At 37.5% G+C, this 72,089-nt stretch overlaps 2 protein-coding genes across 3 annotated transcripts; one reads left to right on the top strand and one right to left on the bottom strand.

The window, feature by feature from the left end:
- The first annotated feature begins 17,551 nt into the window (after positions 1-17,551).
- TDO2 (tryptophan 2,3-dioxygenase) lies at positions 17,552-35,784 on the top strand. The gene is made up of 12 exons (XM_029939772.1): positions 17,552-17,631; positions 17,850-17,955; positions 19,700-19,790; positions 21,766-21,836; positions 22,920-23,047; positions 24,638-24,824; positions 26,097-26,204; positions 29,061-29,172; positions 31,298-31,355; positions 32,538-32,617; positions 33,465-33,555; positions 35,258-35,784. The coding sequence occupies exons 1-12, from the start codon at positions 17,597-17,599 to the stop codon at positions 35,409-35,411; spliced, it is 1,221 nt and encodes a 406-aa protein (XP_029795632.1). The 5' UTR covers positions 17,552-17,596; the 3' UTR covers positions 35,412-35,784.
- A 2,877-nt stretch (positions 35,785-38,661) lies between these two features.
- On the bottom strand, positions 38,662-56,115 carry CTSO (cathepsin O). 2 transcript variants are annotated; one of them, XM_029951864.1, is made up of 8 exons: positions 55,946-56,115; positions 53,356-53,464; positions 52,625-52,764; positions 49,972-50,139; positions 48,627-48,748; positions 42,754-42,917; positions 42,062-42,154; positions 38,662-39,961 (listed from the first exon to the last, which is right to left on the bottom strand). In XM_029951864.1, exons 1-8 carry the CDS (start codon positions 56,078-56,080, stop codon positions 39,927-39,929), a joined length of 966 nt encoding a protein of 321 aa, XP_029807724.1. In that variant the 5' UTR covers positions 56,081-56,115; the 3' UTR covers positions 38,662-39,926. The 2 variants fall into 2 exon arrangements, with proteins under 2 accessions (XP_029807724.1, XP_029807791.1); XM_029951931.1 differs by lacking the exon at positions 42,062-42,154.
- Between the last annotated feature and the right edge of the window lie 15,974 nt (positions 56,116-72,089).

Raw genomic sequence — 72,089 nt, 5'->3', positions numbered from 1 at the left:
ATCTTTTTTATATTTTTCTATCAGATATACTAAAAACCAAACTTCTTGGATCAAAACAAAAGTGAAGAGCATACTGTGCATTTCTGTATTTTATTTCTTGTTATCTGAGTGTATCTAATAAGATGTTGACCTTGTTATCCAAACGGAAATCTTCTGATTCTTTCTTTCATGTATTGATTGAATGAAATGTTCATCCCTAGATGAATGTAGGAAGCGACTGCTTTATAATTTATGTAAGAATACACACACAAAAAATGTTACATATCTGTGACATCATCTCTAACAATCATATAATAAATGTACCATGAATATAGTCTAATTATTTGTATATTTAAAAAGCCCATCCCAAGTGTGGCTCAGTCGGTTAAGCATCCAACTCTTAGTTTCAGCTCAGGTCATGATCTCACAATTTCATGAGTTTGAGCCTCACATCAGACTATGACCTGACTGTGCAGAAATTGCTTGGGATTCTCTCCCCACCCCCCACTCTTCCCCCTCTCACGCATACACTCTCCCTCAAAATAAATAAATAAACTTAAAAAAAAAAAGCCCATCCCTAGCTGGTATGTTCAACTTTTTGAAAATGAAAGGCTTTCAAGAATCTGCTAATGAGTTTCTTACTCCATTTCTCACCATGGTCTGCTATTGGCTCAGTGTGTGGGAGGTTTCTGTTTGTCACTCAGTTGCTGCCACGCCATCAGTGAAACAGCCTCTGTTTATACACCTTTGTGGGTTTTTTTTTTTTTTACAGGATTGAAAATGCTCATGTTATTGGTCAAGGGAGGGGGAAGGACTCCACTAATGCTTAACTTGCAGGACCAGGAAGTTGCAAAATCATGTGTCCATATAGTACATGATACTGTGGGTCAAGGTCCCCTGGACAGGGTCCAATTATACAAACAGTCTAGCTGCAATTTTGTTTCTTTCTGTTGTCTTGACTCTTACCTTTTATCTTTTTGTGCAATAGAACATTTGAGAAAAATATATTTGCCTTCCAACTACTTAGAACAAAAATATTCATTTGTCATTATTTTCATACTTTTGATAAAGGAAGGTTGTAAGTTGTGTGCCTAGTGTATAATATCAAAAAGAGGTCCATGCAAAACAAAATAAAAACACAACTCAAAAATTGCAAAATTGAAAAATTGAACATTCAACAGGCATGAAGAATAATATAGTAAAAATAATTCAAAAACTTCACCATGTGAATTTTATAATACAGTGGAATAGTTCTCCCCAAATTCATGTCCACCTAGAACCTCAGGGTAAATTAATTTGGAAATAGGTTTTTTTAGCATTAAATTCCCAAGGGTCAATATCTTCATCCAAAAAAGATATAATACCTAATGTGGTCCAGATACTGCTTGCACTTGTATAGGATCAATGAGCAAAACATATGTCCCTATTTTTGTAGAGCTTCTAGTTTATTAAGGAGCTGACAATAAACCTAATCACTAAGTGAGTTACCTAATGAGTTGGAAGATGAAATATGCTTTGGGATGAAGAGAAGAAGAAGGAGAAGAAGGAGAGGAAAGGAGAGAGAGAAAGGAAGGAAGGAAGGAAGGAAGGAAGGAAGGAAGGAAGGAAGGAAGGAAGGAAGGAAGGAAAAGAAAGAAAGGAAGGAAGGAAGGAAGGAAGAATAGCACACCAGATCAAGTTTTCTCAGTTTTGAAGAAATTGTGTCAATTATTATAATAAGTGGAGTAAACATGTAGACATATTTGGGAAGGTAATTGAACAGTCTTGAAAGCAGTAGAGGAATTACTCAAGAGGAGAATATTGCAGGTACTCTCCATAGCTAGAACAAAGGTCCTGGGTGGAAGCTATTTTCTTTTGAGGAAGAGCAAAGAAGCCAATGTCTTACTACAGATGGGCTGTAGTAAGAGAATGAGAGGAGAGATCAGAAGGATAATGGGAAGGCATATAATACTGGGCTTGTAGACCACTGTAAGGGTTTTTTCTTTTAGCTTAATAAAATGGAAAATTTTTGATTTGTTTAAAGAATGACATGATCAAATTTACATTTGTTCTTGCTTAAGGTATTGGGAATAACATATGTGTGGTGGGTAGGGGGGTGAATGAGTGGGTGGTGGAGAAGGTTGCAGGAAGCTGCTGGATTCTTACATTTTTAAAAGTAGAGCCAAAATGATTTTCATGTAGTTTACATGTGGGTTACGAGAAAGAGATAGAAGTCAAGGATGACTCCAGGATTTTTGACCTGAGCAATCAGAAGAATGGTGCTAACATGTAAAATGAGACAAAGAAGGTTCTTTGTAGATTTTACTGAAGGGGGAAGATTAGCTCAGTTCTAGACCTGTTGAGTTTGCAATGTCTATTAGCTAACTAGGTAGAAATGTTGGGTAGGCATTTGGAGAGGTTTGAGTCTGGACTTCAGAAAAGAGGTCTGGTATGGAGATAGACATTTGGGAATCAGTGGAAAATGGATTGTATTTAAGGACATTAGAATGAGTCACTAAGCCAGTGAGTGTACCTAGAGAAGAGGGGATGATCAAGGATGATCTCTAATCTCCAATTTTAAAAGCTATTAAAAGGGAAGACCATATGGAATGATCAATGAGAGTAAGATAGAAGAAAAACTGAGAAAGTGAGATATACTTGTCTCCAAATGAAGAAGGTAAATCACAGAGGAAGAGTAATTAATGGTGTTAAATGTTGCTGATGGTTCAAGCAAGATGAGGTCTGAAATTTGGCATTGAGGTAGGCACTGTGGCAGAGTTAGAGAAGTGATAGTATAAATACTCCAGTGGCTAAAAATAGAATGCAAGAAGCAAAGTTTGAGATAGTGCATATGAACAACTCTCTTGAGAATTTTTGGTACTAAATGGGAAAATTAAAAATAGTGCTAGCATGTAAAATGTGGTCGACAAAAATTTTTGTAAGTTTAAAAAATAACAGTGTGTTTGCATTCTTACAGATATGTATTTAAGAGTGAGAGTGCAAACATATGGGAGAAAGAAAGCATAATTGATGGAGCAAAGCTCTTGAGGTGTCATGATGGATGGTGATGTAATGCACAAGTGAAAAGTTTGGTGTGGATGGTTCATTTATGGTAAAGGCCAAGAGCACAGAGTATGTAGGGGTTGATGCTAGGAAGTGATGGAAGAGTCAAAATGGAAATATCCCTCTGATTGTTTAAGTGAAAATGAAATCAGAATCATCAACTGAGAGTAGAAATAGGGATAGAGGAGAGAGGAGAAGGTGTGAAAATTAATAGAATGAATAGTCTGGGGATGTATCAAATCACTTAAGGATCATGGTTATGATTTAGTAAATTCAGTAGTGTGGCACTAGGACTGGACAGGTACAAAATTTTCTTGTGGATGTATAAAGGTAGAAACTGGTGAAATAATTTAAAAATATATCTTATTTAACATAATAAATAAAAGTATTCTTTTGACCTGTAATAACATAACAATTTCTAAGGAGACATTTTCCATTCTTAGTGTTTGGTCTTTGAAATCTGACATATACATTGCACTCACATATATATTTGGACCAATCACATTTCAAGGGTTCAATAGCTACATGTGGCTAATGGCTGCTGCACTGGTGGTGTAGGTCCGGGTGATCACTGCGCCAGTGACTGGCCAAGAGTCAGTGGAGTTCAAGGTCCTCAGGGGAGGTGGAGAGTTCAGGAAACTAAATGGCGGAGCTGTTGGTAGGATCATCTATACGTATATTGAAAATTCCAAAACTAACAAAGGAGAACTTTTGAAGAGGATGACAGACAATAAGCAGGTAGGTAAAGGCAATGAGAAACAAGGAGAATGATGGAAGAGTCAGCAGGTAGCAGCAACAGTGAAAAGTAATGGAGGTTTTAGGGAAAGAAGAATAGTCTGAGAATAAGTAAGTAGAATTTCTGTCCCTCCCCCTGCTACAAGGGCTGGAGGGAGAAGAAATAGCAAATGGCAAATGGATTGTACTTAAGGCCATTAGAATGAAATCTTCTTTGGGAATCAGTATCCTTAAAGGAGGTTTTCAGTTGAGTGAATATTATAGGTTAAGACAGAAACACTGGTTTGCTTACAGCTCTTAGGATATGAATGTATCTTTGCTGAGGTTGAAGAATTATGTAATGGGTATTTTTGTATACATACTTACATTTTTCAACACAGGTGAAGAAAGCTTTGCCTAAGTTTATAATATTAAGAACAATTATTTTTCTGGACAGGGGAAACTTCAGGGATTATAAAACTCAAGTTAATGATTGGTTACTTCTGGGAAGTGGACCTCTAGTAACTTTCATTTTTGATTTGGTGCATTTTTGTATTAACATGTTGTTACAACATGTATACTTTTGTTTGAATGAAATTAATTAATCAAAACCTAGTCTCTCTGTGAGGTCTTTTAACTTGGTATAACCTCTTTCCTGAAGAAAGTGATGGGTTTTGAAAAAAATAGCTAAGTGAATAAGATTGGTGTGTGTTTGTGTGTGTGTGTGTGTGTGTGTGTGTGTATTAAGTACGTAGTTAGATAAAAATACAAAGAACAACCAAATGATCATGCAGTCAACAATGAAGGAAACCCCAAAATATACTTCTTTGACTTGAAATAGATTTTAAGCTGAAGACAACAGGCAGTACAATCAGAAAAGATGCCCCCTTTTCTGCTTAAAGGCAGGAAATGAATTCTTGTTTTACTGGAAATAGATTCTTCTCAGCCCAGAGAAGGCACCAGAGTAATTGGCAAACAAACCTTATTAACCTAACCTTTATCTTTCTAGTTACTTCTTCACCAGACCCTTTTGTCCAAACCCTCCTTGTTTCTCAATAAATTTATTTATTTATTTACTTATTTATTTATTGTCCAAAAGATATAAATGTTTCCTGTTCTGTTCACTTTGTGTTTTTATTCTCTTATTAATGTACATGTACAAATTCAATAGGATCTGTATCTTTTGCTCTTGTTAATCTGTTTTCATCAATTTAATTTCCACACACAGCCAGTGACCCTAAGAGGGTTGAGGAAACCTTTTTCTTCCCTTACTATGACAATTCTACGTGTTCTCTATATACAAAGCAAATCCTAGCTTTCACCAGGACAAACATGTTTCTCAGACTAAACACCAAGTCAGGCAGCTAAAAAAAAAGCTGGAATGAAATCTATTGGCCTACGTGCATTTGCAGAGCTGTTGAGAAATTTTTGGAGTGTGAAATGGATTGAACAATCAGTGAGAGAGCAATGGTTCTTTTTCTTCTGTAAAATAACATCTGCCTCTTGGCTGATGGTGGCAGCTCTGGTTTGCAGAGCCCATGGCTCTTTTACAATCGTCTTTTTAGACTGAGGTGACCAAAAACTTTTGCTGCAAATAAGCCACAATCCACTTAATTCAGAATGATGATTTAACTTTTAAAAAAAGTTTAAGATTACCATTATTTTTATCTGTTTTTTATAGAATTCTTTCCTCTTACATTTTGTGATTCTTCTATTTGATTTTTTGTTGTTGTTGTTCAGTAGGTTGTTTATACTTTGTCAACCAGTTTGGACAAATATAATTAACTCATTTAGGTGACAGAGTTACTTGATTATTGGAAGGCAACCTAACACTAGAAAGAGTGATGAACTGTGTCTCCCCCCAAAATCATATGTTGAAATCCTACCCCTCAAAGTGATGCTTGTCGGCAAAAAGGACAGATACCATATGTTTTCACTTTCTAGTGGAACAGAAGAAACTTAACAGAGGACCATGGGGGAGGGGAATGGGAAAAAATAATTGGGGAGAGGGAAGGAGGCAAACCATGAGAGACTCTTGAATACTGAGATCAAACTGAGGACTGGTGGGTGTTGGGGAGAGGGGAAGCGGGTGATGGGGATGGAGGAGGGCACTTATTGGGATAAACACTGGGTGTTATATGGAAACCAACTTGACAATAAACTATAATAAAAAAATGATGCTGGAGTTGGGCTTTTGGGAGGTGGTAAGGTCAGAAGAGGCTTCCAGAATGGGTGGAATGGGATTAGAGCTCTATCAAGGAAATCTGACAAAGCTCCCCAGTCCTTTCAGCCAGGTGAGGACCAATGAGGCAGTAGGCTCTCTCCAGACAATGAATCTGACAGCTCAAGGATCTTAGAATTCTTAGCCTTCAGAATTATGAGAAGTAAATGTTTACTGCTTAGAAGCTGCTCAGTTTATGACATTTTTGTAACAGCAGCCTGAGTAAACCAAGATGGTGCTTGACATTGGACCTGAGATCGGTAATGTGAACTCTTTCATTTGCCGACTGTGTAGCCATGAGAAGTCACTTGAATTCTCCAAGGTAACTTTTCTGCATCTGTATAATCATTATGGTGTCATCTCATGACGCTGTCACAGGATTAAATGAGATTACAAGTCTGCTACAGGGTACACTCAACCCATGTTAGCAATCACTGCTCTAAATTAGCCCATATTGTCAAGAGTGACTTGTACAAGTTTTTCTGTTAAAAGAGTGACAATAATCTTTATTTCAAGCATAGGTTCCTAATTTTTACATAGAAAAATATCACACTTATTTCAGTCCTCAAAAGCATTTGCAGTCAACAGTCTTTTGTCTTTGAGTATCATTAAAAACACCTTCTATAAAATCAAATCAATCATGTAATATCATTAAATCAAATTCACATAACTTTGTAGTGTCTGCCATAAGTAAGAAAAGTCATTGTGCTCTCTGGAGGATATAAAGACTGTTCTTTCTTTCTTTTTTTTTTTTTTAAAGTTCATTTATTTATTTTGAGAGAAAGAGAGAGAGTGAGAGAGAACATGAGCATGAGTGGGGGAGGGGCAGCGAGATAAGGAGATAGAATCCCAAGCAGGCTCCTGCTGTCAGCACAAAGCTGGACTTGGTTTTGAACTCATGAACTGTGAGATCCTGACCTGAGCCAAAAGTAAGAGTCGGATGCTTAACCGACTGAGCCACCCAGGTGCCCTTAAACATGTTCTTTTTTAAAAAAATTTTTTAAATTTTTATTTATTTTTGAGAGATAGAGAGACAAAGCATGAATGGGGGAGGAACAGAGAGAGAGGGATGCACAGAATCAGAAGCAGGCTCCCGGCTCTGAGCTGGCAGCACAGAGCCTGATGCAGGACTCAAACCCACAGACCCCAAGATCATGACCTGAGGCGACGTTGGATGCTTAACCAACTGAGCCACCCAGGTGCCCCCTTAAACCTGTTCTTTAAATGCAGAGACAAAGCAAACATTTGTCAGATGTGTTTTTATAAATAATAGACTTTCTGGAATCAGAGGAATTTGGTTTCTCTGTGGGTAGATGGTGCTATGAGAAGACATCATGGTAAACAAAGAATTTCAAACAAATCTTCAAGAATTAAGGAAAGCATTCAGAGATTATCCATTTTATTTTGCACCCAAAGGACACAATTTGTAAGGCTGTGTTTATTACATACTGCAGCATGGGAGACCACACAAATAACTCAGTTTCCCTCTTCAACTAGCATGAGAGACTCATACTTCTCCCGTGAAAACTCCAGCTTCATGTTTTACCCCTGCCTCCTGGATGAAAATCAGCGCACTCGGTCACCAATCACTGGTTGTATAATCACAGTGCTTCTCCTTGTATTTCATTGACCTTTTACTATGTTGGACGCAAGACAAGGTAAAGTCACTTAGTTGAAATGTCAAGATTTTGATGAGAGGGACAAAATATTTAGGATTTTCAGTACAAGATGTTCCAAATTTTATCTATATAATACTAGTTCTTTGATAAATTTCTGTGGACTTTTAAAGCAGCATCACCTAAATTTGTGATTTGCCAGGCACTTTGGCAATTTTAAAGTTTTTAACAAGACATGCAGGGCCTGCACCTGCTTGTATACAGCCGGCATTTGATGACAGAAACCTTTATTTCTATTATTCCTATGAAATCAGTGAGAAGTTAGGATTCAGGCAACCCTCCACCAAGGTGATGAGTTAAAACTGAAATGTTCTAATAAACCTTAGGCAATTTAGGCCCATCGTACTCCTCAATATAATATCTATTGACTGAGATTCATGCCATCCATCCATCACCTTCATCCACATTCTAGGTAATCTCCTTATACTAGAATAAAGGACACTTCTCTTTGTCTCATTGCCAGAATTGTTTGTTGATTGCCTCAATAACTTATTTATCTTTATTTTAATAGGACTATAAGTCAAGTACTTCTATAATTTCCTTCCTCATATTTACAGCCAAAGTTTGTCCCATCTCTAAAATCTGCCTGGATTCTTACAGCTTCCATGAGATAATAATCTCATTTCTGGCTGAATCATATTTTCTTACATTCATTTTCCTCTTGACCTATTATCTTTATCTGCCTAGTTGTGCTGCAATTTTTTTCATGTTCATTGAATGTGTATTTTAGTGCCTTAGACTTTTTTTTCCTTTTGGAACAAGGGGAGTATAATATATATAACCACATTTTACCAACTACTTACATATGTTTTGTTTCATCAACTCAGTCTTCTTTTAGAGAAGCAATGTAATATAGGAGAATGATCATTGTGTCCTTGGAACCAAGAGGCTTCTAGATGGCTTTGTCTCAATTCTGTCTTTATTAGTTGTTTCATTTAGTTAACATTTTGAAATTCTCTGGGCTTTCCTTTTCTCAGTTGGCTAGAAATAGCCTAGGTTAAAGACTGCAGGCCAAGTGGTTTGGTCTGGAAGGTACAAAAGAACTTCTGTGCCATCTGGAGAAGAAAGTAGCATGGGATTGGGCTATAGCTTCTGTCAGACGTGAGACAGAAACAGGGCTGGTCTAAGACATGTGAGTTGCTAGAGTTTGCCAGTATTTTGCTGGCCATTTAAATAGATATCTCTTATGGATATGTTTTCATTTATTGTTTTGTTTGTTTGGTGGGAGCAAGGAAGAACACACTTTGATTTAAGCAGAACTGGTTTTAAAAACAGATTGACTTGGTATTTCTCCTCTAATATCTGAAATAGAATGGGTAATTTGAAAAAACTTCAATCGATGGCATCATCATTATTCTTTTATCTTTTAAATTTGAAAATAGCATATCAAAATGCTGAGTAATTATATATTGAAAATAACTTATTCATTCTCATTAAACAATATTTTTGCAGTACTTGGTTTCAGAATTTTAGCCGACTTTCTTTCATACTCATGGCAAGGATGTTCCACAGAAAAAAGTCAGGGCTAATGAGAAGTCTGTCTCCCCTCTCCTAGACTTGAGGGTGCTTTCTATGTAGACAGGAGAAAACTCTGGTTATATTTCACCCACAAAAAAGCTACGCATTCATGTCTATTTTCAAGTCATCACCCATTACCCAGTACTTTTGTAACTGTCTGAAGCAAATGAGATAAGAATACATATGCACTTAAAATATATGTGACTTTATACTAAGCAAAACCCGGATGTTATCACTGTGTTCTTTTGGAACAAATATTTCACAACTGTATGAATAGACAAAAATGCTGGCACAATTAAACATCACATGGCCCTGTCATTGTAGGCCAACAAAACCCAGAAAGACCTGCAATGAAATAAGTGTAAACAGTCACATTCCAGTCACACAGTTTTAATGGAACATTAAGTTAGAGCTACGCCTGGGTGGCTCAGTTGGTTAAGCATCCGGTTTCAGCTCAGGTCATGACCTCATGGTTTGTGGGTTTGAGCCCCGCATCGGGCTCTGTGCTGACAGCTAGCTCAGAGCTTGGAGCCTGCTTCGGATTCTGTATCTCCCTCTCTCTCTGACCTTCCCCTGCTCACGCTATCTCTCTCTGTCTTTCAAAAAAAAATAAAGCTAGATTTATGAATTTAAATTTATTGGCTATATAGTTTTATTTGTATCCTTTTATAAATTTGCCCTGAAGGTAAATTCTATGCAAGATATAAACATCCTTATACCTAGGATATTATGAAACAAAATGTAAAAAATATTAAGCACTTATTTCTACATCAGAAATAGGAATCTTTGGGTATCCTATTGCTATTTTATCTTATTAACTTTGGATATATTTCTTTCAATTTGGTTGTTTAAATAGACCGAAGTCTCAAGGCAAATTTGGAACTAGACTCATTCTTTCACCAGTGCCTTACTTCCTGGAGCAGCTAGTAAATTTGTCATAAAGATCAGATTCTGGACATTGCGATTTTGTCACATCATTAAATAAAAGTTTAAATCAAAGTCAAATTAACCAATCATTACTATAAAAAATGCTTGCTTTATTGCATATATAATTAAAAACATTCTTAGATTTATAGCAATGCAAAACATGGAACTTAATCTTTGATAAAGAGGAGAATCATTAAAAGTATATAAAAAGGAAAAACTCAGATTTCCACCAGTTGTGTGTCCTCCACTTTTACACAGAACACTATACTTTTGGTCACCAAATGTGTGGAGGGTTTCCCCCTCCAAGCGACTCTCTCTCTCCCTTTCTCCCTCTCTCTCTCTTTTTGCCCCTAGTTACCGCCACCAGTGAAGACTTTAAAATCCCACCTGGACATTAGGTGAGAGCAGGACAAAGGGTAAGAGCACGTTAAACCACAGATCAAGCAGACAGGAGGCTGGTGAGCAGCCTGGGGCTACTCATGTTTCCACCAGGCAATGACTATAGGAAAGACAAAATGTAGCCCTCGCAGGCAGGGTCTCTGCCCTAGAGTTAACAGGGCTCAGAGGCCACCATGAGCTCCCAAGTAAAAACATGGGAAGGACAAGAAGGCACTAAAAAGGATGGAAAAAGAAAGCTGGACACCAGCTGGGTCTTCTACAATTTGACTCAGCTCAATACTCTACCTGGAGACAGTGTCAGATCCAACAGGTGAGGGGCTCAGCCCTACAAGACTTCCTGCACTCCACTTCAGATGCCAATCACATATAGTAGGTCCCCAGGTTCCCCACCGCTTTTGTTCAGTTTGGCTACAAATAGGAGGTTCCCATGGCCCTCTCCTCATGTGCAGTTAATTTACTATTATGTGGCTCAAAGATGTCAGGGAAACATTTACTAAGGTTTACCCATTATGAAAGGACATGATAAAGGATATAGATAAGGACCCAGATGAAAAGGTACACAGGGCAAGATATTTGGGGAAGAGTTCAGAGCTTCTGTACCCTTTCTGAGTGTGCTACTCTCCCCACACCTCCACCAGTTCATCAACTCAGAACCTCTCTTAACCTCTTACTACTAGGATTTTAATGGAGACTATTACATAGGCTTGATCAATCATTAACTCCGTGTTCAGCCTTTCTCCCTTCTCAAAAGAATGAGGGGCAGGACTGAAAATCCCAAGCTTCTAATCATAGCTTGTTCTTTCTGGTGATCATCCCTCATTGAGGAACCATCCTGAACCTCACCCAGAATGACCTCAGTAGAACCCAAGACTTTCCTCTCACATAGGAAATTACAAAGTTTTCAGGAGTTGAATAAGGAAGCAGGATCAAAGACCAAATATTAGAAGCAGAAATGTTCCTAGTCCTCTTATCATTTAGAAAATTACAAAGGTTTCAAAAACTCTGTGCCAGAAACTGGGGGACAAGGACCAATGTATATATTCTCTTATTGTCACAATACATTATTGAAGTCTAACAGTTGGGGATTATAAGGTGCCTTGTAATTGTATGTGGGAGAAAGAGAAAAGACTTCAGAGAGAGTGACCTCCATTTATATTCTGGCTCTGTCAAGTACCCACATCTGTGGTCTCAGGTCTCAGATGACTTAATCCATGAACCTATGGAACAACTCTAGCGGAATGCCTGACGTATAGTAGATGTTACAAAAATATAGCTCTTTTCTCTTATCCTTTATTGAATTTTCTCTATCCATTTGTGCAAATCACTTCACAAAAACTGGCCAGTTATTTGGGAATAATCAATTCAAGTTCGAACTCATAAGAATTCACAATGCACAGAAGACAATTAACTGCACTTAAGCAACTTTTACTGAGAAGATGCTTAGCAAACTGTTGACCCCCTGACCTGTCTGTATGCAAAGATTAAGTATAAATATGCAACACACAGAATCTGAAGCTTCACAATTTTATTTTAATACTTTTAAGAAAAAATTTTAAAGATTTTTTTAAACTTTATTTATTTTTGAGAGAGAGAGAGAGAGAGAGAGAGAATGTGGAAGGGACAGAGAGAGAGGGAGAGAGGGAGAATTCCAAGCAGGCTCCACAGTCAGCACAGAGCCCAATGTGGGGCTCAAACTTGCAAACCATGAGATCATGACCTGGGCTGAAACTGAGTGTCAGACACTTAACAAACCGAGGCACCCGGGCACCCTGGACTTCAGAATTTTAAAACAAAGCTCATTGACTGCCTTCATCAGTTATACAGGTTTTTTCCTTTCATGTTTCTCAATACTGTCTATAAGCCACTTCTCTGTTTGATCTCTGAACTCTAAATTCATCTTTGACTCTGCTGGAAGAAGAGTGATAAAAGATGACATTCACTTTTGTCAAGAAGTTGTTGTGTCTTTGTTTACCTGGCTTGATGCAAAAGATTGAAGGGGAAGAACACACACTACTCCTTTCTAGAGGAAATACAGCGTAGGGAGGAAGTCAGGCAGAAAACCCATGGATAATAATTACATGTGATAAATGCTAAGAATTTAAATATAGAAGTTGGTTGTTAAACCACTGAATAGGAAGTAATTATTGTCTCCTAAGGTATTATAGAAAAAGGAAGTGTTATTTGAAATATGTTTTAAGGATCACTTTCTTACACCACACACAAACATAAACCCAAAATGGATGAAAGACCTAAATGTAAGACAGAAAACCATCAAAATCCTGGCGGGGAAAGCAGAACCTCTCTGACCTTGGCCACAGCAACTTCTTATTCTTATTGTCTCCAAGGCAAGAGACACAAGGCAAGAGACACAAAAGCAGAAATAAACTATTGGGACCTCATCAAAATAAAAAGCTTCTGCACAGGGAAGAAAACAATCGGCAAAACTAAAAGGCAACTGACGGAATGGGAGAAGATATTTGCAAATGACATATCAGATAAAGGGTGTATATCCCAAATCTGTAAAAACTTATCAAACTCAACACCCAAAAAACAAATAATCCAAATAAATAATAAGATGAGCCATCTGAAATTGCTGGTATTTAACTATTTGGACTTATCAAAAGAAAAATTTCAGGTGATCCAAACTGTATATTATGGCTATATTAAGCTTTTTTTAATCATTTCATTGATTTTATTTGGTTGACTGATTATAAAATATGCTCTTACTACTTTCAAAACTTAGTTATTAATACCTTTACCTTTTCTTTTTTTTTTAATTTTTTTAAATGTTTATTTAATTTTTGAGAGAGAGAGAGACAACAGAGTGAGAGTGAGGGAGGGAGACAGAATCTGAAGGAGGCGTCAGGCTCTGAGCTGCTAGCACAGAGCCCCTTGCGGAGCTGGAATTCATGAACAATGAGATCAGACCTAAGCTGAAGTTCGACACTCAACCGATTGAGTCATCCAGGTGCCCCTCAAAACTTATTTATGAAGATTATATCATAGTACTTCTGTACAATTTATGCTATACAAACAATTTTAAAATGAGTTCTCATTTATAAACAGTACACTTAATCTAAAACAATTCTATAAAATTATATAATAAAAAGCATGATTTTTGGCAAATTTCAAATGGCAATATATCAAATTTGACCTGGAGAAAGGAATAGATGTCAAAATGTCAATTGGAGTTTTACAACAAATTAATATCATCAATAGTGGACAAAAGCAGTTTTTATAACCCTGTGTTTAAAAATGCCATATCTGACATTTGAAATATCAATGCCATTATTTTTCTAATGTTCATGATTATTAAGAAATAAGGAAATATGGAAGTACAATATGAGTTTATCTATAAGCATTTCTCCACAAAGATCACATTCCATCGGCCAGGAAAACAAAAAAAGTCACCCAGTTCCTGGCTCCTTTTGGATCCTTTCTTGCTGTGTGAGACACAACAGTTTTCTTACCCACAAAATGGCCTAGAGCCACCTCATATATAAACACATCTCCCAATATTAATTTTCCCCTTGGAAACTAGTCATCCTAAATCCACACAGGGGAAGAAATTATCTTTTAATTGATCCTTAGTTAGCATCCCAAGTATCCCTTTGTTTGAAACAGGTGTCCTGGTAGTTCCTCCTTTGCCCATTCTGGGGCCTGTCATAATAACACTGAGCAAATATTACTCATGGGTAGCTGTTCCTGAGTTTTATGGGATTGACTTTGAAAAGCTTCTATTGCATAACTAAGTTTAAATCCTGGCTAAGGAATTTTAATTTTCCTCACTGCCATTTACGAAAGTCGTCAAAGCATGAACAAGAACAAAGCAACATCAACAACAAATGACTACTTGACACAACAAAGGGTTATTCACTCCGTGGACCGAATGAATGACTTCATGGATGACTGCTGTGTTCACCGAATGAATCTTCTTTGCTTAGAAAGGAAAAATATTTTGAAAAATGAAAAAGTAACTGTTGAGTTCCTAAATGTATTAGCTCTCATGATGATTTAAGAGATCGATATATTAATCAGGCTTTCTCCAAAGCAGAGCCTAAGACAGGGACTTGAGAAGAGGGAACTTATTTGGAAGACATTCCCATGAATAATAATGACAGAGCAGGACTGTGAGGTGGGAAGGGAAAAAAGGAAAGCCAAAGGCTTTATTAGTGAGGTCAATGCCCTGAGTAACTGGGATTCCTCCAGAACAGTTGGAGAAGGGTGCAGAGTGCCCTCAGAATTATTTTCTGAAAAATTAGATGCTGGACCATTTATTCATGAGAACTCCCTTCTTGGTTTAGTGTTTCTGTGTCTACCACAATCTCTAACTGTTGACTAAAAAAAATGTGAACAGTGGGTACAGGGCAGAGCTAGGACCTGCAGTAGTTCTAAGCTTTGATGGTTATGGAATAATATTATGGAATATATTGGAATATTCCATTGAATATAATGGAATATTACAGAATATAACCTGTTATAGGCTGTTCCATTTTATTCTTTATTCTATTCATTTATTCTATTTATTTATTTTAAAGAATAAAATGCAACAGTCTATAACAGGTTAAAAGGTTCATGTAGGCCTTTTTTTTTTTTTTTTTTTTGGAAAGCAATATGGTGATGGCTAAAGGAATAAGAAAATTCCTATTCACTTTCTAAATTTCGCCCAACACCAGATTCTGCTAATTCTGGCCTCTGTTTCATCTCCTAAGCTCACTTCTCTATATTCTATCCTTCAAAATCACAAGGAAAGAGCTAGAGACGTAGGTTTTGTTTTAGTTGTCTTTATTTGTTATATTTTTTATGACATATGTGAAGGAGAAAAAAAGTCATCTTATCTCTCAGGTTCTAGGTATTTTTACTCCTGAAACAGATTAGATTGTTTCTAGAGTCTGTTTTAGGCCCAGAATTGGTCATGACTCATGTCTTCTAAACATGTTTATCAGTCAATATTGCTTTTAGCATATTCCTTCTGTATTTAATGTGTACCTGCATGTGTGTATAGTGAGATTTGAAGTTACCACAAATCCTTGCCTCCTTCTGGTAGATTCTGTATTTACCTGCTTTAATGCCTGAGGATGTCATTGCTAAATTTGATTCTTTGAGTTAAAGTGTTTTTCGGGGAGTTCTGTATAAAATATCCATATATAAAATATCTTGGGGACAGCAAATACTATAACTGGTTATAGGGGTTTTACATTTGATCATGAAGAAAGATTTCTCAATCTGAGGTAAACATCACATTGAGAAATTGGTTTCCAAGTGGCAGTATTTCATATGTATGTATATAAATCTCTCTCTATATATATAACCAGTCATAAATTTTATAATATTTTGATTACAAAAATTAATGAGCATATATGTATTTGAGGCATTGTCAGATACTTTCCTGGCTGAAGGAATAAAGTTTTTCTTGTGTTAATTCATAATTCCCTGATGCACTAAATTCAAATCCTTGAGTAATCAGTGCCTGTGTTGCTAAGGTTAACCACTGAATTGACACTACTGAGGAAACCCAAGTGGAATCCTCTTTAAAAAAGAAAAAAAAACTGTGCTCTTTCAAAAATATCTAATGTTTCTAATTTTTAATGGAAAAACCACTCTTTATTTCTTTCATTAGTATGTTCATCAATAAGGGAAGAACACTTCTCAACCCAAAAGGCTTAAAGAGAGTAGAATAAATAATTTCCTTATGTTGTTTGTAAACACATACCAAGTTGTACAGCCATGTGCTGAAAGGGGAGTTATTAAATATTTTATGCTTCCAGACACCACGGCCAGGACACTAAGAAAGTGACTCTGCCTCTTTTGCAGACACCCACTACTCGCTGTGTGAGCAATGCTAGTCACCTGTAAAAACCCAAGGAAATAGGAGGGGTCTAGGGTATAGTTTTGATGAGTTCCCCACTCTCTTTACCACGTGGCGTGTTGATGTTGTTTATCTTTCCCCAAGACTGCATTAAACATTACAATTTATTGTAGTCCACAAAAATCAAGATTTTAGGGTGGATTGGGATCTTCAAAATTATGATCGGTTTTAAACACTTTCATTTCTTTTGGTAGTTGATAGGTATAGAAGTTAAGTCACTTTTTCCCATGGCACGCAATTCCATCCGTGGCAGAGCCAAGACTAAAAATGGAGTTTCTGACGTCTAATTACTTTGGTAAATTAGACATCAAATGACCATTTCGAGGGTTAGGTACACGGGGAGTGCTGGCTGCATGTGTCGTTCTTAGTGCGTAGCAGTGGCGAGCCAAGGACAGGGTGACGGAGCTCCTGCCTTGGCTCAATGGTTTTCAAAGCAACAGTTCAGAACTTGGACAAATAAATAACGTTTTCTAGAAAAAACTTTTTATCGCTGACATTGTTTCGAATTGTGGGCACTTTATTATTTTTACATTATGTATAAAGCACCCCAGTGTGGATGACTCTCAGTGTCCTAGAATTGCTATGCTACAGATAAGCAGTAAATTAACAATGTCCATTTAAATTCCAATAGAGCACATTACAGCAGCCCGACGGCTGGTAATTTATCAGATGAGATTAAGGCCAGAAGGACAGTGAACATGAGATGGAAATGAGGTTTGAGCATGTTTCCGACCTCTATTATGTAACGAATTTCTTCTCCCAGAGACACCCAAGTTCAGCTTTTGGTTTAGCACTCGTAAGAATATACAAATATGTGACTGGGAGAATAAACGTTTGTCTTTTACAAGCTCTTTATATTATATTTCCTAAAATGCTATGCCAAATGTCTTATTGGAATAGAGTAATGAAATCTTTTCTCAGATTTTAACTTAGCCTCCATTGTCTTATTTAACGTTTGTAATTTTGGATCTAAAAGCAGATCTTGGCTAGTCAAATGACTTGATTTGGCAGAATACCCACTTTTTTTAGCAAACTGTCCCCAACACAGATCCACACTAAAGTTGACAGAGTTCAGCTTCTCTGTACTAGTTGAAAGGAGAGCCTACCTAAAAGCACACAGAGAGAGCTGATTGGCTGGTGCAGAGTGAGGAGGGTACATAAAAGGCTGGTCTGTTAGACCGTCTGGAAAGGTCACTGATATCACCTGTTCAGAGTCAAACCTTGGTGCTTCTCCTACTCTGTGTTTTCACCATGAGTGGGTGTCCCTTTTTAGGAAACAACTTTGGGTGAGTATTTACCTCTGTCTTAAGAACGGTTAGGCTCTTAGAAATGCCAAGTAAGAATGCTTCAATTTCTGAATTTCAAAAGCATTGAACATTGTCACTCATATTCTCTTGTTAAAATAATCAACTTTAGAGACAGTAAGGAACCTTGATCACTCAAAGTGTTAGTTATTATACTTTCTCAAGATTCCTGTTTTCCTCCTCACTTATCTAATCTGTAGATGTGCTTTTAAAAAATTGTCCATGGAAGGCAGTGAAGACGACAAATCACAAACCGGGCTGAATAGAGCCAGCAAAGGAGGACTTATCTATGGCAACTACCTGCAGGTAAGTAGTAGAGCCTTTATGGTGGGCGCTCAGCTTCCTTTGCTAGCTGCTAAAGTCCACCAAGTGACACTTTCATGTTTTGGGATTTGTTTGTTTCCCAGTCACCGAAAAGTTTTCTGGACCTCATGATATCCCTTTTCATGCAATGTATGCCTTTTCAACTTTTTAAAGAATACTTCAAGAGACTGATATACGAAAATTCACCTATCTGACAAAGATACAATAGAAGCAGAGAGGACAGAATCTTGAGCAGAAGAGTTTGAGTGATAAGATAAAGTGTAGATAACTGTCAGGCATTGCGCAGCTTGTGTAACTAAGACATGGTCACTTAATCCAGCTTAGATCATTGCAGATGTATCCAGAAAATTTGTTATATGGAAACCAATTTGACAATAAACTATTTAAAAATGCAGAAAAAAGAAAATTTTATTTTTTAAATCTTCTGTCATAATGTAGAAATATCAAAGACACATGTTTTCTTGAAATCATTAGTAAATAAAAGAGGGATATTACAAATGAGGTATTTGGCAATAATTCTGGGGTAAATTTACAGCCTGTTTGTCTTCTATATTTTTTAAGAAGTCCCGTGTGTAGACCCTTTGATGGTTTTACTGATGGGCTTCTGAGGATGAGATGATAAAGAATGTTAAGATCTTCTTAGAATAGGCTCTCTGGGGAATAAAAGAACAGAAGGTGAACAGTGAGCTCAGCAAGTGATCAAATTTTTATCATACTCATATCAAGAGACAGAAGGGGTATGATTTCTCATCAAGTATAACGTTATTTGTTATGAAAGAATCCTACCAAATATAATTTCTTCTGAAAAGAATAAAAATCATAACTTTAACTCAGACTTTACAACAAGACTCATGCATTTTTGAAAAAATAGATTGCTTCCTGAGAATTTGGGAACTGTTTTTTTTTTCAGTACTCTACTTTGTTTTTAATGTTTACTTATTTTCAAAAGACAGAGAGAGAGAGAGAGAGAGAGAGAGAATGCAAGTAGGGGAGGAGCAGAGAGACCGAGATAGATGATTCGAAGTGGCCACATTGACAGTAGTTTCAGTGCAGCAAGCTCAATGTGGGGTTTGAACTCATGATCCCTATGGGATCATGACCTGAGCCAAAGTTGGATGCTCAACTGACTGAGCCAACCAGGAGCCCTTTGTATTCTACTTCTTATTAAAATTGAGTAAAAAAACAAGTTTTACAATTTCAAAATTAGTCTTTTTTTAAATCTTTTTTTAGCTTTATTGAAATATAACTGATATATAACAGTGTGTAAGTTTGAAGTATATGCCATGTTAATTTGACACACATATATTGCAAAACGATTACCATCATAACATTAGCTAACATCTGCATGACATCACATAATTACCATTTCTTTTTGTTGGTGAGAACAATTAAGACCTATTCTCTTAGCATTTTTTTAATGTTTTATTTACTTTTGAGAGAGAGACAGAGACAGTGTGAGCAGGGGAGGGTCAGAGAGAGAGGGAGACACTGTCAGCTGTCAGCACAGAGCCTGACACGGGGCTCGAACCCACAAACTGGGAGATCATGACCTGAACCAAAGCTGGACATTCAACTGACTGAACCACCCAGGCGCCCCTCTTATAACTTTTAGATATATATAATATAGTTTATTAACTATAATCTCTATGCTATATATTAGATCCCTATAATTTATCCACCTTATGGAAGTTTATACAAAACTGGTCTTTCTATTTTTTGTTTAAAGTTGGAAAAGATTTTGAATGCACAAGAACTTCAAAGTGAAATAAAAGGAAATAAAATCCATGATGAACATCTTTTTATCATAACCCATCAAGGTAAGTTGCACAACAGGTTGGATGGTAACTAATCCACAGGCATTGCCCAACGATAATGAGGGAACCTACAATTCTTTTAGCTATTAGATGGGGAAAGATTATATCACTTCTGTTAGAAATCCTTGAGAGTATTTTGCTGCCCGGTAAATTCTCATAAGGCTTCCTTCTGGGGTTTATAACAGTCGGCTTTATTTTTTTTCACTGTTAATTGGATCAGGAAGGACTTTCTCTTTTTTCTAAATCCAAGGGAACTTTCTATCTCTTGGAATTCACACACAAAAAATTGCAAGTTAACAAGTTATTATTTTTCTGCTTGGAGCTTTAAAACACTATTTCCAAGAAATAGATCATGCAAATGTATTGTGATTTTACATAATCGTATATAAACTTGATACTAAACAGAAATATTAGGTTTGCCTAAAATGTATGTTTACTCTCTCTAGACTTCTTACCTCTGGGCAGCGGCTTTTAATGTAGGAATCCATGACTTTTGGAGTTTTGAAAGTCCCTGAAATCTTTGAAATGGTGTGCAAAATTTCATGAATATGTATCTTAAAGATTAGGTCCATGACCTCAGAATACTAAGATTTACTCTAAGATTATTGGTGTCCTAATATTGTCATCTGTCTGACCAGGGCCAATGACTCATGCTAGTCGGTGCCCCATTTCTAGACACGTTTCTTTTCCCTTCCAGTTCTTTATATCTTTTCCTCAAATGGTTGTTTGCTTGACTGACTGGTTAAAATGAGCAATTCCTCAGAGTAAAAAAATAAAGATGGAAAATAAGTGGCTTGATGTGTTACTTCTCCTGCTTTCATATTTATATTTTTATTGGTGACTTATGCCAAGACAAAATTAGCAGAAGAGGAATCATGGCAGGGTAGCACAAATTTGGAGTCAGAAAATTGTCTAGAATCCCAGCTCTACCATTATAAATTGTGTGACCTTGGTCAAGTGTCTTGACCAATGACTCTATTTCTTTGTCTGTAAAATGGAGAGAATGACTTTATCTTCTTGTTCCTAGAGTTCTTGTGAAGATGAAATGAATTAATGTGCCTTGAGCACTTAGCCCAAGGCACAACACAGAATAAGCGTCCAACAAATGGAAGTATTATTATTTGATAGGGACACTTTCCTTCCATCCTTCAGCTACAACGTGTGGTCACTGGGTCACAGAACAAGCCACACAAAGTCAGACTTGAACAAAAAATACAAAATTAATTAATAAACATCTGATTTGTTCTTTGTCCAAATATGAGAACTAAATCCCTGAAGGTCTCCTTAAATGTAATTTAAAATTATAAGTTGATTCCTCTAATTAGTACAGAAACATAGCCTTTACTCATATGGTAGCACCAAATAGAATGTGCTAGGAATCTCTAAGATTATAAATACTTTATGCTCATCTAATAACTACATTGGCTATTTGTTTCATTTATTCAGAAAACAATCAGCCACGGTTTATCTTATGCCAAAACGGTGCTAGGTACTGAGGGAAGTAGACGAGTATGATGAAGTTTTAGACAATTCATAAGCTTGTCCTCCCATAATATTCTAAGCCTCTAGGAACCAAAACTTTGTCCTATTTATTGGGTTAGTGACTATTAATGTCTCAGTTTATAGATGGAGCCGAGTATCACTGTCTTCCACACACCTTCAGCTTCCGAATAGGAAGCTAACATTAGATTATGTGTTATATATTAAAAGACCTAGAAAACATATTTGTTGAGGGAAATCAAAATAATAATAATGAATATAAAGCATATAGACAACATGGCTGGCATATTCAAATATCCAAAAAAGGCTATGGTAACATTATCACTCATATTTGTTTTTAGCATAAGATAAGTCTGTATTGATATTATTTTTAAATTACATTTTCTTTCTTTTTCAATGTGTTAGCCATATCTTTCATGTGACTATGGTGAAGAAGTCTCCATAACCTTTCAATTGACAGTGATTTTTCCCGTTGCAGCTTATGAACTCTGGTTTAAGCAAATCCTCTGGGAATTAGATTCTGTCCGAGAGATCTTTCAGAATGGCCATGTAAGTTTTTATATCACAATATTGAAAATACACTTTTTTGGGGGGAGAATGTAGAAAAATGTTGCTAATTGGAAAAACTTCATACCAAATGAAGGGATTAATACTTAACAGAAACATTAAAAAATTTTTTTTCAATGTTTTATTTATTTTTGATACAGAGAGAGACAGAGTATGAGAGGAGGAGAGGCAGAGAGAGGAGACACAGAACCGGAAGCAGGCTCCAGGCACTGAGCTAGCTGTCAGCACAGAGCCTGACGTGGGACTCGAACTCACGAACGTGAGATCTGACCTGAGCTGCAGTCGGAGGCTCAACCGACTGAGCCACCCAGGCGCCCCACAGAAACACTTAAAAAGCCTTTCTGAGTGGATGAGAATGTAGTCATATGTTCCCAGTGCCATTGCTACCTTCCAGCTACGCATTGCTCTAAGGTTCCTTTCAAATTTCAGTTTCAAGCCCCTTGTTTAGAAATTGATTTTGGTTTTCTTTTCCCTTGAAGAAAGTTGATATATATGATGGTAGATTACCAATATAGCTAATATAGATCCTTTAATTAATAGGTGCCAGGATTGTATTTCTAATGAATATTTGCTGTTGGAAGATAGAAATGATGATGAGGAAAGTGGAACAGTAAGAAAGGAAGGTTTTTTAAAGACTATTTTTAAAGACTAATGGGGGCACCTGGGTGGCTCAATTGGTTAAGCGTCTGACTTCGCTCAGGTCATGATCCCACGGTTTGTGGGTTGTCCCACGTGGGGCTCTGTGCTGACAGTTCAGAGCCTGGAGTCTGCTTAGGATTCTGTGTCTCCATCTTTCTTTGCTCCTTCCCCACCTATGCTCTGTCTCTCTCTGTGTATAAAAATAAATAAATGTTGAAAAAAAAAAGAAAGACTAATGATTCCAATTTTGCACACAATCTTTGCACACAACTTATAGTTGCTATTCATTCAATATATACATATGGCAAATGTTAATTCCAATGTTCCTCTTTAAAAGTTAATACGAATGCATTGTGGTTAGTAGTCTATCTTGTATCTTCTAGAAATCAGAACTGATTACCTGATGCTTCATTTCTTAACTCTCAGGTCAGGGATGAAAGAAATATGCTTAAGGTTGTTACTCGAATGCACCGAGTGGCAGTGATCCTTAAACTACTGGTGCAACAGTTTTCCGTTCTGGAAACAATGACAGCCTTGGACTTCAATGATTTCAGGTGTGTACGTGTGGCTCTGTAATAATGCTGTGAGGTTTACCTTTCCATTCTTGTGGGGCAAGAAGAGAACATGTGTGTCGTGTGCTGTGTGAGTTAGGACCTTGTCCTTTTGACCCAGGGTCACTATAAACATTGGGATTTTAATTACAAAGCATTTGAGAAGTTATTAAAAATATTTCATCACCCACTTTTACACATGAACATAATATTATGATCACTTAATTTCAATTCATTGTTGTGTGCCCGTTTTCATCTCAAATGAATGTTACACTTGATCTTAGCCAAAAGGCTGAGAAGCCACTGAAACGAATTTAGACAACTTATCAAAATGGCTAATGTGGCTGATACAATACATACAACTAAATTTAAAAAAAAATTAAAAACTTAACATAAAAGAGAAGCAAGAGTTGATGGGAAGCCTGTCAGCAAAAGTGTCAGTTTAAGTTATGAATTGAACTATAAATTTTAGCTCTGCATTCCCAGGCAGCCAAAGCCATATATATATAAATAAAGTCTCCAATAAAATATATATATAAATAAAGTCTAATATATAATATATATTAATTTTTTTATAGTTTATTTGGTTTTGAGACAGAGAGAGACAGAGCACGAGTGGAGGAAGGGTAGAGAGAGAGGGAGACACAGAATCTGAAACAGGCTCCAGGCTCTGAGCTAGCTGTCAGCACAGAACCTGACACAGGGCTCGAACCCACAAACTGTGAGTTCATGACCTGAATCGAAGCTGGACACTTAATCGACTGAGCCACCCAGGCACCCCCATATTTATACTTTTTAAAAAACTTTTTTTCATTCCAAAATTTCAGAAGAGATTTTTCTTTAAGAATACCAGGTGAATTTAATCATGTAATAGGCATTTAATGATGTAATAGGTTGTCTCCAACATGTGTGACAGTCAAGGGATTTTTTTTTTAAAAAGCCCTTGTAGTGGATTTAAATTTTGAAGCCGTACAGCCAATTAGATGAAGGAAGCTTAGAAGGACAGAAGAGTTTGGGTAGTTGTAGGGTGGGAATAAGAATATTTTTTGATTGCCCGTTTTGTGTGAGGCAGTATCTCATTTGTTTCACGAGTCGGATCTCATTGATATTCATAATACTAGGTAGTGAGATCAACAATATTCAAGAATAGAAATTTATGAAGGATTAAGTAATAATTTACAAAGAATCTTTCAGCACTTAGAATAAAAGTATTGTTCAATGTACACCTGTCTTTATCGTAGGAAAAAAATTAGTACCCAAACACATAAACGTATCTGTGCATTTGTGTATATGTATATATATGGTATATACATCATGTGTATATATCATAGATGACATTTCCCAAACTATATTAACATGTCATCTTTCAATTGATTAAGCGACAGCGAAACAATGTTAAGGTAGCTCAGTTTTCTTTCTTTGGTAAGGTTAAACCATGGGTCCAACTCTAGGCAGTTCTGTGTCCCAGTTCTGGTGATGTCTAGAAGAGTAAAACTGATGACCTCTCACAACAGAAGAAATCATTACATTGATTTACAATGTCAACTCCTATCTTCTTTCTTTTCTCTTCCCTTCCTCCATTTATTCTCAAAGAGAGTACTTATCTCCAGCATCAGGTTTCCAGAGTTTGCAATTCCGACTATTAGAAAACAAGATAGGTGTTCTTCAGAGTCTGAGAGTCCCTTACAACAGAAGACATTATCGTGATAACTTCAAAGGAGAAGATAATGAACTGCTACTTAAGTCCGAGCAGGAAAAAACGCTACTTCAGCTAGTGGAGGTAAATGGTCAAATACTGTCTCTAAAGTCTAACTCCTCACATCTTCTTAACTGCAGTTGTGCTACATCGAAATTTTAAAAGTCACAGGTTGTATCACCTAAATTACAAATAAGAACAAAAAGACTTTGCTTGAACTCAACTAATTAAAATATTTAAAATATTAAGAACTCCCTGAGAATTTCAAAAATATTTATATAATCAACTCTGTTAATATTTAATAACCTTCTTATCTTATAATACAATTCCTTTAAATAACCCTGCTAAACAACATTTAATTAGCTGGTTTTTAAACTGAGTGTAGTTAATTATTCAGTGAGCTCTACTTCTTTAAATTATTCCATTATTGAAAAGTTCCACAACTTGTGTGTTTTTCTCAAACTGAATACTAAGAGTATAGCCTTCAGAGTTTGTTTCTTTCATATCTTACTTCCCCATGGGTCTATCAAAGGCCTTGAGGGATTAGTGTTTTTTTCACATATGAATTATTAAATAAAGATTATATGGTCTTGATTTTCTTCACAAGGGTTTTTCCTTTACAAATTAAAATGTTCTTTTTGTGACTTACACTTTGCACACTGATCCCCTGGTTATTGTGAATGTGGATTTAGGTTAACATATATAACGCCGCTCATAAAGATAGGGAGGGAGAGTCACAAAGCTAATTTCAAAACCCAGAATAAGTCAGGACTCTCAACTGACTTATTTTGGGTTTTGAAATTTTGTTTCATTTCTACATTAAATTTCTACATGAATTTTGTTTCATTTCTACATTAAAAAGTTTTATTTGTTAACTGGTGGAATTATTAAAGTAAAGAAAACAATTTTTGTGGACTCTTAAAATAACTGAATGTTTAGTTGATTTCAGATTTCAAAGTTGCCAAGATACTATGCTTTTCCATTTAGAAGAGACCATATCATATGCATGTCATAATTCTTTCATGTCCTAAGACATAAGGTATTTTGAGAATAAACCAGAAGACTGCATAAAAACATTTAGATATGTTTATAGACTTATAGAACAAAATTAGAATTTCTATAATAACACATTTCTTAATAAATACAAAGTAAACATTATTAATATGATTGCTTTAAAGATTAAGGAATGAAATATAAATTGCTAATCAGTAAATGAAGACATTTAAGGGAAAGAGAAATATTTATATGCAAAAAACTTATGATATATTTCCTGTTTTAGGTTCATAGATGTTAGGTACAATGTATTTTACATATTTAAATTTTATAATATATTTACTTTAAAAAATAATACTTCAGGCATGGCTGGAAAGAACACCAGGTTTAGAGCCACAAGGATTTAACTTCTGGGGAAAGTTTGAAAACAACATTCTCAAAGGCCTGGAAGAAGAATTCACAAGAATTCAGGTATTTAGATGCCATAAGTAAATATGTTTACTACAGATAAAGTATTGAAAATTTTATTTAACAAATATATAGTTTTCTCTTTTATTTTTCTTATATTCTTTTCTTTAACAAGTGCATCTACACAAATATATTACAGGATTAAATTTATTTTGTTTATGAACTATAAAAATAAAGTAACAAGTTTATTATAGGTACAATTTTGTGTTTGATAAATATATAAGATTAATAGACCTTTTTTATTTTTATTGAAAATTTCATATCCATATCATGACCAATTCTAGATAGAAGTAGGCTCACAAAAGATCAATCAAAGATATCCTAGGCCCTTCTTACTGTCCCTCAGTTCAAATTTCTTTCACTTGAGATACTGTTGATTGATTCCTCATTTCCCTCAAACTACAGCCCCTCCCCCATCCTCTCTTCATTACTAAATGTTTTGAAAAAATTATTTCAAGCCTATGTTTGGAGAGGCTGTATCTGGAGAAGCTGTATCAGGAAGTGCCTATAGCAGGGACTTTAAAGTCACATTGCATGGGTTCAAGTTCTACCTTCATCTCTTAATAACTGTGACATTGAACTTCTTCTGTTACTTAACCTCCCTTTGCTTAACTTTCACCAATGGCAAAATAGAAAGTAAGAGTATCTACCTTGTAAAGTTATTATGAGCATCTAATTAGGTTGATATTGGTAAGGTATTTAGAACAGTAGTTAGCACAATTATTTCTTTTTCTTTCAACTAATCCTCAACCCAAACTAGTCTATCTTCTTGTGGCATCATTCACAGATGGCCTCTAGGTATGTAAATCCAATGGCCATTTTTATTTTACTTGATCTCCTAGTAGTATTCAATAATAATGACTACTTATTCTTGCTTGAGAATTTTTTCCCTTGAATTTGGTACCTAACATTCTGTCTTCCTTTAATTCTCTGATCCTTATTGTCTTGATTTGTTTCCTTTATTGGCTTAGTTTTCTTTCTCAAACCAGTAAGTGGTGGGATTGGCTTAGACCCTTTGTGTTCTCTCTCTGTACTCTTCCACTAGATGAACTCATTTATACCCACCATTTCAGTATCTACTAATATGCCAATAACTCTCAAACATTTATTTCCAGCATAGATATCTCCTTTAATTTTAAATTACATATTTAGCATCTTACTTTATAATTCCCTCCTGGTCCTTTCAAAAACATAATGATAAAACTAAACTTAAAAACAATTTCCTCGTCCTTCCACTCTCATACCAACTTAGTCTTCGACAAGTTGAAGAAGTTTTTCTCTTGTAAACCATCTAATTTGTCAATGGTGAAACACACAATTGATCTTTGGCACCTCCCTCTTCCTCAACCACTTCAAGTTATCATCAAATCCTACCAACTTTACCTTCTAAATAGCTCTCAGATATCTCCATTTAATCTACCACCACCAGTCAAGTGAAAACTGCTATTGCTTTTCGCCTGGATTTATAATATTCTCTCAGCCATTCTATACTTCTCTCCAGTATGACTCCATCCCAGTTTATTCTCCACACTGCAGTTGAAGCAATCTTCTCAAAATGCAGATCTGATCATGTTTTGCTTTAGCATAAAAACATGTCTATGACTCCCTATTGTTTTTAAAATAAAGATAAACATCTTTAACATAGTCTTCAAGTTGTTTTGTGATCTCATGTGGTCCAACCATACTGAATTTCCTTAAGTTGAATTTAGTTCTTTGAATTTACCACCATCTCACGGTCTTTTTATGTGTTATTCTCTGGACTTGGCGTATTCTTCCTCAGGTGATTCCTTCCTATTCGTTAGGTCTTGGTTCAAAGAAAACTCCTTCAGAAAGATATCCCCTGACCTCCTCACTACTATAATTTATCATGGCATTATGCTCCTCCTGTATGTTACTGTCAATACTTGCAATGTAATGCCTAGGTGATTATTTGTTCAATATCCTATTCCCATCAGATAATATGTGCATGAGATCAGGGAACTCTATTTTTTTAAGTGTATTTATTTATTTTGAGAGAGAAATTGTGTGTGTGTGAGTAGGTGAGGGGCAGAGAGAGTGGGAGAGAAAGAGAATCCCAAGAAGGCTCTGCACTGTCAACACAAAGCCCAATGTGGGAAGATCATGATCTGAACTGAAACCAAGAGTCAAACACTTAACCCACTGGGCCACCCAGGTGCCCTAAGGAACTCAATTCTTGCTCACCTTATCTCTATCAACTTAACATGACATTTATTAAATAAATGAATAATTAATTGACAATCATGTGCATACAAGTTCCTACCACATGAACAATCGTTCAGACAAATGGAAAATAAGTGAGTTAACTAATTTTTGCATCAGCTCAACTAACTGGGTTATAAGTAAAGCAGAAAACTAAGAATTTCCTGAAATGAATCAATAGATACCAAATGAATAAATATCAGAAGGTGAAAATCATCTAAGAAATTATACTTACAACATATAATACTGATTATAGAACTTTAATAGAGTTAATAGTTTTTCTGACCAGAAATTCTTAACTTTTCCTTATTTCCTTTCCCTTGTTAAAAAATTGTTCTCTAAAACTAGATCATATCTACTACTTGTAGTTATTTCCAATCATCTGAGTCCATTTCTCATGTTACTTATGAAAATTTCTCATGATATTTGAGATTAACAAATCATGCAAACTTAAATAAAAGGATAGAACCAGTGAGTGTGAAGATCCATCTCATAATTTGCTGTGATATTAGATGATATGGTTAATATTCCAAGTATACTCTTTCTGCTCCTGGTGAGTCTATTTCTCACAAAAGATGTTTTCCAAAGTAAGAATCTATGGTCTCTCTTGGGAATATTAATGTAATATTTTTCCTAAAGGCTAAGGAAGAATCAGAGGAAAAGGAGGAACAAATGGCTGAATTTCAGAAACAAAAAGAGGTGTTGCTCTCCTTATTTGATGAGAAACGTCATGAGCATCTCCTTAGTAAAGGTATTTTATTCTAAGGATCCTTTCCCCAGAATGTATGACTGCAAGATCAAAATATCAAACCTCATGTGGGGGAAGTAAAATGAAAATTTATATCCCACTTACAGAAACAAGAACTGGGTTTGTTTTATCTGTTACCACCTCATAAAGAAGTTTACATGCCCCTTCATCTTAAAGACATTAGTCAGAAGCTTTCATAATATGCATCAGATGTATTGGATACCAAGAGAAATTGAATACGATTTTGCAATTGGTTCAGTCTAATAGGGATGGAAATGAAGACCATCGGTATAACTACAAACAGTACAGTAGCAGCCAGAGACCAAAAGAATAACTATTGTGAGCACTGGGCGGTTTGACAGAGGAAAGAAGTTTCCCAAGCAGATTAAGAAAAGCACATATTTAGACCTTCCAGCATAATTAATGTTGGGCTATTATTTTCTGAAACCAATTGACCAGTATAATCAACCCTTTCATCAATAACTCTTTTATATGTTTAAAATTTTTGTGTTCGTTTGTATTTGAATCTTTTATTATAAAGTACTTATAAAGCTTTTGCAAATAGGTAGATAGAAGTAAATGTTAATTTCTATAACATCAGTATAAGGCATAGTAGCATATGAAATTAAATTCTACAAACTTAAATGTTGTTAGCCCCAGTTTTCTATAATACCTCTGTAAAGAATAGCAAAATTTTGTTTTTCTGCTGATAGAGCAAAAGCCTTTTATTAGAGCACACATATAAGGTTTAATGTTTTATTCTATTTTTGAGAGAGAGAGAGAGAGATAGAGAGAGAGAGATAGAGGATGGGGGAGGGGCAGAGAGATAGGGAGACACAGAATCTGAAGCAGACTCCAGGCTCTGAGCTGTCCACACAGAGCCCCATGCGGGGCTCAAACTCACAAGCAGTGAGATATGACCAGAGCTGAAGTCTGATGCTTAATGGACTGAGCCACCAGGAGCCCCTATGAGATTTTATATAATGGTTGTACTCCTTGAAGCTGAGTGATTTTAACTAATCTAAGTAATTTTAAGTGAACTAAAAAATTACTTTCCAATGAACCTTGGAATGAGTCTTATTTAACTTTCTAAAAAGTAAATCAATTTACTATATGGCTTGAAAAATATATTTTATAATGGAAGTAAGATATTTTCTATATCAAGTTTTCCTAACATGATATTTAAGGTTTTGGAAATTTAAAGTGCATACATATTTTATATATATATATATAAAATATAAAGAGAGCGGGGAAGAGTGAGGGACACAGATCAAGGGAGACTACTGAATACTGAAAACGAACCATGGACTGAAGGGGGAGGAAGGGTGGGGGGTGATGGTCATGGTGGGGGCCCTTGTGGGGAAGAGCACTGGGTATTATATGGAAACCAATTGGACAATAAACTATTAAAAATAAAAAAATAAAAATAAAGTATGCATATGTATAATACATATCACATATATATTTAAAGTGTGTGTGTATGTGTATATATATGTTTGCTTTTTAAAATCTAAGGAATAAAAAATTTAAATTAAACTTTACATTGTTTTTGGGGCACCTGAGTGGCTCAGTCAGTTAAGCGTCCTACTTAAGCTCAGGTTATGAGTTCGAGCCCTGCATGGGGCTCTGTGCTGACAGCTCACAGCCTGGAGCCTGCTTCAGATTCTGTGTCTCCCTCTCTGTCCACCTCTCCCCAGCTTGCACTCTGTCTCTTTCTCAAAAATAAATAAACATTAAAAAAACCTTTACATTGTTTTCTTTTTTAAAAAACATTTTTAAAAATGTTTAATGTTTTTTAATCTTTAATTTATTTTTGAGAGAAAGAGAGAGAGAGAGCATGAGCAGGGGAGGGTCAGAAAGAGAGGGAGACGCGGAATCCAAAGACAGGCTCCAGGCTCTGAGCTGTCAGCACAGAGCCCAATGCGGTGCTCAAACCCACAAACCGTGAGATCATGATCTGAGTGGAAGCTGGACGCTCAACCAACTGAGCCAGGCTCAGGGGGCTAGGTGCCCCCTTTACCCTGCCTTCTAAAAATATATAAAACTTCATTATTTAAGGTGATGATGCTAAATTAATATGACTGCCCTAAATTTCTCTTTAAATTAAAACTTGCTCTGTATCTTACAGGTGAAAGACGGCTGTCATACAGAGCTCTTCAGGGGGCCTTGATGATATATTTTTACAGGTAAAAGCAAATCAGAACAGTAGAAACAGAAATTGAGGAGTGAATACAGATAACATAAATGGCTTATAAATTGCAATCATAGTTTTATAAAGTCATTAGTTTGGGGAAAGCTTAGAAAATAATTGTGACAGTTCATTAGTTGTTTTTTGTTTCTTTTAGATAGTATGAGTATAACTTTATCCCTATGGTGGGTAGAAATATACATATATACACACACACACTAATTGATGAAACATTCTTTTAATTAAATTCTATAATATATCATATGACATTAAGTGTCCTAAAAAGCCAAAGTTTAATCTGCCTCAGAAACTCAGTCATAAAACGTGTTCCATCATTAAACAAGGTTGTTGAGTTATTCTTATTTTATGAAATTAAAAAAAGTGGGTAAAGTGAAAACACCTTTATAAATTGTTGTTCTCTTTATTCTGCAATTTCAAGTAAAATAGTCTTCACCGTCTAAAGTGTCTGAGGTGTCCCTTAAATGTCCATCTACTCCCATCACATGTGTATAAAGGCCTCATCTCCATGGTTCATAACTTAAATGTGCCAGAACAATGGAGAGCACACTAGCTAATATTAAAAGCAGCAACAAAAATAAAACCTCTGTTGACTAGATCTCATCGTATTTATTTGATTTTTTAATCATCTCAAATTCATCTCTTCAGAAATATCAACAAGATCTTTTGACTCTTTTCTTAAACTCTTACTAAATGTGTGCCACTCAAGTACATGTATCTGAAGCAGAAAATATACTGAGATTTGTTGAATGACTAGAAGAAAGGACAAAAATATATACATTAGAAGAAATAAAGGGCAGTTTTTGCTTCTGTGTTTTAATATCTTTGCCCAGGAGAAGATTTTGAGTAGTACTGTCTGGTGAATCTGAGATAGTGTATATTCTACCTTTTAATGAGAATCAATGTTAGGTGTGACTCTGGCTGGTTATTTCATGTACATTACATGGAAAGTTCTAGATTCTTTAAACACATGCTATAAGATGAGCAGTAGTATCTTCATTTTTGATGTGAAGAAACTAAGACTGAGACAGTAATCAAGTGCTGTTACAGCTCTTAAGAGGCAGAGTTCACATTTGTTTCTGGGGCCAAGAGATTATAAAACTCCTGCCCTTTTGAACACACTGGATTTGCTTCAATAGATTTATTATTATTTCCCCTTTAGGGAAGAGCCTAGATTCCAGGTCCCTTTTCAGTTGCTGACTTATCTGATGGACATAGACGCACTCATGACCAAATGGAGATGTAAGTCTGCCCACACCTTCCAGCACCCCCACCCCAACCTCGATAACCCTTCGCCCGCATCCTGCTCCTTTACTCCTTTTCTCTATCTGCCGGCTCCCCTTCCCACTATCTTATCTTTCCTCCTTTGTGTGTGAATGAGCTCTTTAAAAAAATCAGCCCAACAATCACTCTTTTCCAGGGCCATTTACCTGGTACACACAGCAGGCGTAGCACCTAGCCCAGCGTACCCTTAGGGGCCCATGAAACTGTATTATTTGATAATTAGAAGAAAAAGTTAACCAGAGTTTAAATAAAATGTCTTAATATATAACCACAACTTATTCATCTTGAAGCCAATACAATTTTAAAATATAATTTATATACATGAGCAATAAAAATTAAACTATTCATAACATCAAAAATAATAATTTATATACATGCATATATATACATATATGTATGTGTGCATATATATATACACATGTATATGTGTGTGTATACACCTGTGTGTGTGTGTGTGTGTGTGTGTGTAAGTATGTGTATTTTTTTAATGGAGGAAGGGACCCATGCATGAAGACAAAGGTGGCGAGGGCTCCTGAAAGTCATAATGCAGCCCAGTGCTTCCCTATTGTGTCCGCAGGCTAAACATAATGATGGATGGAGTCAGTTGCATGTAACCTGAACCCAGTGGGGTGCCAGGCAACCTACGGGTTTCAACTAGCTCTCACATGTACACCTTCCATATGGCTAAGTGATAAGGTGTGAGTGGTTTCTTAGAAGTAATAATCATTACCAAGCCCTTGTTTTAGAACATTGTGGAACTAATGGCAGAAAAACACCCATGGAGTTACCTTGTGTGTTTGCCTAGATAACCATGTGTGCATGGTGCACAGGATGCTGGGCAGCAAAGCTGGCACCGGAGGGTCCTCTGGTTACCAGTACCTGCGCTCAACAGTGAGGTACGATGGGGAAATTCACCTGTTTTCCTTGGTGGGAATCTCTGATTCTTTGTTTCTCCACATACACGTGCATTACCTCGGAAATGTGTTTTATATTTGCTCCTGTCTGAACTCCTGACAACACATTCATACTGGCTAGATTAGGGTGTTCCTATTAGAGAGGTCATTGTAAATATCCTTAGCCCTGGAAGTTCACCCTGAGATGAGATGAGGCAAGGTGTCAATGGCTGCCTAACCTGAGAAGATATGAGGAATTCACGGGAATGTTTTCAACTCATTCTGGCCCAAGTTTGGACTAGACTCAAACAGGTGCCATTCATTCCACTAATATCCTCACACTCAGGTGAATGACACAGCTAAAAAATAGTTTCTTGTTCCCTGGTATGAGTTTGTTTTCTAAAAACTACTTCTATCTACTCCAGAGAGTGCCTACAGAGTAGTTACAAGGAAAGGGGTTAATATTTAGTTAGCACTTAAAACCCGCTAGAGAGACTTCCAGGACATTTGTTTTCTTAATTTATTTAATGTTCACAATATTATAGATGGATATAAAGATAAATATATATGAAAAGAGGGAAACTTACAAGGCCCTTTGGGAAAGGAGAATCTGTTCCAGAATAAATTAGATATTCACATTTAGTCCCTAAAATTCTTTATATTGTACCTGGCTTTCATCCCTCTTCATCTCTATCCCAATCTCAGATTGACAGTTATAAAACTTACATGTTCAATTCTTTATCATGTTTATACATTTTTATAAATTTATATAGGAACAAAATCTGGACTAAAAGATTTATAAGATTCATAGGTTAGAACTTCCACAGTCGTTACAAATACTTTCTTTCCCCGGGGATACATTCTCTAAGCATGAATGTCTATAGGACATGAACTCTCACATTAGCGGTGGTGCGAATAATTAACACAAACAGCATTTTTAATGTGCCATGATCCCACTATGTCTTTACAAAAGCCCAGTCAGAGGAAGTGATTGTACTTTTTATTTTACAGAGTTAGGAGCCAAGACACTGAGGTTTAGACAACTTGTCCAAGATCACACGAGTTGTAAGTGACAAAGCAGAACTTGAAGTCTAAGTTGACCTCAAAGGCAAATGCTCTTCTGCTATAAAACTGCAACAGTTAGAACAGTTGACTAACACACATAAGAACTACTGTAAATGTTAAAACCACGTTTATAGACATTTATTATGAATCTAAGATGGGAGTTCAATTTATTAGTCCATTCATGTCAGTTACTTGACAGCTACTTTGCAGGTGGGAAAGATTTTTCTAATGAACAACTATGAATTTTGTGTGATTTAATTTTTTAAATTTTGGATACCATCTTTTAAAAGCCAGAAACAAGAACACACCCTTATCTTTATGAAGGTAGTATTGCAATCATAAGACTCTAGGTTTTAATCTGAACCAGCTTGGTCAGGATCAACAAAACACAGAATATTGTTTTATGGGCATGAACTATGGATATGGAATGAAGATAAGGCCATTTAATAAGTATACTCCTTAATTATATATGTATAATATGTAATACATATGTAGTACATAATACACAAAATGTAATTTATAATATATAATTAAGCATATTAGTACTAATTATGGCAAAAATCATGAAATTTTTTCTTTAAAAATTTTAAATATTTCATGTCAATAAATCTACAAAATTTGTATATTTGTGTTTTTCCAGTGACAGGTACAAGGTATTTGTAGATTTATTTAATCTTTCAACATATCTGGTTCCCCGACACTGGATACCGAAGATGAACCCAATTATTCATAAATTTGTTTACACGGCCGAATATTGCGACAGCTCTTACTTCAGCAGTGATGAATCAGATTAAAATCATCCGCAAAGATCTATGAAGACACGAATTTCTCAGTCTTGTTTTTTTAAGTTTTCTATGAAATTGCATGATACACCGAGTCCTATGTAATATATGTATATACATCAGTAAGCATGTGTTGCTCTAATGATTCAATCCTGTAAATAATTTTATTAACTCATTTTTGTAATGATGAATTAAGGAAACTAATTCAGTTGAATTGTAACATTGTATATAGGTTTTCCTGTTAAAAACTCAATTGTCCCCTGATAATTATACCTTAAGGTAAACCATTTAACATAATCATGATCTCATTTCATACTTTAAAAAGCATGAAACTTCAGTGATTTCAAATATTTTATGCAATAAAATGTGTCATTTTATACAAAGAGTTACACAATAAAAAATTTAAGAAATAGTAAGAATTAGTTTTTTTGCCATATATTGTTTTGGAAATATTGGTTGTATCTATTAGGATTCTTCGATGACCAAAGACAGAAATCTATCTGAAGCTAGCCTAGAAGGAACTTGGCAGATCATTACCCCACTAGCTCAAAGAATTGAGAGGAGCCTGGGGATCCAGTTCCTGGAGAACTGTATTCCTAGAACTCTTGGGGATCCTCTGTGTCTCACCTCTTCCGTTCTGGTGTAGGTGTTGGCTTTATTCTTCCCTGTTGTAAGCCAGTCCCTTCCTCGGGAGAGGTCCCGGCTTCCAGCACCTCTGGACCAGAAAGCCAAAGGTGCTCTTCCTAGCTCCAACGCTTGTGGTCTGGGAGGCAGAGTCAATACAGGATTGAAGTTGAAATGAGTGATAGTTTCCCGAACTTTCCAAAAGAAAGGAGGAGAAAACAGACTAAACAGTGATTCAGTTCATTTCTAATAACGAGTATTAGACCAAGAGTTTAGATCAGACAGACATTCTTTTTCCAGATTGGCCTGGAGACTGGCAATACTTAATTAAATTTCTTATATAAAGGGAGTGCAAAATATTACCAAAGGGATCTAAATGCCCATCAGCCTTGACCTAGGGTGATTATCTATAAGCAAGCAGCAAATTCTTGATGGAATTGAACTATTCTTTGGTCTCAGTTACAAGTTTTTTCTTATAAGGATGATGTTGTCTAGTTTGTCTCTAGACAATTACATATAATTGCTTTTACCTACAAGGCCGTTTGTTTGTGCGTGTGTGTGTGTGTGTGTGTATGTGTGCATGTGTGTGTGTACATATGCACATGTACATAGTACCTGACTGTGGCTGAAAATTAGAAAGACAAGTAAAATGGTGGCTAAAAGCAATGGCTTTGAAATCAGTGAGCTTGTGAGCAAATTCTGGCACTGCCATTTATCAACTATCTGTTCTGGTCCATACTCCGGTGTAAGCCCCAGTTTACTATCTAGATGACAGGGATAACAATACTTACCCCAATCTCTGTTTTTTCTCATGCAATAATGAAAAAAAAATATGTTAGCAGATCTGTCACCAAGATGCCTTGGAATCTTAGAATAAATGCTATTTATCAAGGTTTATTCTTTTAACAGACTAAATGAGTTGACTTAGCTCTTTTTATTTCTTGGTGTATCTAAACCAAAGAGCTATAAGAGTTTTCTCTTTCAAAGAATATATCAATAATTCTTGATGTAAAGTCAAAACAATTTATAATGCCAGTTTCTACCCTTGCTCCCATTCAAATTTGTTTCTAGTGCTAATGCTAATGATCTACTTTCAATTAAAAATTTTAAAGGGGTCACAGAGTCTACATAAAGTTGCATAATTTAGTATTCACTTGAGAGCTTTAGTATCTCCTTTTGTGAGATCACACCCAGAAACATCTTGATGATTTTGGTTGTGACTCCCAATTTTATGTGAAAATTTCATTGTTTTCCTTTTAGTCTCACTGGGTGAGCTTCAAGTACCTTGTTAGGGCTGGAGGACAGCATAAGCCCATGTAGAACAGCAGAGACTGAAGTGAAGAAGGTAGAAAAGGGGCTTCTTCATGAAAAGTATTTAAAAGAGTTGGCATGGTATCTTTTAAAGTAGACTACTAACGAGGGGAGATAAGACATTTCTAAAGGACATGCATCTAGGAAAGGATGGTAGAAATGGAGAGAAGGTAGGTGATTACGTGATGGGTTACTGAGGTGTAGTTGACCGGATTAAATATCTAAAATTTCCCTCACTCTGACTGATTGGATGATTACATAATGTTGATGCTGTTAACCAAATAGAGACTCTAGGAGGTGCAGACATATTTTTGTTTTTTTGTTTGTTTGGTGTTTTTTGTTTGTTTGTTTGTTTTTAGAAGGAGGGGAAGAGGGAATCATTCTGGAGACACGGAGGTTAAGGTGTCTATGGAGAAAACCAAAAACTGAATATATGGCGTTGGAGCTAAGAAAACTCTTATGTGAATGCAAAGGACGTTAACACTGTTCACAAAATGTAGGCCACACACTTACGTCCAAAGAGTCTTTTTCACCCGAAGTCAAATATAGGTTGTTTTATTATAAATGCCATCAAAATCCAGAACAGCTGAGAGGTATTATTCATTTTGTAATTAAAAAAAATTCTTTAACATTTGAAAAAGAGTATTGGAAGGACACTTATATAGAAGTCAGTAAATAAACACAAGCTTGAAAGACCAGGACACAGTTTTTTTCTGACGTGCTTGGCTAAGTAAAATGTTAATCAGAACATCGATATTTTTCTTCCTGAAACACTTCTAAACCTGGGTCAACATGTATTCTTTTAAAATTGCTTCTGGTTGGTATAAAACAAAAAATAATACAGTGTTTTGTTTTTTTCTTTTTCTAAGGAAGGCGTGGATAAAGGTCAAAAGTAAGAGGAAAATGGGATGTCCTCATTTTTTAACGTTTATTTATTTATTTTGAGAGAGAGAGAGCGAGCGAGCGAGCACGCTTGAGCAGAGTAGGCGCAGAGAAAGAGGAAGAGAGGATCCCAAACAGGCTCCTCTATGTCAGCACAGAGCCAGATGCAGGGCTTAAATTTATGCACTGCAAGATCATGATCTGAGCTGAAATCAAGACTCAGATGCTTGGGGCACCTGGATGGCTTGGTCGCGGAACAGACCTACTTTAGCCAAGGTCATGGTCTCACGGTTTGTAGGCTCCAGCCTTGCGTTGGGCTCTGTGCTGGCAGCTTGGAGCCTGGAGCCTGCTTCAGCTTCTGCCTCTTCCTCTCTCTGCTCCTCCCCTACTCATGCCCTCTCTCTCTCTCTCTCTCAAAAATAAATAAGCTTAAAAAAAGAATCGGATGCTTAACTGAGGCATCCCTCAATTTTTTTTAGTGGTTGCTATTATGTTTAAAATTCTGTTTTTGTTAAAATATTCTACCTTAGAAAACAACCATAAATTTCAGAAGAGGAAAGTTTGCATATGCAATATTTGATATGATTTTCATATATTAATCCATGTAATACTTCTATTCAGTGAGTAGATCAGCGCTTATGCCCCGAGGCTCTTAAATTCCCACACACACACCTAGTGACTTCTGGAAGAGAGAACCCCAGGCATCAAGAACAAGGAACCAGGTGGAAGGCAAAGAGCTGAACAAAAATGTAGTTACAATGGGAATCTGGGAAAAATATACAGAAGAGTGGGAAAACAGAGAGCTTGGGAAATTCAGTTTGGCTGATACTCCATACTGATTGGATTAGGCTTTGAAAGGGGTGGTGCCTAGGAACAGTGGGAGGAACAGAAAGGTGAGATCCCGGTTTGATAAAAGCTTGGAAACAAATGAGGCCAAATAAATGGTTATAAAATATAAATGGAAAGTAAAAATATGAAACTTCTTTAGTCAAGGAAGTCAAACCACCAGAAAAATTTAGAAGTGACACAGTAAAGAGTGAGAGAGAGAGTGTGAAAATGTGGGAAAATGCATTGCTCCTCAATGCAGGGAGAATAAAATAAGAAATAAGACCTATTGGAATCCTATTGACATTCAAAGTTTCCTAAATGATTTGTCTCTCGGTCAACGCTACTTGAGTTTTTCCTACCATATAGCTGCCATATTGGTCCTTCAATTTCAATCTATTTCTCTTAAAAGGTGACTTTGTCCTTTTGCTCTTTTCTACATGACCTTTCTACAGTTCAAGGGGTATGCATCTTTTGTGGAGGTAAAGTGATTGGCATTTCATAATTCTTAAGAAATTCCATCTCAGTGGGCTGTGAATATACCTGTAGAAGCACACCCCTCTTAGGCTGACTCTTCTTGTATATAAGTGTAACCTAAGGCAGTGATTATATTATACAAAGGAAAAGAAATTCCTATCTCTTCTCTAATCCTACTAGAAGTCTATCAATAAAACAAGCAAACAAAAACAATAATCAAACCAGATAAAAGCCTCTTCAAATTGAAGAGATTCTTAACCTGACCTTTATCTTAAAGTAGGAAACTTTCCCACAGATTACTCCCAGGCCACTGAACTGATGGCCTAAAGGCAAATAATGCTGAAGTTCTATGCTCCATTCCATTATGGATCTTCATTTTTGTAGTCATCCCTTGATCTGCCCAGGAAATCACACGAATACAGCAGAAACAGAATCTGCAATACCTGGGAAAAAAAAGAAATCATTAATGATTTCCTCCAAGAAATAATGGAATGATCATACCTGTCGTATAAGTATGGCGACTTCAAAAGTAGATACTAGGAGAGATGACTAATATTTTTGTTTCAAGAAACTACAAAAAAACCCCAAATGACTTATTACCTGAATAGATGAATGTATCTGAAATCTTTATTGCACTCATATATATTGCTTAGAGGCAATAAAATTATTTATAGGAATATTATAAATATAATTTGAAAATTCAAACCCAGAACTTGCACAGAATTTAAATAAATCACAAATGTGCTATGTTTCTTAGCACACAAGACCCTACATCTCAATATCATGGTGAAAGCAATAAATAGTCCATTTGAAGACTGGGTGTCATTGTCATTAGCTATGTCTTTAAAATCTCTTGGGGCCATGGGATGCTATTTGTGTTATACCATTGTTCATAAGAGATATGTGATCATCACTAAGTATGTATGTTTCAGGAAATATTCATTTTCAGGAAGGATTTGGATCCCTTCAGGGATCAGGTAAGCCTTGGAAAATCAAATTGGAAAAGAGGTCAAGAGGAGAAATATTTCAACTCACCCTTCGTAGACAGGGGATGAAGAAGAGGTGCGGGGGTGGAAGACAGAGTCATAATTGAGGCAATTGTGAACCAATGTTGAATTATGTTCTTACAACTCTCCTACCAGAGCTCTAAAGCAGCCCAGATCCAAGTACCACCAACTTGATAGAGATAATTTATGTTTAGCAGCCGAGGTTCAATGAATGGCAGCAGTAATTTATCTGCAAGTTCCAACACTGTAAAAGCCCCTCATGATGCTAAAAAGAGGAGGCCTGATTGGGTTGTTAGTGCTCTGGCTGGAAGATTTCTGTGATGTTCACTCTCCTTCATAAATAACTAAGATAAATATTTCATTGGGGTGATAGAACAAACCTTTGATGAATGCTCATGGATCCTACTTTATGGAACTATTGGCCAGTAGTCACTAGATTGAATCAAAATATAAACTCTCAAGCTTTTCTATACTCTTTTTTCTCATTCTCACTTTCTGGAGGGTTCTACAACTTTTAAAAATCTGTATGCATGCTAGGAATCATTATCATGAGAAATTAAATCATCACTTTCACATACAGTATAGTTTGGGTCAAACTTGATTCGTAACTATGCTGATTTACTAGATCAAAAACCTTAGAATACATGTTTAAATATAGGTTTTAGAATATAGCATAAAATACTAAACTATCTTAATTTAGTTTGTAGTTAATTCCCTTCCAAAACATTACATTCAGTAAAAAGGCATATTTGGTATTCACTTTAGCCTCTCAATCCCAGAGCTTGTTCTCCGTGAATCCATAGGTGTGACAAGGGGCATATTAAATCAGAAACCATCCTAACGCTCAGATTTTCACACATTTTGATACAAAGAAAAAGTGATTCCTGATAATCCTTCAGGGGGTAGGATAATGCACAAGTTGAGGAAAATTCATAGAGGTATATAAAATAAATTGGAACTTGGTGATGTTTTTGGAGAATTTCAGCCTCCTAAGTTGATTATTTATATGGTGTTTGATGTTAACTTTGGTAAATTATTACTCTATCTTATCATATTCTACTCACTATATTTGTTTTCCAGGAAGTCCCTCTTTCTTTTCAAAATATGAACATGTGCATAGTGTCTGTTTTAAGAATATTAATTAATTAAATTAATTTATTTTTGAGAGACAGCAAACTCATGAGTATGCATATGCACAATGGGGGAGGCGCAGGGGAGGAGAGAGAGAGAGAGAGAGAGACAGAGTCTTAAGCAGGCCCAGCAAGGAGCCCAATGTGGGGCTCTATCTCATTACCATGAAATCATGCTCTGAGCTGAAATCAAGAGTCAGACACTTAAGCAACAGAGTCACCCCGGTGCCCCAACACTATTTTATTTTTATCAACTGGCTAAAGAATAAAAACTATTACTGTAAAAGTGGTCCGAGTGCACTCACTGGAAGCACACTACGTGCTCAGTAGGTGTGTAATTTTAATATATTCAAAGTATTTTCCTGGACATTTAGCCTGAAGTTTTAAACATGAATTCATGACTCACCACAAATATTGCCTCCCATTTTAACATGGGCATAGCCATCTACTCCCCAGGAACTTCCCCATGAGTTCCGCACAATCCAATACGGAGTACTTCCTACAAGACATAAAATGGTAAAAAGTTCTGAAAAACTCAAATTTTTTTTTTGTGAATGCATGTTTATTTAAAGTCTAGTTCTTGATAAATATTGTAGCTCTGAGTAAAAGGTTAAAAATGTAATGTGATGCTAAATAAACTAGCCAAGTAAACCTGAGCTGTAGTTAGTGTCACACTCCAATAATGGAAAAATATATGTTTGATTATAGATAGCATGAAATGAAAATATTCACACAATTCCAGGGAATTAGGAAAAGGGGGAAAAAAAGAATTGTTAGATATATATATATATACATATATATATATATATATATATATATATATATGTATATATATATATATATACAATAATAAGCGCATCTTTTACAAGTATTCTAAACATTCCAGGTGGAGAATGTACATTATTTAAATCAAGAATTATCACCAATTTAACAAGGTATTCATCAAAATGGATGGGGGGATACCTGAAAGTCTACTAAAGGTTGTAGGAAGACTTATACATAGAAGGAACAAATTTCAGCATTTTAAAAATGATGGTGATCATCTGTTAATTAGAGGTCAAGCTGGAAAGTAACTAATCACATCTGATCGGCACTTACCCATTTTATCAAAGCCGGTTATGAGGACTGCATGATTTGCTTCTCCACTAGAGCAGTGGTGCTGTATTATGCCTCCCAAATAGTCTTGCCAGCTCACTGCATCTACTACCACCACCAATGGGCCAAAGGTAACAAGCGCTTTTGCCATTTCATCTTCCTGGTCACTACCGAAAGAGGAAATATAAGGTCAAGGAGTTTAATTTTTTTTGTTTTATTTATTTTAGTGAGAGAGAGAGAACACAAGCAGGGGAGGGGCAAAAGAGAGGGAGACAGAGAGTCTCAAGCAGGCTCCCCTCATCAGCTCAGAGCTTGATGTGGTGCGTGAGCCCAGGAACCATGAGATCATGACTGGAGGAGCTGAAACTGAGAGTCTGATGCTTAACCAACTGAGCCACCCAGGTGCCCGAAGGAGTTTAGTTTTTAAGGTAAAGATGTTTTATAAAAGTAATCTATTTACTCTGTTTATGGTTAGGAGTAGGTTTGGTTGCAATGACAGAAGACATAAAGAATGGAAACTCAGAGAAGTCTGGGAGATTGGCAGCCCAGAACAGCTTTGAGGCTCCAGGGTACTGGAAGCCAGAATCTTTCTAGATTCTTGTTCTGCCATGTGAGGTTTCTGTTGCCAAGGTCAATTAATGGTCCATGGTAGCTGCTGGAGTTCCAGCCATTTAATACATCTTTTAGACAGCCAAGAGCAAGAAATGCTATATTCCTGTCAAGATGTCCCCAAAGTAACATGCAGGTTGTGCATATGCCTGTATGGATCTCATTGGCTGGCACTCAGTTATCGGTTAACTAAGTTTAGCTTCGAGGAAGATGGGAAGTAGAGTTTTGTAACTAGCTGGCAAAGTATCCAGCTCTAAGGGAATTCTTCTTATAAGGAAAGTGAGAAGACTGAAGGCATGGAGGGATTATCTCTGTCACATCACATGAGAGTCAAGAAACTGACCAACTTCCGTTACTGAATGCCAGATGCAGAAGTCATAGGGGATGGTTATTCCAAGGTGGCAAATGTCATTATGCAACCGAAGAGATGCTAAGCTACCAGGAGGACTAGTAGTAGATTGTGAAGACTGCAAAAGACATAGTTACTGCTCTCACACATGGACATGTACTCATAAAGTCTAATGTTACACAGCATTCAGCCATCACCAATATTGGGAGTATATGATTAAACCATTATTTACACTCTTAAAGGTCAACCTTGTGTGTGGACACTGAAACCAAGTCACTCATATTTCAAGTTAGTAAGATACCTATATTGCTACAGCAAGCCATGGTTGGATTGGTAGCTGGAAAGAATCAATAATCCATCATCATACCTAGCTGGAGATCAGTTTCTATCAAGCAGTTATTTTGTCCACAGGTGATGAAAAACTTGAGTGCATAAGAGAATTTATTGAGACAGAAACTACACATTCATTCTAAACATCCATATTACCTGTTAACGTGAAGATTTTTTTTCATGGAGATCTATGAGCAGTCAATCCTAATTTTTGCTACTGTAATAATAACTTTTTTCATTACTATGACCTTGAGACAGGTAGGGTATAGTCTGTGAAATTCCGCATAGCTAGGTTCAAGTTCCAGCTATAGACTGGAGTCATTCCAGTCACACCAGAGTCCAGTGACTCTAGCAGGTGACTGAAGTCATCTATGTCACAAAATCAATATACTAAAATTGTGGGTATAAATTTTGTAGCATGCCAACACACAAATTATACTCTAAATTTAAAATAAGTATCACTTCTTTTCCTGATTTCTAAATTATCTAATAAACCAATTTTGTTCAGCATAGATTTTAGTGTATAATGTATCTCTTAGCGTATTCAAATTTTTTGAATGTTTTATAGTCAAATTTTTTAGTATTTTGTTATCCAAATATGACAAAGAGGATTATCCTGGTAAAACAGTGATACAGCTGTCTTCACCTTTTGAAAATAACAAAAAATATCCTGTAAATATATGACATCAAAGATCCAGGAACAAAGAGAGCATGACGGAAAGAGAAACATCAGGAAGAAATATTTTTAGAATGCAAAGGGTAGTTAATGTTGTAAGATCAAAAAACAATTGAGCAATAGTCTCTGCTTTGAAGCAGCATGAAAGAAAAGGTATCAAAGATACTGGAGAATATGAAATAGGAGGATATGCCACAGACAAGATCTGCAGGCAAGTGTTCCATTCAGGCCCAGAACTGACTAGCATTGTTATCACTTTGTTTCAGAAAGACGTTGGCTTTTAGCAAGTCAATGTATACTCCAAACAGCATCTTTAATTCCCTTATTAGCCCAATATAGAATTACAATTGACCATGGATTGGGGATTAGGGGTGTTGAACCCCCATGTAGTCAAAAATCTTCCTGTAACTTTTGACTCCCCAAAACTTTAATAGTCTACTGTTGACTGGAAGACTTACTGATAACATAAACCCAGTTTTTGTACATTTTATATAATTAATGTATTCCTATAATAAAGTTATTATAAAGAAAAGTTATTATGAAAATCGTAAGGAAGAGAAAATAAAGCAGCATATTGGATTTACTGGAAAAATCCCACTTATAACTGGAACGTGCAGTTCAAGCCTGTGTTGTTTGAGGGTCAAGTGTACTGTCAAAATACCCATTGTTGATATTGGATACATTATCAAATCATGTTTCCATGTGCTTACTATTCATTTTATGGATAAGTAAGCTACAAATCCTACATCCTTTGAAAGATTCTAAAGTTTATTGTCATCAAGATTTAGTGATTAAGGTAGGTCTTTTGTTATAGACCCTATTCCATTTTTTTCATTCCTAGAATTCCGTGTATTCATATTATGCCCTAGTTTTCAATCCATTGTTAATATGGGGATTCCTTCTCTTTTATTGACATAGTCATTATCATATTTACATTGAGTTCTGAAATGTCTTTCCTGGGGTCTGATAAACAAAAATGCATGAAGAAGCCTGGGTATAAATGGTAATTTTCCTTTATGACCAGACTATGTTCTTATTATTTAGTGAGGTTTTGCTTGTTTGTTTGGTTTTTGGATGGTTTAGTTTTAGATCTTTTCAGGTTTTGCTTAAGATTTTTTTGCAGTTTTTGGATGACAGCTGTGCCTGGGCTGAGACTGTCTGAAAATACTGAAAAACTAAAGAGCTCATGACCTGAAAAATAGAGGTAGGGAAAAAGTATGGGCTTCAGAGCTTGACAAATATGAGTTCTGATGTGGCCCTATAGTTAGTTCACTAGCTCCGTGACCCTCCCTGAGTCTCAGAAACCTCAGATGGAAGTGGTGGTACTTAAGTGTTAGGAGCCTGGTCGAGTGCCTGGTTACAGCGTTGCCGTGGAAAATCTTCCCACACCCTCAGGCCCTTACCACTGGGGCGGTGCTGGTGGTGGAGGCGGAGGCAGTGGCCGTGGCAGTGGCCTGGTCAGCCAGGCTTCCAACACGGAGCCAGTGCAGTTTTTTGCCTGAGGTTCTTCTCTCTTAAAGAGCCAGGAAATCCAGCTCACCCCCGACCCTGGCAGCACCCTCAACTGACATGAAATGCAGCGAACATCAATTTGGATGTGATAGCATTGAAATGCATAGTTTACTTTGGCCCCAAAGGCTCTCCAGTAGGATTAATACCCTCAGTACTATTTTCCTTAATATGAAAACCCTGCACTCCTTGCTCTATCTCATTTCCTTATTTCCCTTCTAGTGTTTCTCAGGATTACTGCTAGATCATGATGTTGCTTGCTAAATCTGTGCCTGTATTAGACTTTCATGTCTCGAGTGATAGTTAATTCCATTCTTTCAGCTGTTCAGGCCAAAAGGCATAGATTCATCCTTGACTTTCTCTCTCATTTCTTACATAAAATCCCTCAATATTCTCTGTGGGGCTTTATTTTCAGTGAGGGTATTAATCTATGATGTCTCATATCTAAGACCATATCTCATATCTAAGACCATTCTTCTACACTGCTCTGAGAGTACTGCTAGATAACCTTCGTTCCCTTATCTCCTACTAGTCTTATCCATCTTCTCTTCATTACAGTCCCATTGGCATCACTGTTCTTTAAATATGCCACACGTTTCTGTCTCGCAGCCTTCACAGCTCCTTCTGCTTGGAACAGTATTTCCCTGGATGTCTACATGGCTGCATTTCCATGCTTCTCCAGGTCTTTGCTCAAATGATATATCTTTTCAAGAAGCTCCATCCTGGCCCACATAATCCCCTTCCTTCACCCTGATGTTTCCTCTTCCTCCCACCATTTTACTTAGTTCTCTTTAGAAAGAATTACATCTAACATGCTGTACATATTTGTTTTCTTTATTGCCTGTCTTTATCACTAATATACAATCAGTTTTTTGTCTGTTTAGTTCACTGCTGAGCCCCCAGAACCTGAAACAATGTTCAGCAAATATTTGAGAAGGAATGAGTGAATCAAAGAAAGATCTTCTTGGGGGAGTCTAACACAATTAGCTTAGCACTGTATTATCAGAATGTTTATATTCAGTGTAAACATACAGATTTTTTTAGAGGGACCTCTTTCTTCTTAACCAAAGGGTTAGATAGATCAACGCCAGTGACTTCTACATTCTCTCTCTCTCACTCTCTGATTCAAACTAATGGCTAGTCTTCTTTGGTTTCTTCCTAATTTTTTTTTTTTTCACTTTGCTACTCATGATGAGGCATTCCCTGAAATTTTTAAGTGATAACTTTGAAAATCCAGTTCCTTCTCGTGCACACACTTCCCTTTTTCTCTCAAGAAACTAGTAGCTACGGAAGCACACTTGCTCATCTCTGAAAGTGTGTTTCCTTCACAAAGATGTGGAATGATGCACTCAGTGACTCTGCACATGTAGTGATTGATTCTGTGGAGTCTCTGTCTGTGGGATCGAGGTTTTCTGGTGTCTGGTTCTTAGGGTCACCCTGAGAGCCCTTGCTGTGGACAGGAGCTGTGCTGACAATGTGCCAGTCCACTGGTTCTCTAGTGCTTATTTAGAGGGGTCCCACTTTGTTCATGATCGAATTTCACCCTTGATTTCCTTCAGATCTCATGGGTTGGCACCATCTGGATCAAGAGACTCTCTTATATTCAGTATCAGGATGTTCTAGAGTAGTCTGTCACCTCAGCTGAATATAATTTACTTTCTGCTTTCTCTGTTTCTAAAGACTGTGCAAAGTTCCTTCTACATTTTTTTTACGTGCACAAAGCAATTGCTTCCCTTGTCCTGTTTTGCACTGTATCAAATTGTCACAATGGTTTTCTAGCTGGCTTTCGGGTTTTCATGCATTTTTAAAGCACTTTTTAATGACTGTTTCCCCCTGAACCTGCCCAAAGTCATCCTGCCCTTCAACTTCCAACACAAGTCCCCTCCCTCGGCCTTTCCTTCACCCCCATGCTTCCCTTGTGCCCATACTGAGTGCCTCCAGTAATATGCTCTTACTTGCTTCTAAGTTTCAGTTTATGCTTTTCTTAAAGTTGATGCCTTGAAAAATGCGAGGGTGTTCAAAAAATACTTCTTGGTTAAGCAGGTGGCTTAATACTAACTGGAGAGTTACACAAAGCAATTTTGGATTAGTTCAACAGTAAGATGAAATATACTAATGGCAATGATGACAACTCAATTTGTTAAGAGGAAGGTGGGCAATATAAATTGCACTTTCAGCTGGATTTAAATGTGTTAATTCTATTGTAATGATAAATGGAAAAATAAACTCATCATACGTAAGAAACAACATCCACAGCACTCCATTGGTCTCTCTAGTAAAAAGCAGGTCTTAAAACAATTGTATGTATGCACTGATGCCTTCAGTCAGGTTATTAATTCTGAATAGCCAACGGGTCAGAAATTAAGAAACAGAGAGAAAGACACAATAGGATAAGACAATTACCTGAAGTCATACGCAGAATAATCCTTGACTGAAAATCCAGAATGTGAATCAGAAAAGTAATGGCACAGGCCATTTTGTGCTTTGAATGGGTACTCTGAATCTCTCACCAGTTTTACATGCGTCTAAAAGAAAATAATCATCCAGAATGTTTTCTGTGTAAAATGCAGTTTTGGAAATCAAATAGAACTTACTGCGATATGTCAAAATAAGGTTCAACTTGGCCAAACCGTCATCACGTGGATATTCATTAGGTTATTAAGACCTTAGATTAAATCCTTAGGCATTTGGTAGGGACATACTAAGTAATTAAACTCAATTATCTTTCTCTTTAACTACTGTTTTTCCTATATCTTCTTTCCTTAGAACTTCTTTCCATTGGATAATAAAGTCTTACCATTTTTTTCTCCCGAGACGACTATAGGGCGACCTGTTTTCCTTCCAAAGCGATGAGTTCTGTCAGCAAGTCTTTGAGACTCAACACAGTGCTTTATGCACAGCCATGGTCAGGGCAAGCATTCTAGCCCCGTCTCTGTGCCATTCGACATAGGTCAAATAGGCATGAGTCACCTATGTTTTAGTTGTCGATACACAATCCTCCTTTTCTGATTCTGTGCTTACAGAAGCCAGGAGACACAATTCGTGGCTGCCCCTGATGTCTTCGGGTATGTGGTGACTCAAATACAGCAAATGAACAAGGAAAGGATATTCAAATTTGGAAAATTCCAGCCTGACAACTTTCACAAAACACAGCAACAGCTTCACTGCCTGGCTTCGTGCAGTTGATACTGGATATAGGGCAATGTCAGCGAGTGTCCTAAGGACACGGAGACGCTGTGGTATATGGGATAAGGCCCTCTAGTGGTAACAGAAGACTTAAGACACAGTCCTGGCTCATCTGCTACTCCGGCAACAGGGTCTCATCTCTCAGGGCTCATTTCTTCATCCACGTAAAGAGTGACTAAATTTGCTGACTTCTAACATCCTTATAATCTCAATATTCAAACATTCTATGGAAATCAATCATCATATGCTCTCATCTTTCTGGGACATGATGCGAATGTATCTATGCAAAAGAGCATTTACCTAGTAAAAAATGCTAAGAAATAAACATACATATTTTTCTGAAAACAAATCTCGAGCAAGATTTTTCACACTTTGACTTCTGAACAGCTGACTTGCCTGAAAGCAAGCCATTTTGAAATCTTCTGATTAATTCAAGCTTTGGTCATTTAAATTTCTGAATTTAGAAACATTCTTTGGTATCTGAGAGTAAATTGTTTAAGTTCTAAATGCGTGTTAACTAAACAAAAGCAGAAACAAAGGGTTTGAAAGGCTGAGCAATCACCTTATTCAACCAGTCCAAAGCATTGAGAGTGGACCCTCCATTGCAGCCGTAATTATTATAGGAACAATCAATGACCTGCTGAACACTCAGGTCTTCCAGAGGCTTCCCTTTTATTGCAAATGCTGATTCCAGGGCACCCACCACGCTGAAGGCCCAGCATCCTCCACACTGTTTAAAAATAAACAACAGCATAGCATCAAATCATGTTCAAACCAAGTTTGCCAACATCTCTGAATATCACAAATTACCAAGTCAATTCACATGAGCAGAATCTGGGGGCCTGTAAAACACTGCCCTTCCTGTAGATTTTCAAACTGCCAAAAGAAAGGAAAACCAAAATTCTCTTTTAAGCATCAAAATACAATCATGAGAAAAGATAAATTGGTGGTATCGCTATTGTACACTAGACCATGCAAGATAAAAGCGAATTTTAGAGATTAAGAAACACTTGGGCTAAGTGACGGTCTTTTAAAAGACGAATCAGTTCACTGAACGAGACTTCTGCTTTTAGGAAGCATACCAACTCCCTTCTTGTTTCTCCCTGGACACCTGCCCCTATGGTACCCACCATCTCCACCCCAAGGGTCAGAGGCAGTGATGAGGTGACAGACATGGGGTGAGGATGTCTGTCATATATGTTGTGCTCTGTATTTGATGGACACAGGAACTGAATAATTTACTTTTCAGGCTGTCAAGGTGCCAGGATGGGCATATGACGGATACATATAAAATATCATAATGATAAAAACCCATACTCGTCATTCCTCATTCGAATATTGCCTGACAATCTTCCTGATTCTGGATCTATTAACTTGATTTTATTGAACAAACTGGAACAAAAGAATCAAAGTGTTGGTCCTGAAAAAAAGGGAAAAGATGCAGGAAATGAAATCAAGGGTCAAGCACAAGGAAGAAGGACCCATAGAAAAGACGCAGGTAAGAGTAAGATTTGAAATTGGGCACTACCACTTAATCATAGGATGTGGGATGCAGAGTTGGGCAAAGAAAGGAAGAAGAACAGTTGGTTGTCTTTGCGGAGTAGGTGTGAACAACTTTAAGGCTCTAAGTGTTTTACTATGATTATCTCCAGTGCCTATGACATAGGAAAATGTGCAGTAAGGAAGTCTACTTGGGGTCTCCACCTCTTGAGAAAAGTGAATACGGGTTGCCAGCACCATACCAATTGCTAGCCTGAGTTTACTTCCCCAGAGCTTCCCCAGGAGGACAGTTTTTGCTTAAAAATATCTTGCCAATATATTTCTTTGGCTTTTTTTTATTAAAAAAAATTTTTAATGTTAGTTTTGAGAGAGAGAGAGAGAGAAGAGACAGAGCACAAGTGGGGAGGGTCAGAGAGAATGGAAGACGCAGATTCCAAAGCAGGCTCCAGACTCTGAGCTGTCAGCACAGAGCCCGACGTGGGGCTCGAACCCACGAACTGTGAGATCATGACCTGAGCCAGGTGCTTAACTGACTGAACCACCCAGGCACCCCTTCAGTACATTCTTTGATAAAAGATTACTAATTTGGGGGCAGACCACCTTGGTGGCTCAGTTGGTTGGGCAGCCACTTTGGCCCAGATCATGATCCCGTGTTTCATGCGTTTGAGCCCTGCATGGAGCGCTGTGCTGACAGCTCAGAGCCTGGAGCCTGCTTCAGATTCTGTGTCTCCCTCTCTCTCTGCCCCTCCCCATCTCTCTCTCTCTCTCTCTGTCTCAAAAATAAATAAACATTAAAAACAGCACTCCCCCCATATCTCCCATTTAAGAAAAAAAAAAAACGATTACTAATTCCCTTGTATTGCTTTAATACAATACAGACACTTCCTGGAAGGATTCAGTTTCTGATTAATTAATACCTCATTTTGAATTCAATAATAAAGCAAATGATTTAGTGGTAAAGTTTAAACCATAACAACGAATATGTAATCTGAGAAGTAAAACAAGGATCATTGTAACTAGATAGTGACTGAGAAACCACTTGGCCTAAGACCCCATCCACTAGGACGCTGGATGACCTGGTGAGGTTCCCACTGCAGATAAAACGGGTCTGTATCCGCGTGGTTGTTCCGAAATCAGGCTGATCGCTGGCAGAAAAACCAAGCAGCACTCGCAGATCTGGGTGGATTGGAATTTTGTCTTACCCTGGTGGGCTCAGAGGAGATCCTTTTCCAAAGATCTAAGTCCTGAGCACAAGCATGGGGGACAATGTATAGTCTGTTACTTCCACATTCTGCATCAGTAGTAATTTGGTGGGACCGGCAAGCAGGGCGGGGAGAAGGACCCGGAGGAGGGTCTCTAAGCTAGGGACTCCACCGTATGCTAGTCCCATAGGCCATCTTATGGTGCATAACTATACTTATTTTCCCAACAGTTAGGGGATCAGCTTTCCCTGGTCAGCTGACATTCCCTGTGCCAACGGTGGGGGTTTAGAGGGTAGGCTTATCTTCAGAATAAAAGTGAGGCTTTGGCATCTGTCTCTCATTTCACCAGACAGTTGTCATTTGTGGATGATTGGAGTGTGATTTTACCCAGAGAAATGCCGGCTTCCATCACACGTTTGATTGAACTGGACCTCAAAGGTGACTTTCCATGCTAAGACAATTTAAAAAAAGAAAACAGTAATGACAACAACAGCAAAACCCCCTGAAACTCACGGTCTGCTGGTTTCTCACTTGTGTTACAACACGCTTGTCCCTCCAGTCGAATTTTAATGGTAAAGACACATTGGGTATGGATGTTTGCACTTCTGCTCGGTATCTGGGCAATCTGGAAGATTTGCTTCTTAAATAAATAGCTGAATAGAAACACGGAAGGAAAAGGCAGCCAAGGTTACATTGTAGGAAGGCCCTCCAGCTTTCTTTCTAGAGGGATTTTTCAAACAGAAACAGTAGCTTTCTGATGGAACCTGTCATTTGAGATTCTCCTTTATATGCTTTCTCATAACATGAAACGTACTCACTGAAAGATACCAAGACAGGAATTCCTACAATAGGACTAGAGCTGCCACATAAAATGACTTGTCTGATAGAACTTGGTCAATAATAAAAGTGAGTCTACTTGACATCATTGGTTTTCTCATAACCCATGGAACTGTGGATGTCTTGAATAGACATAGCACTAAAAAACTGCAGAAAGGATGAAACATTGGCCCTAACAGCCACAGAGAAACTCCTATAATTATAACACTTAGATCTTATGCAATAATACAAGAGAGGGGCCATGAATTAATTTTTCTGTCAGCACCTGACACAGGCTTGACATTCAGTATTTAATCAATGTTAACTATGAATCATTTTACTAGATTCACAATTAAACAGTTCCTCAAAAACTAAGAAACAAATTAAAATCCAGAAACCACAAAACTAACAGCAAAATCACACCATACCTTTAAACTCTTCAGGAAACAAATAAGAAAATTGATTTATCCCATAAATGGCACTGGAGTTTTCACCAGGGAATACAGAATTCAGGTATCGATGTCTATGCAGGCTGTCCTAAAAGAAGAAAACAGTTAATTGACATCACCTACGTTAACTTTGCAGAGCAATTTATGTGTAACTAAATTGGACGTATTTTTCATGTATTAAAAGTCAAAGCTTGATTTATTTCCTGCAGGTCACAAGGAAAGACTGCATAAGAGCCCCAGTAGACATTTGTATGAAAACTGCCATCTGATTTCAGGTACATTTTTGAGGCTGGGAAAGATATCTCTTATCCATTTATAATTCCTCTTTACTAGGCATGTTGAAAGCACTAAATATGTGTTTGTTTAACATACTGGAAAAAATAAATGAATTGCGAATAAACACTAGATGCTAGTGAAAATTATCACCAATTGAAACTCATTAAATTAAAACATGAATTTGGAAAGTGCTTCTTTGTATTCCACAGCACTATGTAACAAAACATGCAAAAAGAGATAAGTAAATAATCAATGAATCTGGTTCTTTCTGAGCTTTATAGATATTCTTATCTCATTTTGGATATAAGGCTTTATGAAAGAGAGGCAATCCTGGAAATGTTCCAGGAAGATACATTGGCTTGTCTCTCTGGAGGAAAAATATGACAATTATTTTCATATTTCTTGGCTTTGAATTTTGATCCTAACCTATGAGAAAATGCTTCAATTTCCTAATGCTAACCAACCATGCAGGATCAATAAGATTTCAGGGGACTACCATTTGCTAAGTTTCCAACTCTAGCTCTTATATATTTGTTTATGCATTTATGTGTTCATTGTGTGTCTTTGTCTTAATCCTACAAGTACAATGAGGGCAAGAACTGATTGTTCATGCCTGGCACACAATAGATGTTTAATTAGTATTTGTTGTTGAATAAATACACAAACCACATTTTGCATTCATCCTCTTAATAGCTTTAGGTTGTTTATTTTTAAGCAACTTATTACTGGAACTTGTCATAATCTTATTTTTTCCTTACTGATTACTGGAAGGATTACTAATGCAATAATTAACGCCCAGCGTGGAGATCCACAGGTCAGGATCTTGAGGTCATGACCTGAGCCAAATGGAGAGTAAGAACCTCCCAGGCGCTTCTGAGAAGAGCCACATTTTGTAGACAGTGGTCTCCTGGGTGTGGACTCTTGATAGGACCAATATGAGTAACTATATAAGTAAACACATATACTTATAAATGATATAAGTTTAAAAAATATATTTATTACTCTGGCCTTCTTGTGCCTCCGGTACTCCAAAATGATTTTTTTGAGGAGTAAGGCAGGGCGTTTATTTATTCAGTCAATGAATGCATTATCAGTATAGATAAGATGAACTACATTCTCCCTAAATGGTTTTGGACACCACAGTAAGCAGCCGAGCTTAGGACATGGGTAGAATATAGGACAGAAAGTTTGTTCTCAAACAATTGTAACAGTGCCTCTGGTTTTAAAAGCTAGAATGTAACTCAAGAGCCGTAAAAGGCATCTTGGTTTGGGCAAAAAACAAGAGTGGACAGAACCAGGCAAGGTTAGGACCTTCTAAACACTGGGAGAAAAGAGGAGCAGAAAAGAATACAGCTATAGAATTCCAGGAGGAATTCCAACAGTATATTAGCAAAAAAAAAAACAAACAAACAAACAAATATAATTCCAATAAGCAGTATTACTAAATTCGTACTCACTTTTGATTTAGAACAAATCAATTTTCTTTTATAATGAAATGACATCTTTCATGTTTAAAAAAAAGTATTCAATGGTATCAGATATAGAGAACTCAGTGAGGCAAGTTATAAATCTGCATCTCTTGGTTTCAGTAAAAACCTATTTATATTCAGCTAATTTGCTCTACTCAGGGTTTAATGCTGAAGTGAAATCTAAGCATTATTATAAAAACTTTTGAAAATACTATGACAAGGAAATTAAAATGCTTCCCCCTTTTCAAAATCTATCTCCACCAAATCAAGAATTCTTAAGGTCGCTACACCAATTTGAGGAGCCCCAGTTCTGGAAAATCACAAATGGGCAGGATTCTGTGATTCTCTGAGTGCAGGTTCTTTGTTTAGAACACTGTGATTACAGGAGGTCACCAACGCCCCCCTGCGGAAGGAACACTGACAGGTTTCTTCCGCCTTTCTCCGGTTCTTCTAACTGTAAAGGAATGGCTTTGGAAGGCGGTGACCGCAGTCCAGGGGATTGCTAAAACGGGCGCGTCTTACAATCAGGAATACTTTGGACATATCCATTGATTACTTTGGGGGCATCATATAAAAGTCCACCGCAACGAATCTTCCCTGGAAAATCAGATCTTTTGTCTAGCCCAGGCAAGGGAGAGCTGGCACGTGGGGAAGGGAGGAAGAAGTTGGTTTGCTAATTTCTCAGAAACCCAAAACCCATCACTGAACTGAGGGCCGGGTGAGCACCAGGCGTGGCGGCTCTCACTGGTCCCCCTGCCCCAGCCCAGACCCGGGAGACGAAGGGGAGATCACGCAACAGACACAGGCCGGCGCGCACTCGGTACCCGGAAGGCCGCTGCCTGTCGCTCGCGGCTCCGCGGCTCCGTCGCCTGGAAGGTGGCGCGGGGGTCCGCACCGCGGCCGCAGCAGCAGAAGCAGCAGCACAGCAGCCAGAACCGCCGCAGGGCCCGCAGCTCCATCCCCGCGCCCGCCCGCGGAGGCCGGCCGCCGCCAGCTCCCGCCGCCTGCTTTCTCTTTCGATTCCTCGGCTCCTCCCCCTCCCGGGTCTGCAGGGCGGGAGCGGCGGAGCGGGGCGCGGGGTGCTGGAGACTCCTGGAGACTCCGACGCTGCTTTAGTCACCCTGCTCTGCACGTGGGAACCCGGTTAGCTGGAAACTTAGGGTGCTTCCTGGGTTTTTTGTGGAAGCATTAGGCACATGACCATGTGCTTTCCGGTGTGTCTCCCAGCCGTGAGAGCAAAGCCTGAAGTCCTTGTGCCTCGGGGAAAATGCAGACTATTGTTGTCACCTTCCCTTCCAGAATGAAGTCCTTTATTTTTCTTCTTTTTTATCTCGAACTGAAAGATCCAAGCAGTATTTGAATTTAACTTGGTTTTATTCCTATTATTTCTCTGCTAAGGTCTCTGACATTCAGTACCTAATTCTAAAATATTAGCGAATCTACACAAAGGCATTCCTTCGTTTGGCAGATGTTTGTGAGTACATAACAAAAACGTACAGTTGTGAAAATGCACAACTTCTTTATCTTAATATTATGGCCATTTCAAAACTCTCAAGCTTATTTCTCCATTTGCCAAGGAAGGTAGAGGTAGCAGGTATTTCTGAAGTTTGTAGTGAAATTTACATATAGGAATCTGCCTAAAACATTTTGTAAGGTGCCTTGCATATTTTAAGTGTTTGGTTTTAGCTATTTATTATGTTAAGGTAGCTTCCACCCCCCCCCACCTTCATTTTATTATTGTAAGTATTTCCTTCTCAGCTTAGTTCCTCCAAACTGATTCTTCATGCTTTCTTATTACTTATTCAAACCACAATGATGAGGCTTTGGGGTGATGGTGGTGTGGTCCAGAGCTCACAGCCAAGAAAGAATTCTTGAAGATGTCTTTGGTGCAAAAAGGTGATTTTATTAAAGCACAGGACAGAACCCTGGGCAGAAAGCCGCACTGTGGTGGTGAAGAATGGCTGGTTTTATACAATGAAGTTGGGGAGGTGAAGTCAAAAGGGAGACCTCCAGAGGCACTTTGATATGCTAAAGAGGACTCCTAAGATAGCTAAAGTGGTTTTCCCTCCAGTAAAGTATTAACATTAGGGAGGTGGGGGAGAAATGTTAGTAATCTGCATTTGCCTCAAGTATTTGTCAATGGGCTGCAGGTTATGAGGAAATTTAACTTTACCTGCTATTTTTTTCTTGCCTTTGTTCCCAGGTCATTACTTAGGGGTGATGTTGGGACCCCAGGAAACAGAGTCTATAGGTTTCTGGAGATTAGGCTATTGATAACATTGACTTCTTGTAATTTACCAAGACAACTGTAAACTGATGGAGACTCATGTCCTGTGTGACTGTGGTCTCTTATCTGTTAGCCATTTGTCTGCTTTCCTCCTCTGTCCTTGGGCAGCCAGGAATGCCTGAGGAACAGCACACATATGCCACCTTCGGGGGGCAGCAGTGTGCTAGCTTGTATTTTGCCCTCAGCCTGCCCCACACTCCCTCATCAACTTCAGTTCATATATACCCAGAACTGGAGAATGGATTGCAGAAGGAACAAAAGTACAAATCAGTTCGCATCCCAATCTGGCAGCATCTCAGGGTAGGGATTTTCTGGTGGAAGGGGAAAGGGATTTTTCTGGTGGAAGGACCCTTGCAGGATTTCCTTAAGAATCCCTCCTTCCCTTCCTTCCTTCCTTTTTTTAAGTTTATTTTTTATGAGAAAGAGAGAGCAAATGGTGGAGGAACAGGGTGGTTGGAGAGAGAAAAAATGCCAAGCAGGCTCCACACTGCCAGTGCAGTGCCCAATCTCACAAACCCGTGAGACTGTTATGCCCAAGATTTCAATATCGTCCCCGAAAACCAGAGACCGCCAGGGAGACCGAGTCACACTTGCAAAAGCAAAGGGCATTTATTATTACGGGCTTATAAACTCAGGCTCACATACCCGCCCAGTGGATCCATGCTGAGAGCCCCAACAAAGGCAGGGTAGGGCCTTTATGAGTTTGGGAAGGAGGAGTTACAGGAAATTGTGACACAGGTACAGGGGTCCAATCATTAACGCATAACATCATTGGCAGTAACTTTAACCACATACGTTGTTTAGAGCGTTCATTACTTTTGGCGGGACCCAGTCACAACTTTTAAAGTATTAACCAATTACAGAGTGGACCAAGGACCCTCACGTAGGGTGTAACTAGCTTTAAGCAATAAGTGATTATCTATAGCGTCTATCTCTAGGCCGCCCTTAGAAATGTTAAGGGTGTTGGCTGGCCTTTCCTGATTGGGTGTTACAAGGGTGGTCCCTCCTGCCTTGGGCAATGTGTGCCCTTCTATTGTCTAATGATTCTGAGAAACAGACACCTAGGCCTCCAAGGTCAGAGGGGAAACTTGAAGCCTGTCATGGAGTCAGTTTGAATCAGACCAGCGTCCTTACAAGACCTGAGCTAAAACCAAGAGTCAACCCCTTAACCCACTGAGCCACCAGGTGCCCCAAATGATCCCTTTCAAATGTCCACTGTCGCAGGTGTCCTGGATTACTCTGGGAACAGCATAGCTCTGTTTCTCAATTTTAAAGCGCACAGGAAATCTAAATTCTGGGCCAGTAGGTTTGGAGTGCTTTTCTAACAAGCTCTTAGGGCCTGCTGCTGCTGCTGCCGCTGGTGATGGCACGGGCGACACTTTGAGTAACAAGTGCGATGCCACTGTTAGTATTTCTCCAGTTCTCATGGGGCGGGGGGTGGGAAGAAGGCTGGGGTACCTAGCTCAGAAATTTCTGTGTGCTTTTCTTGGCATTCTACCTCTGTTTACGTCCTTGGACAGTGAGTGGTAAGGGAGTAATACTGTCTTCTCTGGGCCTCAGGACCAGCTATGTAATTTGCAGTGCCCAGGGTAAAAAGAAAAGGAAAAGCCCTTATTCACAAATTATTAAGAATTCCAAGACAGCAACAGCAGAGCATTAAACCGAGTAATGGGCCCTTCTAAGTACAAGGTCCTGTGTGACTGCACAGGCCACACATCCATAAAGACAGCTCTAATGGGCCTTTATATGAGCAATCTTTTCTAAGCAAGGCTTCTGGAAGGCTTCAGAATTGATGTCATAGCCCTCTTAGACTTTTTAGAACCCCCATCTGACTTACGTATTTAGTTTTTGTCTAGGTAAAGTGAATAATACTATTCTATGATGCAAAATTGGTAATAAAAATAATGTACATCTGTTTTGAGTATTAAAAGGAAAGACATCAAATCTTCTTATGGGCACATAAGATGACATATATTGCTCTTAGAATGCGTAATGATAACGATTTAATTTAGGTAATCAGTTAACAGATCAATGCCCATCTCAACCTTTTTAGTTCTTCTGCACCTGGTTTTTCTTTGGAGTCACCCAAGCTAACAATTTTTATTTTTAAATGGACGTTTGATTTTAGATCATTGCTTCTGCTTATTAACAACTTACTGAGTCAGAATATGTAAGTATAGTAGTAATTCTTAACACAGGCTAGTTGGTACTATAAAAGAGCTATCTGAACTAAATTCGCTCCCTGACCTCACATCCACAAACGTTTATTGAGCACCAATTAGTGCCAGGCATTGTTCTGGGTAATGAGGGTACGTCAGAACAGTGCATGACTAAAGAGACAAAAATCCTTGACCAGTAGAGCTGGTGCTTGGTGAGGAGAGATACACAATAACATTAGTAAAAGTTTTTGGAGCAACAACATGGGGTAAGGAAAGCCCGGAATGTGACGGAGTGGGGTTGCAATTCTAAGCAAGGTGTTTAGGATAGACCTCACTGAGGAGGAGATATTGATCAAAGATAGAAAGAGGGGAAGTGAGACATTCAGATATTTGGAAGCAAAGCAACTAAGAAAGAAGCGATAGTCAACTCAAAGGACTTAAAGTGGAAGTACGCTCGGCACATTCCAGAAACAGAAGAACTGAGTGTGGACGGAGTGGGACGAAAGAGGGGAAGAGTAGAAGATAAGCACACAGACTGTACAGGTCTTTGTAGGCTACTTTAAAAGGGAATCAAAATGACCTATTAAGTAGTAAAAAAAAAAGGGGGAGGCTATCTGGTTTATCTTTTATCTTGAAAAGGGAAGGTTACAAGTATCTGCTAATGTTTAAAATAAACACTATAAACTGTATGTATATGAGAGGTGTCAACTTTTTTTATTAACTTTGCAAAATGGCACGTGGAGCTTCCTTGACCTGTGTATTAGTTATCTATTGCTGCATAACAATAGCCCCCAAGTTTAGCGCTTAAAAACACGAATATTTATTATCCCACATGGTTTCTGTGGGGCTGGAGTCTGGAAACAGCTTAGCGATGTGTTCTGGCTCAGGCTGGTTCAGGAGGATGTGGACAAGCAGTCAGAGAGACTGTAGTCATCTGAAGGAGGACTGGATTTCAAGCTCGCATGGCTGTTGGCAGGAGTTCTTAGTTCTTCTGAGGCTTTCAGGCAAAGTCCTCAGATCCTTACCACCTGGGCTCTTCAGAGGGCTGCCTGTGGCATGACAACTGTCTGCCCCCGAGTGAGTGGCATGGCCTCCCTCTGCTCCCTGTTACACAGACAAAGCCTGGTGCATTGTGGGAATTGGGGATTACACCAGGTGTGGATACAGGACGGGGGGGGGGGCTCATTATTGGCGATGAGGTTTTTGTGATGGTAGTGGGGTTCGTGAGGTCCAGAGCCAATGAGCAAGAAAGAATTCTTGAAGACATCTTCGGTGCAAAAAGGTGATTTTATTAAAGCACGGGGACAGGACCCATGGGCAGGAAGAGCTGCCCCAGGACCATGAGAGACTGGCTTTCTTTATGGAGTTGGGGTAGTTAAGTCCAGGGGAAGTTTCCGGTGAGAAGTTCATATGCTAAAGAAGACTCCCAGGATAGTGGAGGCCCATGGAGATCTAGATAGTCAAGCTAAGGTTGTCTTCCTTCTAACAAAGCATTAGCATTAAGACAGCAGGGAGTTTCTGGAGAAAAACATTTTACTCTGCCAGCCTCCAGTATTTGTCAACGGACCTGAGGTTATAAGGAAATTTAGTTCTATCTGCCATTTCCTTCTGCCTTGGTTTCCCACATCACTATGGAGGGGTGATGGAGACGTAGGTCCCGAGGGACTATGATCTCTATCAGTTAACCATTTGTTGTTCCCCTTTCCTTTGCTCTGGGACAGCCAGGGGTGCCTGAGGAATACCGCGCATATCCCACCTGAGGGGGTTGGGAGTGTTTGCGGCCCAACAGCTTGACTTATGCCCTCTAATTGGTGCTCTCTTAAAGACCGGCTTCCATGACCTCATCTTTGATTTTAGCAGCGCAGTGTCAAACAAGGTCATTTTTGTCAATGAAAACCATCTGGGAGTTTATCCATTTTTACAAATGCTTCTCAACTTCTATAATGTTTGGATCATTACTTAGTGTTGTTCCTAACCTGTAGAGAACCTTCTGGGTTTTCTCCAGTTTTTTAATCATTCTACCTCATTTTTAAATGGCTTTGTTATGGAGTTATTTTGTTTGTTTTTATTTTTACTTAAACACTTACAGGTTTCCTATGATTTACCAAGCACGTGCTAAGCACTTTGTCTTTATTTACTACTCATAACATATGTCTGCAGTAAATAGTATTATCATTTCTATTTTATACATGGGGAAACCGAGGCACAGAAAACTTCAGGTACTTGTTCAAGGTTATGCATCTAGTGACTGGTGCATCTAGCTTTTGAGTCTATGCCATCTGGCACTAGTCTATCCTATGCAGCCTCTCCGGTTCATCATCATATTTATGTACTTCATGAAATCCTGCACCTCCTCAGATAAGCATTATTAATTTATTATCAGTGATCACCATAATTGCATGAAATAATGTAACTTCAAATGATTATCAAATAATTTGAAACATAAGCTGACAAAGATGTTAGTATTACATTGGGGAACATATTTGAATGGATATTAATTTTGTAACAGATTAGTTCTTTAGTGAATGTTTTCAGGATATGAAGCATTTTGCATCCCTGCAGACCTCATAGCCTCAGGATTTCAGGTAATGAATACACTGATAAGGAAGTTTGTCCATTATCCCTAATACTCACATTAGCCGTGCAAGGTAGGGATTCTTATCCTCACTTCACAAATTAGAAACTGACTTGTAGAACAATTAAAGAATACATTTAAGATCCTAAGTGGTGAGTGCCCACAGTAAGGTGTAAACTGAGCTGTCGGATTTCAGAACTCGGCCATTGGATTCTGACTACACCAGGCTGCTCTGAGTTACTCCAGAGCATATTTTATGGTTGCTTCTTCTTATATTTATTTTGTGTTGGCTTTTATGTATTAATTATACCTTTTGTAGTGACCTATGAGCTTTCTTATATTCTAATATTAATTATAGAAAAACATGACATCTGATAATGTAGTTGAGTTATTGTACTACTTCTGAGTTGAATGGTTGCTTTTTCCTTTTAACTTTTCTCCCTATGCTATAGAAAGGGATATTATTCCTCCAGGCAATTAATTAACTAGTATATGGATTGAAAGATTTGCTTATCTTCAGTCTTGGATTTTACAGTGAAAATTTTACTAATGCCACGAAATCTCACATATTGTTGCAGTTGTTGATTGGGTTCATATAGTCATTGCCTTTATCCTTAACCTCTGGTATTGGCAACATATCAGAGGGACGATGTAAATTCAGAATAAGAAAATGTGTTACATAAAGTTCCAGATAGGAGACTTCCACATTTCCTCTCTGGCCAAAAAAGAAGAAATGCTGTCTGAACAGCCACTGCTAACGGGCAGGATTTGTCAGGCTTTAGAAGGCGCTCATTCTAGTTTCTCAGCTGGAGGGGAAAGGCTGCCACAGGGGCTGCCAAAAATGTGGTAAAACAAAGGAGAATGTGGGAACTCCTCTGACCAGCTTCTAACGAGGAGGGAAAATACCGTTAATGAGAAGGCATAATGCTTACCTTCTTTCTCCAAACAGTTAATGGAACAAAATGCCCGAGAAACACCTGAAACCACAAGCGGTTTCTATAGAAACCTCAATTCATTTCTATTCTGCTGACATTTGAATAAATGTGAACAGAAGGAGGCTTTAGCTCCACTGCATCACCGGCACCGTGGAGACAGAGCTCAGGGGTTATCTTAGAATCATGATTAACTACAGCGACAGAGTGTCACCTTTCTCTGCATAGGCTGGCTATTCCATTGCCTTAAGTATTTCAGAAAAATCTGGCATTCACAAGCAAAAAAATACATTTTGCACGACAATAATATTTTGCAGGAGCCTAAAATTCCCTTTCTTTCTCATATAATAATTTTAAATGGCACAAATTTGTCATTTTCATGATGTAAGAAAATAATTCCAGTATCCTTTATTCTGAGTATGTCATTAACACTAATATACATTCCATTTTATTAGATCTCAATTCCCCTTAAGCAAGATGGATTCTGTGAGAAATACATATCTTTTGGCTTCTCTTGCCTTTGCAAAAATCCAAAGATGAGAGTTAAGAAAAAGCAAAGACTAACAGGAAGGAGACAAGCATAAAGAAAACCAGTCTTTAGGTGAAAATTGTGTAAATGAGGGTGACTCATCCTGACTGTAAAGCTAGCCTCACGTTTAATAATTATAGAAAACTCTGTCATTCAGGCAGCATATGAAAAAGATAGCTACTTGCGTCCAAACTGCAGACGCAGTTAGTTGCAGAATGATTTAGTTTTGTTGCTTTGAAGGATTATATGGTCTCAATAATTTTTAACTGAGCACCATTTGTTTAAATAAATTAATAAACTATCTTTTTTAGAGCAGTTTTATGTTTGGAACAAAATTGAACAAAAAGTATAGAAAGTTCCCATATACATCCTGTCCCCACACAGGAACAACCTCCTTTATCCTCGGTCCCCTTCATCACGGTACATTTATTACAATCAATGACCTACATCGACACATCATTATTCCCCACTGGGGCTCACTTTTGCTGTGGAATATTCTGTGGGTTTTGACAAATGTGTAACGACACATATCTCCCATTACAGGATCACACAAGATAGTTTTACTGCCCTAAAAATCATTTTTGCTCTTATTTATCCCTCCCCTTTTTGACCCTTGGCAACTAACAATCTTTTCACTGTCTCCATAGTTTTTGCCTTTTTCAGAATGTCATATGCTGGAAGCCATTTCTGAACTCACTAAGTCGAGAAAAAAAAACTCCTTGTGAGGTAAGGCGGGTTTGCAAGGCCTCCCACCGTCAGACGGTGACTGACGTCTACCCACCACTCAATTATTTTTGCTTGAGCACCGACCCACAAGGAGCCCTGTTGACTGGTATCAGGAGTGACTTGCTCCCTTACCCTAAAAGTATGCTAATTGTACCTTGTGGAGGAACTTATTATAGGAATTTCTTCTTTTGTGACTATAGGAGCAAATATTACATTTCCTGAGAAACCTGTTTTACTTCCCCTCATGAAAACAGGCTGTTGACTCCTCACAAAGAACTAACTCTTGCCTTTGCTATGCTAAAAACATTGCCTTGTATTTGAATGCTGAAGATACCTTCCTTCCCCATGTGATAAGCATCTAAGTCACCTACAGCAGTCACTACTGATAAAGATTATGCATGAGTCTTCCACCAACCTATGTTCTGGGAAATTTTTACATACCAAAGAATTTGTTACCAAAAATCATTGTCTAAGTCAATTGCCACTTCTGTTTTGTACCCCGTACATTTTTTTCCATAAGTAAAGCTGACTCTCAGGTCAGAGCAGAGACGCCTGCCTGGTGAGCAGAAAGAAGCCGAGGCTCTCTCACTCTCTTTCGCTGACACCGTCCATCCTTTAGGGAGCCCTGGACCCGCTGGAGCTGGACTCCAGCGGTCATGTTTTTGGAATCTTATAGTATATATAAATGGCTAAATTTCTCTTAGTGATATGCATTTAAGTTCCCTCCATATCTTTTCGAGCTTTGATAACTCATTTCTTTTTAGGCTGAATAATATTTCATTGTTTAGATATACCACAACTTATTTATTCACTCACCTGCTGAAGGACATTTTGGTTGTCCCCAAGTTTTGTCAATTTATAAAGTTTCTGTAAAATCCATGTGTAAGTTTTGTGTGAAAGTAAATTTTCAAGTCTATTTGAGTAAATATTAAGGAGTACAATTATGTGTGTGTGTGTGTGTGTGTGTGTGTGTGTGTGTATGAGAGTATATTTAGTTTTGAAAGAAATTGTCAAACTATCTTTCAAAGTGGCTGTATCATTTTGCATTATTATTATCATCAGTGAATGCAAGTTAGTGTTGCTCCACATCCTTGGACATCATGTCACATCACATCACATTTGATGACGTCAGTGCTTTGGATTTTAGCTATTTGAACACGTGTGTAATAGTAATTCATTGTTGCTTTAATCTGCAATTTACTAATGAAATGTGATATTGAACATTTTTTTATATGCTTCCTTGCCATCTGTATATCTTTTTTGGCAAGGTGCCTTTTAAAGTCTTTGAACCATTTTTAAATGGAGCTCCCCATTTTCTTATTGCTGAGTTTTAGGGGTTTGTTTGTATATTTTGAATAACAGTCCTTAATCAGATGTATCCTTTGCAAATATTTTCTTCCCACTTGTGTCTTGTCTTCTCAGTCTCCTGACGTTGTCTTTCAGAGAGCAGAACTTTTTAAAAATAAAATCTACCTTATGTTTTATTTCTTTAATAGATTGTGCTTCGGTATTGGATTTATTTATTTATTTTCATGTTTATTTATTTTTGAAAGAGAGACGGAGCTCAAGTGGGGGAGGGGCACAGAGAGAGTGACACACAGATCTGAAGCAGGCTCCAGGCTCTGAGCTGTCAGCATATAGCCAGATGTGGGGTTTGAACTCACAGACCATGCAATCATGACCTAAGCCAAAGTCAGACACTTAACCAACTGAGCCACCCAGGTGCCCCAGCATCAGATAAAAAGTCATCACCATACTCAAGGTCATCTAGATTTTCTCCAATGTTACCTTCTAGGGTTTTTATAGTTTTGGTTTTTACATTCAGGTCTATGATCTATCTTGAGTTAATTTTTGTGAAATGTGTAAGATCTATGTCTAGATTCACTTTCTTGTGTGTAGATGTTTAGTTGTTCTATTACCATTGGTTGCCCAGACCAACTGTATTATCATTGCTCTTTTGTCAAATATCAGTGGATTATTTATATGGGTCTATTTCTGGGGTTTCTGTTCCATTCTGTTGAGCTACTTCACCAATATTACACTGTATTGATTACTGTAGCCTTTATTAAGACTTCAAGTTGGTTAATGTCAGTCTTCTTACTTTGCTATTCTGTTTCAATATTAAGGTGGCTCTTCTGAGTTTTTTTGTCTCTCTATAAATTTTAGAAACAGTCTGCTGATATCCACAAAATAATTTGCTGGGATTTTGATTGGGATTGTACTGAATTCACAGATTAAGTTATAAACAACTAACATTTTGACAATATTGAGTCAGCCTATCCATGAATATTGAATATCTTTTCTTTTATTCAGTTCTTTGATATCTTTCATCAGAATTTTTTAGCTTTCCTCAAATAGACCTTGTACATATTTTGTTAGATTTATTACTAAGTGTTTTATCCTTGAGGGTGCTAATATAAATCATATTGTGTTCTTAATTTTAAATTCCATTTGGTTATTGCTGGTATATAGTAAAGCGATGGACTTTAGTACATTAACATTATATTTTGCAACCTTACTGTGATCACTTACTAGTTTTAGGGTTGGGTTTTTTTTTTTCTAATTCTTTAGATTTTCCACACTGACAAATCTGTCATCTGTGAACAAAGACAGTTTATTTTTCCCCTCCCAATCTGTATAGCTTTATTTCCTTTTCCTGTCTAACTGTGCTAGCTAGGACTTTAAGTATAATGTGGAAAAGCAGTGCCGAAAGAGAACATCTTTGCCTTGTTCCTGATGATCACCATTTTTAATACTATATTTGTGCATCACAAAGTAGTCAAGGTAATCTCTAGATGGAGACCCTAGGTAATACCAAGGCGGGTGTAACATAATATAGCGGATAAAACACAGTCTTGGATTTGGATATACATGGGTTCTCGAATTTGTTTGTGTATTGTCTATGTGACCTTAAGAAATTATTTATCCTTCTTGAGCCTTGGTTGTGTTATATATACATTGGAAATAGTTTCAAATTCTGGTGTTGTTATGAGGATTAGAGGTAGTAGGTAAAGAACACTTGGGTCAGAGAAGTTAATCCACAATGGCTGTAAATATTGGGCTGTAATATTTTCTTTTTGGACAAGATTTAGAACCAAATTGTAGATTTGTAGACTTTAAGCTCTTCGTTGTTAAGTCCTTAAACAAAAATAACTTCATATTTGAAAAATCGTAATGATTTTTTTACTGATGTCAACATTGTATTCGTAGTCATGTAGTATAACATCCAGCTATTATTATTATCCGAGAAATAAGGTAATTCCTAATGGCTCCAACGTGTTTAAGTTTTATGAAGATGCCATAATCTCCTCTTAGATGTTCTCCTTGACCCAGTAAATTTGGAGAATTTCTGTATTTCTTTATTTAGAGATATTTAAGGAAATCGCGTTCTAGAAAATAGAGGTAACATGATGCAGAGTATGATTTCTGCATGGAATTTGGGGAGAGAGAATGTTACATGGAGCAAAATCACTAGCATCTCTGGGTGGTGCATTAAAAGGAGCTGATGGCATGCACTATAAGTCATTAGAGGCAGAGATAAGACCATTAACCTCAGGTCTCAAGGAAGTGGCTGAGAAGTAGCTGAGTGAGTTAAATAAAGCCTAACCAAATACAAACCTTTCCTATCAGGCTTCCTGAAACTTAGCCCAGAGAGCTGAGAAGTGATTGTGACATTGTTAAACAAAGCGAGCCAAAGATGAAGGTGGCCTAAGACATTTTAGAGTCTTTTGGACAAAGGAATGTAGAAGCTAGCAGAGCATATGCAAATCCCAGAGCTTTGTCCCTTTAATTTTCAGATTAAGACCGTCTTAGTGGGGGGAAGAGCACCTAAAGTAAACAGCGAGCCAGCCTGGCCAGGGATGAGCCAGGTATCCTGGCTCCTACTATCACACTTCTAAGGACTTATGCTAACCTTTGAGTGGGAACTCCCTCTGCTTTTAAAACTAAAAATGATTCCTTTTTCTTTTCTGCACTGTGAAACACAGCCACAGCTGATCTACCTCATGAAGTCATTCAATACAACTATAAACCTGAAAAAAAAAATCCCCTTTCATTACAAACATTTTAACAAATCTTTTTGCACTCACCCTGATAACATTTGAACTGTTGAGAAAATGAGTACTCCTTGGTTGCTATAAGATAATCTCTTTATTGATTCCCATCACACTTGATAGCGAATATTAATTATTAAATAAAGAAGCATTATATTATTAGCAATAGGATGCAGAATTCAAGTAAGTTAATACTCTTGGTGCTCTTATTTTAATATCAGGCACTGCATTTGTATAACTTTCATATACATTGTCTCATCACATTTTCAAAATACAATTCCTTAGGAATGTCTCCTGAAACAAAGGAATGTTAAGAAATAATCTCTTGGGGCACCCGGGTGGCTCAGTCAGTTAAGCTTCCGGCTTCAGCTGAGGTCATGATCTCACAGTTCGTGGGTTCGAGCCCCACATCGGGCTCTGTGCTGACAGCTAACTCAGAGCCTGGAGCATGTTTCAGATTCTGTATCTCCCTCTCTCTCTGACCCTCTCCTGCTCACACTGTCTCTCTCTGTCTCTCAAAAATAAGTAAAAAGCATTAAAAATAAAAATTAAATTAAAAAAAGAACAAGTAAGCATTAAAAATTAAAAAAAAAAGAAATAATCTCTTATAAAAATAAAATGGTTGGATGAGAATAATAGGAGTGAAAAAGTCTTGGCTATCTCATCACACAACTTGAATTGATACTGGATTTCCCATTTATTTATTATGATGTCCTGGCTCTTGACCCAATTGTGTTTTATGTCCTGCATCTGAAAAATGACACCTTAAAAAAAGAGCACTTGAGGACTTAAATGGAATAAGATATGTAAAATATGTATCGTGCCTAAAATTGAGATAGTGGTCATGAATTTTAACTTCAAGTATAGGATTCCACTAGCCATTAATTTAGAACAGGACGACAAAAAAGTTTCAGTGACTGTGTATTATTTCATGTCTGACCACATGAGGGCAGCATGGTACCTTTTAAGACAAGGGTGGATGTCGCCTGTATAGGGGAAAAAACAGAGCTTTAGAAATCATAGATACAAAATTAAGACTAGAAGACTCTTTTAATCATTCTCTAATCCAAACTTTCATCTTACTGTTGAAGGAATTGAGCTCCATATCGGCTAGTTAGCTCGTCCCCTGTCACACAATTGCTGTCTATTGACGGCGGAGAAAGGAACTGGTCTGATGCATTATAAGTAGCAACAATAACTGCATTATCACAGCACTTAGTACTCTAAGAAGTCTCTTATTATGTCCTAATATCTTGTGTGACGATATTTTAAAGGAAATCAAATAGTTCTGATAATGAATTGGCCATAGGAATATTCCTTTTTGGGGAAATAGAAAAGGATAGTGTTTTATCTCTGGAAGACTTACAGGTGAGGTTGAGGGCAGAGGATTGAACTGTATGACTTCTCAAGGTTGTCATTAATATTTTGCTCACAACTACGTGTTTGTGAGTTATCTTGAAACTGCAGCGCTGTCTCCAAGAAGTAGGAGCTAGCAAAGGAGGAGTGCATACCAGTTTCACCTTGTCAGTGTCCCCGTTTCTTAACCTACTTCTTCTCTGTACCCCAACCCCCAGCTACATAGTCATGCAAATACTCCACAGAGACAGCCAGAAATATGAAAAAAAAATTCACCAGTGGCAGTACCACGGTGGGGGTAGTGGGGGGGGGAAATACTTTAACTCTGCATCTGCAGTCGTCATACCTACTGCTTGTCCAAACTTCATAAATAAGCATCAGATAACCTGTGTGAATTGTATATGCTTGCTGCACACCACGCTCTCCTTATTTCCCTTTACTTCCCTAATATCTTTTAAAGTTTGCATTTCTTTCCTTTTCTACTGCAGCATTATCACTCATTTTCATTATTCCATCACCCTCAAAAATAGAGCAGTATGATGATTAATTTATGTGTCAACTTAACTGGGACACAGAGTTCTCAGATATTGGGTCAAATACGGTTCTGGCTCTTTCCATGAGGGTGTTTTCGGATGTGATTAACATTTAAATGAGTAGACTGGGTAAGGTAGGCGCTATTCCACAATGTGGGTGGGCCTCATCCAATCAGTTGAAGGTGAACAAAAAAGAATATCATAAAATAGCTAGTCCTCCCAAGTAATGGAGAATTCCTCCTGCTTGATTGCCTTCAAGCTAGCTTTGGGCTTGAAGGAAACATCATCCTTTCCTGGGTCGTGAGCCTGCCAGTCTTCAAACAGAAACTTCACCAAGAAACTTTTCTACTTCTTAAGCCTTTAGACTTTGGACTATATACTATCCCTGTTTCCCAGCTTGGTGACTCAGCCTGCAGATCATGGGACTTGATAATTACATGAGTAAATTCCTTATAATAAATCTCTTTATAAATAAATAAGTAAATATATTTGGTTTTCTTCCCTCTATTTTCAATTAAAGTAAGAGTATCATTGCACAATAATTTACTAATTTGAATAAATAATTAATTTAATAAATAATTTAATAAATATGAAATCCCTACTTTACATGAGGCACTGACTTCAAGTTCTCAATGATCCTCAAGGTGCTTGGCAATTAGTGGGGATTTGACAAACACGTGTTGAGAGAATGAATACATAAATTCTATTAGTTATCTTCTGAAAGAACTTTTATTTCTATCAGAGCTCTCGCATTGTCCCTTCCATTTATGTGTGAGCAAAATTAATTAGCTTAGTATAAAAAAAGTGCTTTTTTGTTGTTGCTAGGATACTACTTTGCCCATCTACCAAACTATGCCTATTACGGTTTTCAGCTGAAGGACAAATAGATTCCACGTATGATTAACATAAAATAAAGAGGCTTAATATAACAGTGTTAGTCAGCAGTCAATGTAAGATCATCAGATTTTTGTTTCATTTATTAATGTCTATAATGGCACCTTGACAGTGTAGATGCCCATACTTTCCAGATAAGAAAAACGAAATCCATAAGAGGGGCTCCTTAGGTCAAGTCTGCAGAGTTACAGAATGAGAGCATGATTACTATCAATAAGGTCCCCAAACACGGGTCTTTGCTGTTTCTTCTTGGGCAAACGGCTTCTTTTTGTTGGCTTGCATATGATACCCCCTGGAAACCATTGCCATCTAGGTCAAAGCCTCCTCAGTGACATGACTGTGCCCACCAGACTGAGCCCAGCAGGGACGGTGCTGTCCCTTGCTCACTGGACACCAGCATCCTGCCTTTTCTTTCCTCTTTCCCTTGGACACCACAGGCTCTGTTTGCAGACGAGATGCTTTCCTTTATTTTCCTCCAAGCCCAACATCTCCCAGCTGTCCACATCGCTGGCTACTCACATTGCCTATTTCTTTGTTTCTTTAGATTTCAGCTTAAATGTCTTCCCTCAGCTCCATCATTCAAGTGGCACGCGTCGTGGGAGTCATTTTCCGTTCCATTTCTCTGCGTATTTTCTTCATAAAACATTGAACTATCCAAAATTCTTGTTTTCTTTTTAATTTGTCTTACTCTTCTTTTCTGTCTTCCTGACAGGTAATATCTAAACTCTCCTTGATGACAGAAGCCCGTCTATACCTTTGATTCTTACATTTTGTAGAGTGTCCAGTGCTCAATATATGCTAGATGGTCCATAAGTATTCTCTGGAATGACTGACTGTAAGTCAGTGAAAATAAATATGAAAATGTTCATGAGAATAAGACTTTTGGAAGCTTTTGGAAAATATGATTCAATAAATAATAAAGTAA

The sequence above is a fragment of the Suricata suricatta genome, chromosome 1 (genome assembly GCF_006229205.1).
Source record: "Suricata suricatta isolate VVHF042 chromosome 1, meerkat_22Aug2017_6uvM2_HiC, whole genome shotgun sequence".
Lineage (NCBI taxonomy): Eukaryota > Metazoa > Chordata > Mammalia > Carnivora > Herpestidae > Suricata > Suricata suricatta.
This window is presented reverse-complemented; position numbering and strand designations above follow the sequence as displayed.

What these genes read in the sequence shown, in the direction of transcription:
- TDO2 (XM_029939772.1), top strand. Translation starts at nt 17,597, where the DNA reads ATGAGTGGGTGTCCCTTTTTAGGAAACAACTTTGG. An exon ending in TCTATGGCAACTACCTGCAG is followed by an intron (nt 17,956 to 19,699) that starts GTAAGTAGTAGA and finishes TTTTGTTTAAAG; the next exon opens with TTGGAAAAGATTTTGAATGC. An exon ending in TGAGCATCTCCTTAGTAAAG is followed by an intron (nt 29,173 to 31,297) that starts GTATTTTATTCT and finishes TGTATCTTACAG; the next exon opens with GTGAAAGACGGCTGTCATAC.
- CTSO (XM_029951864.1), bottom strand. Translation starts at nt 56,080, where the DNA reads ATGGAGCTGCGGGCCCTGCGGCGGTTCTGGCTGCTGTGCTGCTGCTTC. An exon ending in AAGTGAGAAACCAGCAGACC is followed by an intron (nt 50,140 to 52,624) that starts GTGAGTTTCAGG and finishes ATTTTTAAACAG; the next exon opens with TGTGGAGGATGCTGGGCCTT. An exon ending in AACCGGCTTTGATAAAATGG is followed by an intron (nt 42,155 to 42,753) that starts GTAAGTGCCGAT and finishes TATGTCTTGTAG; the next exon opens with GAAGTACTCCGTATTGGATT.